The sequence below is a fragment of the Medicago truncatula genome, chromosome 4 (assembly GCF_003473485.1).
Source record: "Medicago truncatula cultivar Jemalong A17 chromosome 4, MtrunA17r5.0-ANR, whole genome shotgun sequence".
Taxonomy (NCBI): Eukaryota; Viridiplantae; Streptophyta; class Magnoliopsida; order Fabales; family Fabaceae; genus Medicago; species Medicago truncatula.
In genome coordinates this window covers 14,520,625-14,592,316 of record NC_053045.1, presented here as the reverse complement: position 1 = coordinate 14,592,316, position 71,692 = coordinate 14,520,625, and the positions used below count along the sequence as shown (strand labels likewise).

The following is a 71,692-nucleotide window of genomic DNA, read 5'->3' as shown; positions in this document are numbered from 1 at the left end:
TCAGAAGTTCTACGATGACTAGCTGTTAGAGATGCCACAAATGTCTGGGAATCTGATTGCTTCAAGAAGAGCAAAAAGTTCGCCTTCAAGTACCGACATATGACCCTTCCTCCATTGCACTTGAGCTGCCACAAATCGGCCATCTGAATCACAAACATCACATTAAAGAGGTGGCCCGGTCTGCTTGTTGGAATGCCACATCCACATTGCAATTCAATGACTCTTATGTTGTTGTTTTAGATTTCGCTCATGTTTTTTTGTGGGAGGGGTCCTTTGTTTTTGTTATCGTTTGTTTTGAGTACTTCTTGCACTTAAATTTTTATACATGTTTCGTATATGAGATTTATCCTTGTCCTTTATTTATACTAGCAAAAAGACGGTCGCTATTTTTATTGTGCTAACGTTTGAAAATTATGAAAGGTGTTTTTTTTTTTTTTTATGAAATTTTGATTTTGATTAAAACTAAAAATATAAATGTTTGTTGCTTTCAAGTTATAACAAATCAAACTAATCATGATTATCTATTTCAATGACACCAACAATATAACAAAAATATATAATCTAAATTCTTTTTTATAATGACACCAACAATAATCTTTAATATAGAAAAAGTTCTTATGGGTATAATTGAAATAACGAAAAAGTAAGGATAATTATACTTATCTAGTTTGTTACACTTTTTAAATGATAAACAAAAAAACCAAACATTGTATCAAAAATTGAAGGTATTTTTGAAAACAGAAAAAGTCAACCTAAAAGAGTTGAAAGAGTTATTTTCTTTATATATAGTATATTAGCCTTAGAACAAAAAAACCACCCATAAATTGTTCTTTCTTACGCACCCATAAGTCAACCTAAATAGCTGAAAGAGGTTATTTTTGTCTAGAGTTGTACGCCCCACATTATTTTTATTTTTTTAAAATTCGATATCCGATTCAAGAATCGATTAATTCGAGGGGACCAATCTCATCGTCCACATTAGCTTCATGTTGATGAACATCATTCCACAATACATCATTTCTAGCTTCCAAAGAAGCATATATTCGTTCCGTTGCCAATTTCCCATCTATAACCACATAAGAGAACCTGACGAGAATTCCAAATACTCCTTCAAGAAAAGATAGAATTATAAGGAAGTTTAGCATCCGAAAAGGAAGTGCGGGGAAAATACCTTGTTTTACAGATCTGTGCCACCATAGAATTCTGCTTAACAAGAAAGTTCCAACCTTTCTTTTGCTACCATTGCTGCTAAGTTGAACGCTTTAAACTTACGAAATCCTATTTCACCATATTCCTTCGGGCACTCCACTCGCTGCCACGCCACCTTGGTTGTTCGTGCCTCCTCTCTACCAAAAATCATTTAGCATTTTCTCTATATCACTAATTATGGAATCTGGGAGGATATAAATACTCATTATATATAAGGGGATAGATTGGAGCACAAACTCGAGGAAAAACACACTCAAAAATCTCAAGCTAACATCGTCAGGCCAATCCAACAGGGTTACTTTGAGACAACACTTGATAAGAGAGAATAAATAATTTCTTCCCAGCATTCATTAATAGAGAACACAACAATTTTGTATCCCTTTGTTTAGTGTCATATTTTGCTTAGGGTTAAAGGTGGTTTACGGTTAAAGGTTTTTTACCCCATGTAATATAGGTCATTTCCGATTTTCCTCCTGTAAAATAATTTTTTTTTTATTTACCCCCCCTGTAAATTCGTTTTTTTACGACCTTCTAGGGGGTATTCCAATTTTTTTTTTTTTTTTTTTTTTTTTTTTTACACGGGGGTAAAGCACCATTAATCCTTTTGTTTAAAACGAGTTATGACTGCTACAATAGTTATGATACTCCAATCTCTAAATTTAGCATATGATAATTTTCAGACATCAATTTGTTTTTGGATATGGTGGGAAATGGTCAAGGGTTGTTAAACCATTATTGGTTTCTTATATGTTTCGACTTTTAGGCTCTGTTTGGATAACATGAAACTAACGGAGTGGAACGGAATGGAGCGGAGTGGAACAAAATGGAATGGAATCGAGCGGAATAAAGGTTCCATCCTATTGTTTGGATATTTTACTACGGAATGGAACTAATTTTCCACTCCATTGTTTGGAAAGTGAATGGAACGGAATGATTTATAACTTTTTTATTCAATTTTTACCCTTTACTTAAAAACATCACTTGTTAAATTCTCAACTCAATTCAATCAATATGTAGTTATTTTGACATTATTCATAAATAGCACAAAATAAACAAGTAAAGGAATAAACACAAGTAGCACCACAAATTAAGATAAGAACAAAACATTTTTAAATTTCGGTTCTGGCATAATTTGCAACTACAGTATTTTCATTTGTCAGGTTAAATTAAAACAATAATAATATAGATTACACGTTACAATTCATCTATTTTCTAGCGTATGTAGGTTACATTAGTTGCAAATTACTATTCATCGTATTTTTAGATATAATTCAATATCAATAGTTTTTAGATATAATTCAAAATCGATCTCAAAGAGGTTTATAAATAAGAAACCTATGTGTTTTTCCATTTGTAACTGCTATAGTCAATTTTCGTGACACTTTAATAGGAAAGAAGAAGAAAGAGATTTATAAACAAGAAACAGTCAATGGAAAAAAGAAACAGGGAATGAGGAGTGGCTAATGAAATAGAAATAGTAGAGATAAAAATGTAATTGGGTTATTAATGTGTTCCATTCCATTACATTTTTGCAAAACCAAACAATGGAATCTGACTCTATTCCATCCCATTCCATTCCATTCCACCACTCTCCATCAATCCAACATAGCCTTAAGCTTCTACCACACTAAAACTTAACAATCTCTTGTTTCCCCAAAACACCAAAAATATTGTTTACAGTTCAAGGTTCTTGGTCGAATAGTTGATTTATTAAATATAATTTAGTTGCTCCCTTATCTAGATTTTCAACAGTAAATAGAAAGTTCTTTGCTTAGAGAGTTGTAAGCCAGTCACTCCCTAGTTAAGGTAATATGGTTTTATCTTGTAAAGTAAGTAAAAATATTAAATGGTTAGTTTATAACTTCTGTGACTTTTAAGATCAAAACTACTCTAGGAAAAGGTATTTTTGGCTCTTGTACACCAATAATATTATATCATGTTAAAATTTATGTTTATGCTGCTGGAAGTGCCATACTCGCCGAAGTAGCGTTTCCTCAAAATCTGCATATAACTAAAGCAGATTATGATGAAACCGGTTGTTCACCGGAAATTCTTCTGACTGGATTATGTGCATGATCTCAAAAAATGTTTACTTCTCTGTAGCCACTTCTACTGTAAATGCTTGAAACTAGACGTATACATGCAATCATCTCCGGTGTTTGATTTTGAAAGCTTATGGCAATCATCTTGCAGACAATGATCATCTCCGGTGTCAATTTGTGTATGTCACGTGGGGTTTGAAAGAACTAAAACGACCATCATCTTACTTTGCACATGCACCTAGATATCATTCAGATATATACCATAGTAAAATACTCATTCATGTATATGTCTGTTGGAGCAATAAGAGTTTGCTTATTTTCGGAACATGAGAATCCCTTTAATCCTTAAGATATTTTTTTGGAACTTTGTGACCTTTTAGATATACCACTATTTGGAACTTACACACCCCATTCTACCTATTATTATTAATGTTTTACAAAATTTAAAATGGAAAATATTTGCTACATTACAAATCATATTTCCCTTCATAATCCCGGTTCTAGAGATCATAGTGTGACGCGAGTATTCAGGTCATGACGTGATTTACGACTAGAAAATTGCCATTGCCTTTCCGTATGAATCTCGCGACGTCCAGCTCATAGTGCACGACGCGGGGTGATATGAGGCTGACCATTGCCAACTCTTTTTTTATCTTAGGACACGTAGTTGTAGTGTGCATCGCGTGTGAGGTCAATGTTTAATCAAGTTGTATTCTCCATTCCATGATCCATTTCATCTCACCAAAACGTCTGTAACGACTATCCCGCTAGAATTAATCACGATAACTAGTAAAAATTCATAGCACAGTCACATAGTTGTTTAGGTGGATTTCCATAGTTTCAATGTTATTTTGCTGTTTTTGCCCATTCATGACTTTTTATTAAATCGTTTACAAAAGCAAACTTAAATAAAATAAAACTAGCAACTTAAGTCTAAAATAACTCTAAATAGGATCTAAAAAACCTATATGCCTTCTTGTCATCAATGAAATCACGGGAAGAAAGTAGCACATAAAAGAACAAAAAGATTGCAAGGAATAATAAACACCAAATTGATGAAGGACGACGAATAAGGGAAACCAATCAGAGAAGAGGAAAACAAAAAGCAGTCGTAGAGGAGAGGAAATTAGGGCAACGAATTTTGGAAAAAAAGGGAAAACCGAGTTACGTTAGGGCGAGAGATGAGAAAAAGAAGAGAAAGGCAAAAAGATTTCATTGAGAGGGCTTGCTTGGATGTTGATTGTGGTGGCAAAGAGGTCGCAGGGAGAGAGGAAGAGTGGTTGCAGGGAAGAGAGGTCACATGGATGTCAAAAGTGATTATGAGAGGTACACCGAAGAAGAGGGTAAAATAGAGAACCATGTCCTATTGGGTTAGTTTCTAACCCAACCTATGGTTAGGATAGAAATTATAAAGACAAGTTAGAATAAGACTGTTAAATGGTTTATTTTATCTTATCTTTTTGGTGTATCAAACATCAAATTTAAACAAAATATGATATGTTTATCCTATCTTGTCTCTTTATCTTGCCCATCGAATAAGCTCTTAACCTAATTCATTACTTCGATCCTGTTAATGCAGATGAAATTTTATAATAACAAATATTCACTCCATTACAAAATGTAAGCAAAATTGAGTCATACAAAATGAATGTATTTTGTTTAAAATTTGATCCAAATACATCAACTTACTTTGACTCACTTTTGATTATATTTTGTAACGGAGGAGTATATATTTTTTTTTTTTGAAAGGTAGCGGAGGAGTATATCATTACATGATTTAATGATAATGTGTTTATGACAAAGGAGGGTTTGATTGCATCAGTTAATTGACAAAGTATAGCTTCTACTGTTTTTGGTGGTTGAAAGTTAAACTTGGATTTTGATCTTCATTTCCAATGGATTAACACTCTTCATTGTTTGGGTTTTGGTACCTAGATGGTAATTTGATTTTTACTCACAACTAGTGTATTGTTTTCTCGTTTGTTGGTGATTGAACTATATTTTTTTGGATCCTTGCGTTGTACTCTTTGAAAGGTACAACTTATACATGAGACAATGGTTTTTCATTTTTTTTGGTGGTGTTACATTGTAGCAAGCAAAAAGAAAAGGAAATAAATAAAAAAACTAACTAGCTAGATTGTCTCTTATAATGAGAGACTCTAAGCCAGCTAGAGGACGAATCCAGTGAACTGAGCAGGCGGAATAGGAAGCCTCCATTCACTCAGGGACAAAAGGAAAGGTAGAGAAAATAGAGAAACACTCTAATATTCTCAAACGAAAAGTTATATTACTTGAATGATTCAATGCTTGATTCTTTGAATGTGCCTAAACACTTAGCGGTGAGCCTTATTTATACTACTCTAGGAAGGCTCTGCATTACAAACTAGAAATATCTAGAAACATTTAATGCTACTACTTAATTACAAGAACTATCTAGAGATTCTAATATCTAGTTCATGTGCCTAGAAAGTTCTAGAGATGCTAAGATGATCCTAATCACTATGACATTATTTTGTAATATTCTTGAAAGTTCTTCGACATCTTGAAAGTTCCATAATGTTCTATATTATTCTCTATAATTCTCTATCATTCTCCCCGGGTTGGAAGAGACTCGTCCTCAAGTCAAGATTTCCTTGTTCATCCTCGAGTCAAGATTTCAGAATACTTTTGCTACGGAAGTAAAAGTATTCGAAGGACAAAATCAGTTCCAACATTTTCCCAAGGTGGCTTAGGAACTGGACGAAGTGGACATAACTTTGTCTTATCTTTGAATGGTTCCTTTGCGAGTGAAAGTCCAAGTAGCTTAAATTCCGCTTTTCCATCATTGAGTGGCAGAGGTGCCAACTTGATCACATTTTCACGAAAGTGCATGTATTGACATAATCATCGTATAATGCACAACGATCATATTGACATGGCCTCCAAGTATCCATAGAAATAACATCACACCATAAAATTTCTTTATAATTATTGCCAATGGAAAATGAGATAATAGAGTGTTGAGATACTTTTACCTCATTATCCTTGTTGAGCTATTGAAGCTTGTAACGGTGTAGGCGCTCCTTTGTTGGTAGATTTAATTTTTCTACCATATAATTGGATACAACATTTTCACAACTTCCACCGTTGACAATGATATCACAGACCTTACCTTGTGAGGTCTTGGAAGTGTGGAAGATATTATGTTTTAGACATGATTCTTCTTTATTTGTTGTTGTTTGTAAGCTTCTTCTAGCTACAAGTGATTTACCAGAATCAAAAGGAACACATTCTCCGTCATACAGTGGTTCGTTCTCCTCTTTTTCAAACACTTCATGAATATCATCAGGATCATGTTCAACATCATTCATTGGATCGTTGTTTCCTTCTTCTTTAAACACTTCACAAATGTCAGTGCCAACATATTCTTCATCATATATTGGTTCTCCCATCGTCTCTGCTTCAAATGATTCATGGATGTCTTCTCTTTCTTCTTCAAAAATATTGTTTATCTCTCTATTAACGATGATGACTGCTTTATAATTCACACAATCTATGGCTATGTGTCCGTACCCTTGACACATGACACATTTAGGTATATTGGTATTTATCTCTGTGATTTTTTTATGACGGGGTTTAAATGTGAAAATAGGTTGATGGATTAGTGGTTTGTGAGAGTCAATTTGATTTTTTGTGGGGGAAAAATGTCGGTATGAAGATTTTTTGGATAATTGTGGTTGAGTATAATTGTCTTGATAATAATGGGGAGGTAAATACTTACGGGTTAGTTTTTGACGCATTTTCTCCCACGTCTTGATCTTGCTTTTTCCTTCACGCTTGCGTCTCCTTTTAACATTTTCCCACCAAATTGAAGCGAGTTTCTTCAGCTTGGCAGCAACGATCTTTACCTTTTGCTCCTCCAGAACCTCCTTATATTTAAATAAACGTTCCATAATTTGTAGCCAATCTAGCAAATCATCTGGTTGTAGATTCCCTTCAAAATCTGGAATGTCTCATTTAATATCATTCATTTGAAACTCACGTCGTTGTGAGCGACTGCTTCTAGATGATAAAGAGTCACTACTTGAGACATGATCTTTGAATCTCTTTTGTTGTGCTTCCAAAAGGGCTTGTTGGGCATTGACAATCTCTTGTAGTTGTTGAATTTATCGCCTCATTTTTTCCATCTCTTGCAAACTTCTTTCATTTTGTCTTCGAGGTGGCATTTGGACGATGACGGTTCAACAAACTATATGATAAAGATTATTGGTGGTGAAGACTTGTTAACCAAGGGTTTTCTTCACTTCCCAAACAAAATGACGGGGTTAGTTTTACGAACAAAATGGCCGCAAAGTGAAGTTTTACAAAGGCAACTCCTTGCTCACTTGAAAACTCACTTTTCGTTGATTTTTTCGCACAAACTCAACTCCGAGGTATCGTAACCAGCTCTGATACCAAATCTGGCTCAGGGACAAAAGGAAAGGTAGAGAAAATAGAGAAACACTTTAATATTCTCAAACGAAAAGTTATATTACTTGAATGATTCAATGCTTGATTCTTTGAATGTGCCTAAACACTTAGTGGTGAGCCTTATTTATACTACTCTAGGAAGGCTCTGCATTACAAACTAGAAATATCTAGAAACATTTAATGCTACTACTTAATTGCAAGAACTATCTAGAGATTCTAATATCTAGTTCATGTGCCTAGAAAGTTCTAGAGATGCTAAGATGATCCTAATCACTATGACATTATTTTGTAATATTCTTGAAAGTTCTTCGACATCTTGAAAGTCCCATAATGTTCTATATTATTCTCCATAATTCTCTATCATCCATAGTCATAAAATCAGCACAAATGTTTCGCTCCCTCAAAATATGAACTAAATTTACAGTCCAATGATGCAAGACATCTTAGATTTTTAGTAACACAGATACATACACATGCAAACTTGCATTTTCCAAATTCTGAATAAGATTCACCGCTTCTAAATAATCACTTTCACAAATGATGCTTGTATATCCAAGATCATAAAAAGTAGCAATCCCAAGTTTAATAGCACGAAGTACCATCATGAGTACATCACCGCCATTTTTATAATTATTCTTTAATTGGTGTATTATAATGGCGTAAACACATCATTTTAGCTTTTAGTTATCATAGTTGATGGTTTAGCATGTTCTCATGTTTGAGTTTTGGTTAATAACCCTCTTTCTTTTTATTCGGCTGGTGTGTTTATACCCCATTTGTATGACTCTTGTGTTCCTTCCTCTGTAGTACATCTTCTACTACGAGCAATGCTCATTATTGTTAATATATCTCATTTTGCCTTATTAATTTTTTTTCTTTTCAATGTCAGCTTATACAAGCTAGCAAACATCAACTGATTGTGTTTGTCCCATCTCAGGCACCCACTGTAGCGCTTGACAAAGTCCTAATGCTTCAACGACATCCACCAAACATAACGGGAAGAACCATATGGTTTTTGCTAGCACATAACACATTAACACCCGTCGGCATGGGGAATACGCATGTCAATACCAACCTTATTATCAGAGGAAGAGAATGATGCATCAACATTACATTTAAATCTACTTTAAACAAGTCGCTGCCGTCTTACACTATGAATATTGCTCAGGCTTCGGGTTTTTTAGCATATTGGGTTCAGTTTTATATCTCTAACCCCTCTGTGTCAAAGCACTATGATGTGAATAACAAGGAGCCAATCTAAGGTCTAGAATTGAGTCCTGTTAATAGACAAATTAAGTATTTTCCGTTAGTTTTGAAAAAGTAACAAAATTACATAATTCCATACATATGAATTTTGTTGATTAAAATCTGTTTCTCACAAAATCTGAACTGAAGCCATAAAAAATGGATTGATTTGGTTCAATCAAGTTGAATATTTTAAATTTTTTGGAAACTAAAATAATAACAATATTTTTTCTTTCGAAAGCTATAGATTTTTATTCTAAAATAAAATGGAATTAATTTTTTTTGTCAGGTAGTTTAATGACTTGACTAACACACTTAAAGTGTGGAGAAGTGAAGAATCTGAAGTTTGAATCATGCCACTACATATAAATGTCAATGTAGCTAAGAACTGAACTACACTTATAAGACGAAAAAATGAAATTAATTTCTATACATCGACAATGTAATATTTTTTTTTACTGATAGGTCCAATAAAAAATAATTATATGACGCCACATTTTAGGCTAGTTCTTGGAATATCTCTAAAAATATCTACGTGGGATGTGGTATGATTTGATTTGATGAATGTGTAAAAAAAATATATATGATTAGTATGCATAAATTTATCTATTTGTTTTTAGAGTAAATTACACTCCCCTTCTCTTAAAGATGTTTGAATTACACTCTCATCCTCTCTTATGTTAAAATATACACCTCCTCCCTCGACAAGTAAAATTTATACTCCCTCCCCTATAAGATGCTTGAATTACAACCCCCTTCCTTAATAAATAAATATGAACTACACTTTAATCTTTTTTAACATAAATAAATATTTTTATAATATATATTAATTTTGAATCACCATTTAAAAAATATAAATTCGTTTATTTATAATCTAAATGTCAATGACAATTAAATTTAAATATTTTGTTATTAATTTTGTAATTTAGAGTATAAAATTCACTTTTAAATAACCATACTTAATCGACTTTAGTAATTTTTCACATATTTTAAATTTATTTTAGGTTGTTTCATATTTTATAATAGGATTTAAAACTATATATTAATGAAATTGTGAATAAAAAAAATAGAAGGATATGTATTCAAAATTTGATTATATTAAAATGAACCCACAATGCTATTATTCTTTGAAGTGTGTTAGATTATTTTTTTGCTAGATTATTAGAAATAAAAAAAAAATTAAGGAACTAAAGCGTAGATTTTAACTTAAGAGGGGAGGGGAATGTAATTCAATCTTCTCTCAAGGAAGGGGAGTGAAATATTTTCTAATATGTTTTGAATAAGAGAGGAGGGGAGTGTATATTTTAACATAAGAGGGGATGAAAGTGTAATTCAAGCATCTTTGAGGGGAGGGGAGTGTAATTTACTCTTGTTTTTATAATACATTAGGATTCCAACCCATTTGGGGTTGGTCTGATGGTTGGCTTGGGATCTTGAAGTTTGCTCATCTCAAGGTCTCAAATTCGATTCCCTCTGATGTCAATCTCGGTGGGCTAAGTCCATACGAAGCTATGCTCTGGCTTTAAACGGGGCTCCCGCAAGTGGATGATGAGATTGGTCCCCTATAATTAGTCGGTTCTTGGATCGGATACCGAATTTTTTTAAAAAAAAAAAAACATTAGGATTCCATATTTTTTAAGATTTAAAACTAAACTAAATAAAATTACAATAACATACTTTCATTTTTCTGGTCAAGGAATAACATAAGTTTTAAATGATGTGAAAGCGATAAAAAAATAGATGAATAGATCCCTTAAAATTATTCATATTTTCGAAAAAAAAATCTTTGGAAGTTACATCCTGATTGATTGAGCAATCTGAGAAGTTTATTGAGCAAACTCAGCCAATTGGTTTGAACAGTTGGGCTGGTCCTTACACCACCCGCTTGGCGGCGATAATTATGGTTGAGCATAGCTTATATATAATTTATTATATCCTCAATTTCTATGCATAATCGGGTAGGTACAGGTACCGACGATCCAATTTTCTTCACCCGGACCCGCCCGTTCTAACCCTTTATTGCCCGCAAATTCAAACCTGCATACCCGTATGACCCGAGTTGAAAAAAACTATGCGGTTAATACGGTTTTGGACGGGTTCGATTTTTCTGTCCACCCCTACTTATATAATAGAATAGAAAGTGAGGAGCAGACATGACAATGGGTTAGGGTGGGGACGGATTTTACATTCCCCGTCCCTATACCCGATTCTTATATACTTACCCATTATACCCTATCCATTCCTAACATGGATGAGAAATGGAACCCCATCCCCATCCCCGTCTCCGGCGGGTTCGGGTATCCCCGCCCGATCCATGTCCCTGAATTGAATAATTTTTTTAATAAAAAATAGAAGTTTTTTTTGCAACCCATAAATATATATTGTAATGTATTATCCAACAATATGTTCACTTTAACATTTGTTTGACCGATTGATTTAGTTGCTCCTTCAAATATTAATGGTCGTTTTTATAACACGGTAATTATCAAACAAAATAACATGGCTTATTAACATAAAATAGTTTTATGCATTCGGGACGGGTTTGAGTATGAGTTCGGGGTGGGACCGTATATATCCAGCGGCAAAGCTAGCAATAATTCTATGAGGTGGCCACATATAAAGAATTTTTATTTTTTTTAAACTAAACTAACCCAGTAGGCAACAAAAATTCACAATAACTATTACTTATATAAAATGTTCTTCATAAAATATATATTTGATTCAACAAGAACGGATTATACCAAAAGCTGCGGCAATAAACTATTTTGTACCAAAAAAGCCACAGTAGAATAGCGGATTGTACCAAAAAAGCTACAACAAAAGAAATAAAAACTAATAGTAGCTATTTATGAAAATTGAATTCGTCGGCCCTTCAAAGACTCAAATTCATCCATAATTGCATTTGAGCTAAATTGACTTGCAATGTTCTTTTCAATGTAGATAACCAAGCTGTTTGAAAGAAAAGCATCACTCATTTTGTTTCTTTGTTTTGTCTTGAGATTTTTCATTGATGAGAAAGCTCTCTCTGTCGTTGCTGTCGAGACTGGGAGTGTCAAAACAAGACGAATCAATCTATCAATTAAATGATAGCGCTTTGATTTCTCAGATTCTACTAATTTTTTGCACAACTCAGAGAGTGTTGTTATATTTTGAAAAGACTGAGGTATATCAACAATGTAATGACTTAATTGCAATCTAAGATGAAGTCTTTCTTGCTCGGTGAAATCATTAGAATAGTAAGTCTCTGCTAACCTACAAATATAATTAATGCAATATATTAGTAAATACAATGAACTCTTTGTAGACAATGAAGTTAAGACAATAAAAACTACATGCTAACCTGCAAATATCAATGTTGAATTCCTTGTAATTGTTGCTAGGATCCAAAGCTGTACTTAAACGTAGAAGTTCCACAGTTTGTTCATTAAATCTCAAATTTAATTCCTTCATCTGGGAATCTATCACAATTAACCAAGAAAATATCAATCCTATAGTGATGCACCATAGTTACATTTGTTTGACGGGATCGACCTCTTCCCAAGACATATTGTGCACTCATGTCAGGAATTTCATCTCTTTGATTTACAGGAAAGTCCCAGATCATCGGTTGCAATCCTGGATCTACTTCAATTTGAAAACAACTCATTTCTTCATGACGAAGTCTTTGGCGTTTTGGCTCAGAATTTTCTTGTTCTTGTTCTTGTTCTTGAGGTGAAACATTGAGGTTGGATGCTTCAATTGAAGAGGAACTACTTGCAGCATTTGTATTCACTCTTTTAAAGAATGTGTCAATAGTTTTCATTTTACTCATATCTAAAATAATAAATCAAATAAACATACGAATTTTTGTTGTTTAAGTCAAATGTTACAAAAAAAAAAAAAAAAAGAACTAGAACTATACGGTATTATTGTTAACCTAATTTGTTTTTCCTAACCCAAAACTAATTTTTTATGAAATTGCTTAACTAAAACATAAAAAGGTATAAAAACCTAACTATAAAAATATAGTAACCATAAAAACTAACCAAAATTTTAACAGCTTGTAGTGCTATCTCATATCATATATGCTAAATTCTAAAGCAAAACATTAAAAATTGATTTCAAATTAAATGAGATTACTGTGAATTGACATCAAACCTGTGTGAATTGAGATCAATCGAATCTAATTATGTTGCTTGATGTTAGTTGTTGCTGTTTAGATCACCATGTCGTTTGTGGCGCTTCTCTTCTATTCCAGTGTAATTGTATTGTGATTGTGAAAAGTAAAAAGTTAAAAAGCCATCCTTGTTTTATTAATTGTGTGGTGCTTGTGGGCTGAGAGTGTGTGGACCTACAATTGTATTACTTTATTTGTTAAATAAATCAAATATTGTTATTATTTATTATTTATCTCTTTTGGGTGTTAATCTTTCGGTTCCTATACGACATTATCAAATAATTTGAAGTTCGACCGGAAGTTAAATAAAGATAGAAAAAATTATTTCACTTAAAATTAAACTTGGGGTAGCTAAATATATATTATTAGGGGTAGCTAAATATAAAAATATACCTACTCGCTCATTTTTTTTTTTTTTGGGGTAGCAAGGCTCCCTTGTACTACCATCCGCCCCTGTATATATCCGTTATCCGTCTCATACCCGTGTCTTGAAATGGAAAACCCGTCAAATTGAGTTTGATTCGGGTGGGTAACCATGGGTATCGGTTTTGTTGCCATGCCAGCGAGGAGTGTTACAGCCGCAAATGAGTGAGAAAAAAACAAAAAAGTTTGTGCGGATTAGGGTTTAGGGTTGCAGACGCAGGTTATGCGATTCCTGCTGAACCATGGTATGTTACTATTCATTATTTTATTATTCTGTTCCATCCTTTCATAGTTCTCCTTTTCATATATTCATATATTTGTATTTCTACTGTCATCGTCTGTTAGTAAATTGGAAAAATGAGATTCATGTTGCATTTGTTGGCTTCAATTTTGTTTTCAATTGATATGTCATTACACCGTATTACATGCCTTAAAGATTTGCATCCTGTTGATAGTTTTTTGCTGATTATTTATTGCTGGTAGCTCTTCTGTTATTGTTCTTCCTTTCGTGTGATTTCACAATTCATTTTTCCTCAACTATTTATCTTTTATGCATATGAAAGCAAACACCATTTTCAAAAGGTCTTGCTCTATGAATTTTTTTATATATTTAGCCTATCAATCATCTAGTAAGAGAAAATGTAAAATAATAACAACCCTATGAGAACAAAAATAAAGCATACTAGCATGTGTATGTCTATATATATATATATATATATATATATATATATATATATATATATATATATATATATATATATATATATATATATATGGGATAGGATCAAATGACAATATAGTGTCAAAATTAGTTTGACACCAAACCTCATTCATTCATTACATTTAATTCAAAGGTTAAAAACTATCCTCCAGAATAATTCTCCTACACCAATTTCTCTTTTTAATACCTAATTAAAATAAAGCATATTAGATGATAGAGGGAGAAATTGGTGTAGGAGAATTATTTTGGTGATAGCTTTAAACCTTTGGATTAAATGTATCGAATGAATTAGTTTTGGTGTCAAATTAATTTTGACACCATGGTGTCTTTTGATCTTATACCTATATATTAGTTAATTTATATGATGATGAGATGGTAAAAGACACAACATACATTTCTGAGAGATGAAGAAAAATGTGTAATCATCATGTAGTGTAAGCTGATAATGATGTTTGTGCAAATACTTAGTGATGATAATGGGAAGATGAATTAGACAGAAAACCACAAAGATAAAAACAAGAATCATTTTGAATTTTGATGATAGTTTGTCCTATGCAGAGTTTTCAAATGAGTAATCACTTTTATGAAGCATCCAAAATTAACAAAATTGACCCTATTCTCCTAATTTGACCTGTGTCTCATCCGATTTAGGCTGATTGAGAAACACTACCTTGTCGTCCAATGCCACTTCACTCATGTCGCGCAACTCAATTGATCCTTCACGTTGATTCATATTCAATGCCCCTTCACCCATGTCCCTCAAGTAAATTCTCTTTCTCTTTCACAAATATTCAGCAACCAAAATAATTTGGTTCTATTATTCCGTATTAACTTAATTCTTCTTGAGAGAATTAATGTAGTTGAGGGACATGGGTGAAATGACATTGAACCAACGTGGATGATCAATTTAGTTAAGGGACATGAGTGAAGTGGCATTGGATTACAAAGCAGTGTTGCTCAATCAGGAGAAATCGGATGAGACACTTGGGCCAAATAATGAGAAGAGGGTCCATTGTCTGAATTTTGGATGCTTCATCAAAGTGATTCGTGGTTTGAAAACTCAGTATCTGACTTAAGAAACAACTATCATTGAAGTGATTATTATTGCTATATTTGTGGCTTTCAATGGTTTTTCCCTAAACCATTAATAATTAACATTCATATAATTTTTCCATGTTAATATACTCTATTTTTGTTATCATAGGATTGTTCTTATTTTACCTTTTCTTTATTTGATGATTTAGAGTTAATATTATTTGTTAAGTACGTATCACATTAAACTTGAGGCAATGGTGCATATTTCTATTTTAATAGTTTTCTTGTAAACATGAGGACTTCTAACCAAATAAGCAAATTAATGTGTGGGTACCTTAGATTTTCTTGTTTAACCTTCACACGTGTGTTCATTTCCGCACTTATCCTAGCTGTGGTGCTGAATCCTGAATCTGGAAAACAGGAGATCCAGGATTCTGCACCACAACTAGGATAACCGATAATTGACACATTGATAATGTCACTATTGATCAGAGATTTGTATGCCATGAAGGATTTGTTGCATCATGTTTTATATACTAGCCTTGGTTGGGAAATCAGCAATGAAGGACACATACTATTTTGTATGATGTGGACAAAATAAAAGAACAATTTTCATGCTATGTGGAAGATTAAAATAGAAAAGCTTATCAGAAGATCCAACATTCTGGTCATGTGGCGAAACTTACCCTTCATGATAGACAGGTATTTTTTATGGACTTTTCTGATAGTTTAACTTGTGATTTTTATGCTTCCTCTTTATAAGTAGGTAACTGTGCATGGGCGATGTTGATCAAAATATTAAGTAATTGATCTGCTATCATTGAAGAAACAAAGTATATCGCAAGATTTCTTTATACCAATAGCCTGTAAAAAGATAGTGATTTCTATCCTGTGAGTAACTCTAACTCAGCTAGGACAACCCCAAGACTACAGACATCGCTATTCTCTATTAAGAGACTTGTTTGCCCTTCAATAATGATGTAGTCATTCATTCTAAAATCAACCGTAAAATGTGGTAAATTTTTTGAGTTGTTGTTTAGAGACAGAAGTTCCCTTACTTCTTTACGAATTTATTCCTAACGATATTGTTTATGCGCATATTAATGATCAAAGCCAATCTTTAATGCTTACATGGAAAACAAGATTGAGAATAGAAATAGAAGTTGATGGAGTCCTGACGAACTTGTGTTATACTGCTTCTACACCAATCATACATATAGATGTGAACTCTACAAATATACTCCTAGATCACAGTCTCACTACAAAAGGTTTTTGACTTCGAAGATTCAATAATTATTCCTCTTGATCATAGTTAGATAACCACTCTAGTGCAGATGACATTGGGGTATCTTGACCCTGAATACTTGCAAACAAGCGTAGTGATGTTTATAGTTTTGGGGTTTTCCTAGCATGATGATTTGTCAAATTTGATGATTCCTCAAGTTGATAATGTCACTATTGATCAAGTTGCGCGTGAATTTTTCAGAGTTAGGGATGCCATGGAGAATTTGTTGGTCCATATTTTATATATTTGAGGAAGTTCATCAGCAGTTCAACCTCTTGCTAAGGTAGTTTGCATATCTTGAAATAACTTCAAATTATAAAAAATTTAAAATGGATAGTTTTCAACTTCTGTTAATTTAAGATCAAAACTACGCTAGCAAAAGGATTGTTTACTTCTATATAACGAAGACAATGAAATCAACCCTCGATTGTTCACCGAAAATGCTTCTTACTGGATTCATCATACTTTTATTTCTCTGCAACCTTGATGTGCACATACTTGTTTGATTTCGAAAGCTGCTGTTATCGTCGTTAATTTACTGCAATCATCATAAGCTGTACAAGAACCTAAATACAGGTACACTATTTAAGTAAAATATTTGTTTTAAGATGTTTATTCTTGCCCTCTATAACCTTGTAGCTATGCCACCACTTGGCGCAAACCCCTTTCTACCCATTTTCACTGAGTACTTTGTAAATAAATAAGGCTAAAATATGGTTTTGGTCCCTGTAAATATGTTTCGTTTTGGTTTTAGTCCATGTAAATTATTTTTGTTGTTTTTAATCCCTGCAAAATATTTTGTTTTTGAAAATAGTCCCTCCAAAAGTAAACAAAAAAAAATTACAGGGACTTAAACCAAAACGAGACATATTTGCAGGGACCAAAACCATATTTTAGCCGATAAATAATAATGCATTACGTATGAATAATTTGAGTCTTATTAATAATGTTTGTTTTGGCTTAAATACATTGTTAACCTCTTAACTTTTAAAAAGTTGTGATTTTGACCCTCTAATAAAAAAAATAACAATTTTATCCTCCAACTTTACAAAACGTTGCAAAACTGCTTAGAAGACGCCTTATGTCCCAAAACGGGGGCTAATATCGCAACATTTTGTAAATATAAGGGGGCAAACAAACATATTTTTCTAAAGATAGAGGTTTAAAAGAACATATTTTCATATAGATATAGGGTCAATAGAGCACATTTCCCTAAAGATAAAGTGCAAAATTGTTATTTTTTTGTTAGGAGCTAAAATCGCAACTTTTTAAAAGTTAAGGGTAAAAAATGCATTAAAGCCTGATGTTTTACAAATAAGTTTGAAGGGAAGATATTTTCCGGACTACAAATCACATTTCCCTTCATCATCCCAATGGTACACGTTCATTACAATTGAGGTTATTGGTGTAAAATGAGAGTTAACCTGTCATGTCTCCTTTTCTTAGCAGCGTTCTACTCGTCTCACAAACACATACTCTCAAATTCAATCTTCACATGGTATATTGTTCCTCATATCAATTCCTAAGTTTTTATTTTACCATACTAATTGTAACAATAATCACAACATGACTTGTTACAATAGCAAGCAAAAGGTCGACGAGTTTACATCCCATCGTGGATATGCAACCGTCATAGGTGGTTGCGTTGCCGATGCTGATGAATGATGATGATACTATTTATCGGTACATCACTGTTTCAATATTTTCCAATCAGATTCAAATCACTAACACCACCAAAACCAGACTCACTTGTTTCACCAGTGATACCACCTCCATCAAAATGAGACTAACTTGCTTCGCAAGTGACAAGACTGAAACAAGACTCACTTGCTTCACCTGACAACACCATATAGTCCAGAACCCTCTCCCACAGCCCATAACATGGAAACTGTTCAAAAGATACACATAATCATATTAGGAAAACCCTATGAAGATATCAAAAAGTTGTACAGTTTTCGTGCTAAATGGGCAGCGGAAAATTTGGGATTGCTTATTTATGCATCGAGAATTCCACTGGCTGAAATTGTGTTTGTAAATCTATATTAAAGAGGAACCTTAAGTCTGAAATGATAGAGAAAATACTAGGTGAAAGCATAGTTGTCAAAGCGGAAACGCGGCGCGGCGCGGCCACCACAAAAATTGACGCGGCGCGGTATGCGGGCGCGACGCGGGTGCTATTACATGACGCGGACACTAATATATTTAATACTAAAATACTATAATGGTGAAAAAGAAATACTAAAACAACTTAAATATTACTCAAAATTCATAATGTATTCATAATTTGAAATAAAATATCATAATGTTAAAAAAGAAGTATTAAAATACCTTAAATAATATACTTAAGCAATATACCATAATGCTAAAAAAATTAATAAAATACCTTAAACAATGTATTTAAGAAACAGATTAAATGTATATACTTATTAATTTCAAAACTATATATCACACTATATTTTTTTGATAAAGACAAATAATATATCATGCAATAATTTAAAAACAATATACTATACTATGTATTAATTATTATTCCTTTAAAAAACTATTATTACTTTTTTTTTATGAAGAAGAAAGTATTATTACTATTAATAATTTTGTAAAAAAAATTATTATTATTATTATATGAGTTTGACTTTTTTAAATTACATTAGCAATTAATTATTAATAATTATTGAAAATAAAAAAGAATGTAAAGTATATACAGAAATAATGTAGTGTTAAATGAACAGAGAGGATTAAATTAAAAAAAAAACATTATAGCAATAAATATTAAATAACTGATAAGAATGCAAAAGGACAAATAATAGATGGTAGTGGGTTACAACTGTACTGAAACAACAAAGAATGCAAAACGACAAAGAACTTATAGTTGTCCTACTTTGTTTCAGATCCCATTTTAACCGTTGGATCAATCTTAATCCCACCATATTCTCTTTCCTCTTCCTCCTTCTCCCCTTGTCCCTCTCTCTTGCCGAAAACAACCTCGAAAACACCAAAAAACGGCCGTTTGGTGTCACTAGTGAAGCAAGTGTGTCTGGTTTCGGCGTTGTCACTTGTGAAGCATGTGAGTCAGGTTTTGATAGAGGTTATGTGACTTGTGTCACTGATGAAACAAGTGAGTCCAGTCTTGGTTGTGCTTTAGTGATCTAAATCTGATTGGAAGATGGTCAAACAATGATGTACTGATAACGTATCATCATCAGCATCTGCAGCAACACTACTTATGATGGCGGCATCTCCACGATGGGCAGTAAAAGTAAATCGTTGCGCTGATTATGTGGCGCAAGCGTGTAAAAAAAATGTGAGAATAACAGAATCAAAATTTATTCAAAAATTAAAAATAATAACAACACCATCGACATTGATATATAAAATGAACACATTTTTAGAAATTTTTTCACAAAGGATCCTCTAATATTTGATCGTATATTTAATTTCTATAAACTTGTATATGTGGTATTCCTTTCCTTTAAATATAGTAATTCTAGGGGTGCTTGAGTAAATCATGCTTTGAATTAGAAATTAAGTAAAACAAATTATCTTCTATTTGTAATCTATATTATTATTCGTAGGGCTGACAATGGACTGAGACAATTCGAACAAAGTTCGGAACTCGATTCGACAATTAACTCGTTGGACTTGGTTCATGAACCAAATGAGCTGAATTTGAGCTGAAAATTAAGTTTATTTTTTAAACGAGCCAAACTTAAACTATAGATATTCCAGCACATTTGATTCATGATTTAACTCGATATATATATATATATATATATATATATATATATATATATATATCAAATTCAAATATCAGGGGGAATAACTTTATCATCATAAAATGACATTGTCGATAACATTGAGAAATTAAAAAAACTTAAACAAAAGACTTTGTTGTTATTATGAAAGTAAAAAAAAAAAAAACTACTTCTTGACGATTCCATCTCTATTAAGATGATCAATTTTTCCATTTGGATCCTCAAAGAAATCACCAATATCTAAATAAGTAGGATCCATGTCACCATAATCATTGTAATCATCATAATCACCATCTTTATAAGCAAAATGAGTTTCAACTCCTTTCTCTTTGTTTTTGAGTGACTGTTGATAAAGGTCAACCAAATGCTTTGGTGTACGACAGATGCGAGACCAATGACCTTTTCTTCCACATAGATAACATATATGCTCACTTGTTTTGCTACTTTGTCCACCTTTTCCATTTTCATTCTTCTCATTATTTTTTAACTTATGTTGAAAAGATAAGTTTTTGAAATTACCAATAAGGTTATGAGCATGACCACGACCATGAACATTGCCACGACCACGACCACGAGCTTTTCAAAAATGGTTGTATTGTGATGCATTCACTTCATGGAATTGAGCAACGCTAGCAGGGCGAGCTTCATGATTTTTTATTAAAAGCTCGTTGTTTTGTTAAGCAACAAGAAGACAAGATATTAATTCAGAGTATTTTTAAACCCTTTTCACGATACTGCTGCTGCATGAGCATATTGGATGCATGAAAAGTTGAGAATGTTCTTCATTTGCTACTTTTTTTCCACATAACTCTAATTGAGAAGTGATTTTGTAGACTTCAGAATTATAAGCACTTACTGATTTAAAATCTTGTAAACGCAAGTGCATCCAGTCATATCGAGCTTTTGGGAGAATGATGGCTTTTAGGTGCTCATGTAATTGTTTCCTGAAATTTGGAGGGCTTCAAAGTGATATTTTGAAAGATTTGACATTTGAGTAGTAAGAATGTCAAATCTTTCAAAACTTCACTTTGAAGCCCTCCAAATTTCTAGAAACGATTACTTGACTTGGGTTGTAGATGTTGAAACGTATCTAGCTGTGGAAGGAAATTGAGATGCCATTAAAGAAGGAAATACGACATCTGATCAACAAAAGGCAAAAACGTTGATATTTCTTTGTCATCATATTAATGATGCACTTAAGAATGAATACCTTAGTGTGAAAAATCCACTTGTGCTATGGAATAAGTTCAAAGCAAGATATAAGAATCTAAAAGTCATCATCCTCCCAAAAGCTCGATATGACTGGATGCACTTGCGCTTACAAGATTTTAAATCAATAAGTGCTTATAATTCAGAAGTCTACAAAATCACTTCTCAATTAGAGTTATGTGAAGAAAAAGTAACAGATGAAGACTTTTTAGAAAAAATATTCTCAACTTTTCATGTATCCAATATGTTCTTGCAGCAGCAGTATCGTGAAAAAGGGTTTAAAAAATACTCTGAATTAATATCTTGTCTTCTTGTTGCTGAACAAAACAACGAGCTTTTAATGAAAAATCATGAAGCTCGCCCTGTTGGTGTTGCTCCATTCCCTGAAGTGAATGCATCACAACACAACCATTTTGGAAAAGCTCGTGGTCATGGTCGTGGAAATGTCCATGGTCATGGTCATGCTCATAACCTTAATGGAAATTTCAAAAACTCATCTTTTCACCAGAAGTTGAAAAATTATAATGACAAGGGAAAAGGTGGACAAAGTAGCAAATCAAATGAGAATATATGTTACAGATATGGAGGAAAATGTCATTGGTCTCGTTCCTGTCGTACACCAAACCATTTGGTTGACCTTTATCAACAATCACTAAAAAAACAAAGAGAAAGGAGTTGAAACTCATTTTGCTTATAAAGATGGTGATTACAATGATTATGGTGACATGTATCCTACTCATTTAGATATTGGTGATTTCTTTGAAGATCAAAATGGAATAATTGATCACCTTATTGGAGATGGAATCGTCAAGTAGTTTTTTTTTTACTTTCATAATAATAATAATCAATTATTATGTTTAAGCTTCTTTAATTTCTTAATGTTATCGACAATTTCATATTATCTATACCTATTAATAAAGGCAATACATCTATTTGGTGTAGCCTATTTTACTTTCCACTAATACCCTTGATGGCCTATTTTACTTTCCACTAATACCCTTGGTGGTTTTTGTTTTTTAGATTTACATAACTTCTTGCAACTTCTGAAAATGACAGTTTCATCTGCATTTGAAATGAATATATCACATATTTTCTTCCAATATTTGTCTTCTCTCCTTCCTTCTCTCACTATTCATTGATTATTTTTAGAGTAAAAAACTGTCAACAAAAACGATAGTAGAAACAACAACTCTCCTCCTTTCCATTCTCTTATAATTTGTTAATTTATTCTTGGTTTTAATATATTTTTCCTTCAATTCCCTTTTGTAGAGCAATCGAACATTAATACACATGCACATAGGATATTAACTACAAGAAGAAATAAGGTTTGTTTTTCATTCCAATATAATTATGTTTTCTTCTTTTCAGATTATATCCTTTTTTTATTAGATTCTAATTGGTATTTGCTTTGATACCAATATCAACGGGACATTTTAAACTGGCACATACATATAATTGCATACTCAACAAGATAGACAAAGGAAGATTTGAGAAGTATCACTTATGCATTGATGATTGATTGTTTGGACATTTTAAGGAAAAATTATGCATTGATGAAATATGCAATAAGATCGGACAAAATTATTTTACGATGCCCGTCTTCACTGTAAAATAAAAAATATTAATCAGTGCACTTTTAACAAAATATGCAATATATATGTACGACGGACACTTCAACTCTATACATTTGATAGAAAACCCCTCTTCTTTTTATTTGTTTCCTTTCCTTTCATTTATTTAATTTATTATGTTATTGTTTCCCACGTTAATGGATGGTGAAATATGCTCTGTTTGTTGAGGAATTTTCTAGGAGTATGTATACTTATAGTTTCTTGCACTTTTTTATTTATAAATTCTTCTAAACGAGTATGCATATGGTGGTTTAACCCTCATTATATAAAAATATTCCAAAAAGAAAAAACAAACATGTGAAATTCAAGTTGGTTACCATATTTCAAAATCATCATGTAATTTCTCTTCGACATGTAACTTCTCTTCGAGCGTTGCACCATTTTTGTGACAATGAATATTCATATTCACTCATGACTTCTCTCTATATCTTCTCTATGTTTGATGATTGTTTTTTTTTTTCCGACATTTTTATTTGGTTTTATGTGTTTTCAACAATTCCATGGTAATGGATATATCTTTCTTTCCTTTTAAGTTGAAATCAAGGCGTTTGTGTTGCATGGATCAATGAATAATATTTGGGTCATATATAGCCATGTTGATTCTCATTTTGATAAATTGCAAAGGTGATACACTCTTTTCATTTTTTTTGAAAGGATGATACACCCTTTTGATATATGTAAGAGTTTATTGTAAATCAAATTTAATCAATAGAAAAGGAAGTAACAACGTAATTTGGTGTGACAAATAATTCATGATTTTTTATTTTATTTTTACAAATTGCATATGTTATGTTTTCCTTATTATCGTCCTAAATCATTCTTTGGTGATTTTTATGTATCTATAGTTATAACTTTGGCACTTGATTTAAAAATATATATTCTGTTTCTTTTCCCTCTTCTACTTTTTAGTTGCCTTTAAGGAAAACTTACATAGAGTGAATTTAGATTTGAGAGACTTTATTTTTGTGGGCAAGTATCTTTAAAAAAAAAAAAATTATTTATTGGTGAGAAATTATGATTGTGATTCAACATATTATTTTTTTTAGAAAGAAGGGCGTGTTTAGATGGAAGATTTATGAGAGGAAGGCTTATTTTTACTTTTTAATTACAAACACTATAAAATATTTTTCACAAAATTGCTAAACTGATTTCTCGGCATAAAAAAAACCACCGAAATGACTTTTTTCCAACCTTTTTGGTGGCTTTGATTAAAGTGTACTAAAGCGGAAACACAAGAAAAGGGATAAAAAAAAGATCAGACAAATGCAATAAGAGATAGGGAAATTGGGTAAAGAGGGTGCTTTCTTTTAACCGACTTTGATTGGGTAAAGATTAGACAAATACAAAAAGGATTAAATAGTAATCAATAAAGGTTTACGTAAATTGTGTTAGCAGTAGGAAAGATTTAATGTGTTCGTGAAACCCACCCCCGTATATTTTACTCATGTTTCATGCATATTCATCTTCCATAGAATGTATGATCTTCCATAGAATGGTGTTTCATGCACTAAAGCAACATTGATGTTGAAAAATACGTTTATGAGTTATATGCATTAGTGCAGTAGAAAGAGCGAACAGACGGGCACGGGAGTGCCCGTCTGGACGCTAGTGATAATAAAGTTATTTCCTCGTTGGTTAATTACTTATCATAACAATCTCTTTAAATACATTCTTATTCTTCTTGTTTATGAATTTTATTTTTTATAGAATTAGTAGCTATGGAGAAATGTATCTCGCTGATAGTGCAACTATCCACACAATTTTCAAAGATAAAAAAATATTTTTCTTATTTATTAAAAAGAGAATCAAATGTTAATACCATATCTGATACTACAAAGATAATTGATGGCCCTGGAAGAGCTAATATATCATTATGTGGAGGGACAAGTTTATATATTGAGAATGCTTTGCACTGACCTAAGTCCCATAGAAATTTGTTAAGTTTCAAAGATATTTTCATCAAAAAACATGATTTGGATAAAGCATGTGTATTGGAAAAGCTACATGCTTTTTCTTCTAGTTTGTACTACGCTTACATTAGTACACTTGAAACATATGTAATTGTAAACCAGAAGTTTACAAATCATGATAAATTTGTAGTTTGACATGATCGATTAGGCCATCCCAGATCAATAATGACGCGAAAAAATTGAAAATTCACGTGGTCATCAATTGAAGAGTCAGGAGATTCTTCAATCTAATAAATTCTCATGTACCTCTTGTTCACAAGGGAAGTTGGTAACTCAGCGATCACCAACAAAAATTGGAAATGAATCTCTAAATTTTTAGAACGTATACACCCACCATGTGGACCATTTAGTTATTTTATGGTTTTAATTGATGCATCAACTAGATGGTCACATGTGTTTGTTTATTGTGCACTCGCAACCAGGCGTTTACGACATTGCTAGCTCAACTAATTCGAATAAGAGCTCACTTCCCTGATTATCTGGTCAAGAAAATACGTCTTGCTAATGCTTCTGAGTTTTCATCTCAAGCTTTCAATGAGTATTGCATGTCCATTGGAATTGACATCTAACATTGATTCGCATTGATTCGCATGCATCTACATTGATTCGCATCAGGCCGACTAGTTATCACAACTTCTCTCCCTTAAAGTTGGTTTTTGGTCAAGATCCTAATATTTTCCATCTAAGAATTTTTGGATGTGCGGTGTATGTCCCAATTTCTCCACCACAACGCACTAAGATGGGTCCTCAGAGAAGGTTGGGAATGTAAGTTGGATATGAATCTCCATCTATAATAAAGTATCTTGAACCAACAACAAGAGACTTGTTTACTGCTCGATTTGCAGATTATCGTTTTGATGAGTCAAATTTTCCAATATTAAAGGGAGAGAAAATGCAGCTGAAAAAGGAGATCACCAATGTGAACTAAACAATGTGAACTTGAATTTTCATTGTCTCATCTTGATCCTCGAACTAAACAATGTGAACTTGAAGTTCAAAATATAATTCATTTGCAAAGTTTAGAAAACCAATTACCAAATTCATTCACTGATCCAAAAGTGTGACTAAATCATATATACCAGATGATAATGCTCCAATAAAGATGGATGTCCCTGTTGGACAATTTAATATTTCAAATGAGTCTCAACCACACTCCAAAGATAAAAATCCTCGAACAAGAAAAGGAGCTAAAATGAAAGATGGTCCAAATGAGGATATTAAAAATAAAAAAAAAGCCTTTGGGCATTATTGATATTTCTGTTCCAGAAGAAACTGACCAGATACTTGAAATTTCACAAAAAATGAAGAAATCTCAATAAATTATGTCACTGGAATACAATGGAACCAACATGAAGTCAACTTTGATGATATTTTTGCATATAACATAGCGCTAAATGTGACAAATGATAACGAGGATCGTGATTAGAGGTCTATAAAAGATTGTAGACAAAGCGAGAATTGGGCAAAATGGAAAGATGCAATTGAAGCAGAATCAAACTCTCTTAACAATATAAAAGTTTTTGGACTTGTCGTTCGAACACCTAAAGGAGTGAAGCCAGTTGGATATAAATGGGTGTTTGTGCGAAAACGCAATGAGAGCGGTGACATTGCAATATACAAAGCAATGCTCGTTGCTCAAGGATTTTCACATAGACCTAGGATTAACTTTAATGAGACCTATTCACCTGTAGTTTATGCAAATAATTTTAGATACTTAATTAGTCTTATAGCTAATGAACGGCTAAATTTGCACATGATGGATGTTGTTACAATGTACTTGTATGGCTCACTTGATAGTGACATTTACATGAAGCTCCCTGAAGGATTTAACTTTCTTGATGCAAATAGTTCGGGATCTAGGGAAGACTACTCCATAAAATTGAATATGTCTCTCTATGGGTTAAAACAATCAGGACGCATGTGGTATAATCACCTCAGTGAATATTTGTTGAAGGAGGGATATAAAAATGACTCAATTTGTCCTTGTATTTTTATGAAAAGACGCAGAAATGAATTTGCTATAATTGTTGTCTATGTTGATGACATAAACATTATTGGAACTCTTGAAGAGCTTCCAAAAGTCATAGATTGCTTAAAGAAAGAGTTCGGGATGAAAGACTTGGGAAAGACAAAAATTTCTCGGATTACAAATTGAACATTTAAATAATGGAATTTTTGTGCATCAAGAAACTTACATAGCAAAAGTGTTAAAACGTTACTACATGGACAAATCTCATCTGTTGCCTACTCCAATGATTGTTAGATCATTAGATGTGAAGAAAGATTCTTTCAGGCCTCGAGAAGAAGGTCAAGAACTACTTGGTCCTGAAGTACCTTATCTCAATGCAATAGGAGCATTTATGTACCTCGAAAATTATACACGTCCTGATATATCATTTTCTGTCAATCTATTATTAAGATATATAGTTCTTCACCTACACGAAGACATTGGAACGGAGTCAAGCATGTACAATTCGTTACCTTCGAGGTACAATGGATATGGGTTTGTTTTATCTCAAAGTACCCAAACTAGAACTAATTGGTTATGCAGATGCAGGTTATTTTTCAAATCCACATCATGGTAGATAACAAACAAATTACTTGTTTACAAGTGGAGAAACAACCATTTCATGGAGATCTGTGAAACAAACCATAAAAGCAACATCATCAAATCATGCAGAACTTTTAGCACTACATGAGGCAGATAGAGAATGTGTTTGGTTAAGGTCCTTGATTCAACTCATACAAAAGAATATTGGTTTATTCTCCAGAAGAATGGATGCAACAATCATTTATGAAGATAATATAGCATGCATTTCTCAGTTGAAAGAGGGATACATTAAAGGAGACCGAACAAAACATATTTTTCGAAAAATCTTTTTTACCCATGATCTTTAGAAGAGTGGTGATATAAGCATTCAACAAATTCGTTCGTGTGATAATCTTGCAGACATTTTTACAAAGTCACTCCTAAGTAAAGTTTTTGAGAAACTTGTACGAAGGATTGGTCTTCATCGCCTGAGAGATATTCGTCTTCATGAGGGGAAGAAATAAATGTTTTCTGCACTTTTTTTCCCTTCATCATGGTTTTATCTCATTGAGTTTTCCTGGTAAAGGGTTTTTAACGAGGCAATTACACTCAAAAGAATATTGCACTCTTTTTCCTTCACTAGAATTTTTTTCCATTAGGTTATTTTTAGTAATGTTTTATTGAGGCATATCCTTGATGGACATCCAAAGGGGAGTGTTATAAAAATATTATTGTGGATGTCCATTAGTCATTGGGCCAAACATTTGGCTATAAAAGAAACGGGCTGAGTGAACTTACAGGTAGTTACAGATTGCATTTGACATCCAATTGTCATAAGAATATGACTATTACTTTTCCCACCCTATGCCTTTCCTCGCGCGCCCTATTTTTTTTTCCAATTTTACCCCTGGTCCGGATTTCGTTTTCTGGATTGCATTGTTAGAATTTTACAGATGTTTCCGGATTTGAAAATCCGGGATAATGGTTTACCAGAACTTTTGCAATTTTAATCTTCAAAATTCGTAAAATAAAATGCAAATAAAATAAAAAACAGAAATAAAAAGACACAAACATAAAAACAACTCATTTTATTAATATATGAACAATACATTACAATAATTTTCAAGCTTTTTAAGCTTATTACATAAGATGCTAAATCTATTTCTACACTTAACTTATTACATAAGCAATATCGGTGGCTCCAGCCACCGGTGGAGAGGAAAGAGGGGGGAGGAAAGAAGATGGCGGGGAAGAAGAAACCAATGCTGCCTGATAGGACATATCAGTAGTTTTAGTGTTGGTGGGGAGACAGGGGGCACAAGGGCCTCTAGGGAACAAGAGACCGTGATGGTCAACATGACACCTAGGCAAACCAACCTTACACCCAGACTGACCCCTTCCATATTGACCGATCATATGACCCCCGATGGATTTCCAAAGAGGTCTCTTTCTATGAAAGGCCAACGATGGAAACACATCGTTGTAGAGGAGAAAGAAGAAGGTGTGCAAATGTTTGAGGAAATGAACCATATTTATAGCGGAGGGGGATTAAAAAAAACGTGGGGAAGCCATCAATTCCGGTCAAAAAACGTGTAGAAACACGTTTTCCAACTTGACCACCGTCCAAAACGTTTGAAAAACGTTTTCTTTGTGGTGCAGACTGTAACACTCCTATTTCTATTAAAGCAATTAAACATGCGAATAATACATTTATTCAAGAAATAGAGGCTACGTCATCATACAAAAATTCAAAACAAAAAACATGTATATAAACTTCAACAGTCACAGCGGAATATAAACCTGAGTACTCAAAATATACATGTCATGAACCAATTATAACATCAACATAAATGAATCTCAAAATTCCCAACATACGGGCAAAACTCCAATCATGAACAATAATCCAAATAAACCATCTAGACTATGATAACGCCTAGATCATAACCACCTAGACTCTATACACCGATATCGGAGAAAGCTCCCGATATCCACCAAGCACAAAACTCACCGAGCAACTAACCCTGCACAACGTCTACCCATCCATACAGACAGGTAGGCGGTTAAAACCACTGGGGGTAAGTATTACATCAGCATAATTCACATAACATTAACATGAATAATTCAACCGAACTTCATGCATTTGATCAATAATAAGATTCACACACACACACACACACACATATATATATATATATATATATATATATATATATATATATATATATATATAAACATATACCATGATCCCAATACTCACATCAATTAATCACCAATCACATATGTCATGAACAAGTATCAAATCACATTTATTCATGCACAATCACCAATCACAATTCACCAATAAGACTCATGCATGAGTGTTCCTAGACCGACACATATATGCATGAGCCCAATGATCTCTGCTAGGCCGGAGCCCAATGATCCAACAAAAACATCATATAACATATCAACACGACTATGATGCATGGACATGTACAAAGACTCGATAATGCGACAACAATCCACAATTTTCACCACAATATATAACACAACTCCCAATTATATTGATCATCTCCATTTGCTTGTCTGGTTTCTTCTTTAAAAAGGCATCTGACAATCTCTAGTGGAATGGGTCAATTTGCCAAATTGTCCGACAAATATTGCGATTTTGTAGTATTATAGACAAAACCGTTAATCAAATTATATTGCTGATTAATTTTGCATGGAAAATAAAAATTATGAGTGGTATATTTTATAAAATTAGTCTCTGTTAGTGGTATATTTTCACAAATTAAGATGCTTGAAAATAAACGAATTCTTTATTCAAGATAATGAAACATGCATCTTAACATGTTTTATATACAGCTTCATAAAAAAACATGTTTATATACAGAAGATTACAAGTTAAGTAGCTACTGCAATACAATAACATAAATGACACATACTATTTGTAACTAACAGCAAACTAAATCATTTTACCTAGTACTTAAATTTGATTAATGATTATATGATGATATATAGATACACAAGTTGGGTTATGTATATCACATAGACCAACCTTGGAGATGAGGGATTGAAATGAAGAAGTTTATTTAGTAGATCAACTTGCTGAGAAGATGATGATAGTGACATTAGTCAGGTGTATAAGACCATTCTGAATAATTTTCAGATGATATGCTTGTCTGTTTCTCAGTATTTGGTGAACTTATTGAAGGTGGATTATGTGCAAAATAAGAAAATGGACAAAATGCAAAAGGTAAGAAATGATAACTCAGCAAGTGCTCTATAATACAAAAAGACACAAGACTTTGCTCCATAATACAAGCTAAATCAAAAACAAATCAGAAAACAAACATGATGTTGTCTGCAATAACACATAAGTATGCAAAGAAAACTAATTTTAAAGTGGAAGCATGTTATTTTTTATAAACAAAAAGGATAGATTAGATCAATTAGTGCATAAATAAATAAAAAGGAACAGATCAAAATCAGTTTTCAACATTTTTCTCTGATACAATGCTTCAAGAATTTTCTTTCGTGATAAGTGATATCGCATTAGATTTCTATAGGTTCCATATATGATGTGGGGTGACAAAATTTGTTTATGTAACATATCAATAAAATTTCATGAATTTGACCAATGAAGCAGTTTGCCTAAAGAAAATAACTTAAATCTATCTATCTGTTCTGCCCAAATTATCTTCACTTATGTCCTTTGGTTTATTCTGGCATTGAAGACAATGAAAAACATCAAATGAAAAACTGAGGAGGATTCTTAGCTTTACTAAATTGTTACTTTGTTGATTTTGTAACCATCTTCTGAACTGCTTCAGATGCCGCAGACGCAGCCTTGTCAAAACCTAACTTTTGCAACTCATTTAAGAAACCATTAGCATCAGTTTCACTGATTTTGTATGGACTGTGTTGAGCATCAGGAAATGAACCATTCATCACATCTTCCTTATATTCCAGTAAGGCTTTATTGATGACGTCTCCGACACGAGCATACTGTTTACAAAATTTTGGAGTCACCTGCAAAAAATATGGTCACCTCAACTTCAGCACTGTACTGTATATCCTATAAAAATTGAAAGAAAAATGAGGTTAACATTTGATCTGAATACCTTTGCATGGTGAGGGTGTTGTAACATACCAAGAAGATCATGGTAAACAAGCACCTGCGTGATTAATCAAAAATAAATTAGAAATTATTTTCTTACTTTGAACTGAGAAAAAGATTCCATGTTCATGGTCATGATACTACTTTGCCTATTACTTTAGATGAAATGCTTGTTCATTGTCGTGCGGTTGCTCGTGGTGCTAAAACTCCTCTTCTTGTTGGTGATTTGCCTTTTGGAACCTATGAATGTAGTTCTAATCAGGTACTTTGCTTTTCTTTTCTTTGTTTGTTTATTAGGCTATGATTTCATAAATAACTTATTTGCATGTTTGATTATGATAAGCACTTATGTATAAGTTTATGTAAGCTGTTTCTATAGGAAATGAGGTGATTGCGTTAAATATCTTAGTGCATGACTCATCATGTTTTAGAATCAAATGAATGAAGAATTTAGTTATGCTAGAGTAGTCTAAGTATAGCTTATTCTCTCAATGAAAGCACCAATTGTTATGAACAATTATAAAAACGTATTGTATAACTTAAAACCTTACCTTAAGCCATAATTGTTGTTTGATGAGTTTACATGCAACACAGTGATATCTGATTACTTATTAAACTTGGAATGTTCTGTAGGTTAAGAACTTGGATTTGGGAAAAGAGATTATGGTGTGGAACTTACTGTTTATAACTTGGTCTTAGTTAATAGAAGTACCTAGATATTTAGGAGCATGATTCATCGAAATTTGAGGTTCAACAACCTGCAGTAATCAAATAGCCAATCTCCTAGTCAAATCTTCAACTTATATTTTCACCGCAAAGCCAAACCACTTGCCACTATATTTATACAACTAACAGTTGCTTGCTTCTTCATTTAAACTGACTGAACCAAGTAATAATAGTAAGTTACAACCGTTATCTAATTACTCCAGACCTTTCAATACTAGCCCTCCATGTTCTTAATAATTAAGCTTTACTAAATAGTTTTAATAGGTTTTATTTCGATTTAACATCTTATTTGTGTAATTGTTTTAACTTCTTAGAATATGCAATGGTTTTAAGTGCTGCTGTTTTGATCATAACCAGGCAGTGGACACGACAGTTCGAAATTTGAAAGAAGGACAAATGGATGCCATAAAGTTGGAAGGAGGTTCACCTTCAAGAATTGTTGCAGCAAAAGCTATTGTTGAAGCTGGAATAGCTGTGATTGGGCATGTTGGTCTTACTCCACAAGCCATTAGTGTTTTAGGAGGATTTAGGCCTCAGGGTAGGAATGTTGCAAGTGCTGTCAAAGTCTATATCTCTATTCTTTCATGCATGATGCAAGTATTTTTGCATTTAAACAATGTTTTGGTCATTCTAAAAGGAATGAGTTTGTGTAGGTTGTCGAGACAACATTGGCTTTGCAAGAAGCAGGGTGTTTTGCTGTTGTTCTTGAATGTGTGCCTGCAGCAGCAACAACGGCGCTTCAAATTCCTACAATTGGAATTGGGGCTGGTCCCTATTGTAGTGGACAGGTCAGTTGGCCTAATATTCATGTATGTTTGGATTGACAGCAAATTAGTCATAATCATGATGTGTTACCGTGATTTTGGCAAAAACCACACTTTGTAGCTTCAACAAAATTATAATGTTGTCGTGATTTCGTGAAACTCACGGTGATTCCAAATACTGAGTAGCCTACATTAGTTGCAATTATTTTGTTTAGCTAATAATAATTGACCTTTGCTTTATTTCAATGCATTTATTCTTCTTCAAGTTGTTGTGTGCTTTTGTTTCCTGATAATTGTCTCTCTTAAATAATGTTTTCACTTTAATAAAATATTATGGAGATGTTTTTATCAAGTTCGAGAATATATTAAGATTGGTCTCGTGTCTCTTATGGATGAATTTTAATTTTATTATCCCTCATTTATTTGGAAATAATTAAACAGAGGATCATTTACGAGCATATAATTTTACATTAACAAATTGAAAAGGGAATCTTTTTCTCAGTTCAAAGTAAGACAATTATTTCAAATTTAAGCTCCTACCATAGACTTCTATAATTAGTAGATACCAATATCACAGACTTACATGTGTATAATGAAATATTGACATTGTCACAATCTTTATAATTTACCTATTCACCTTGACAACTTCAACCACCTAGTCACATAATCTTTTAAGCTAAATCCCTTGCTAGGCCTTAGAATTTGCTTGAACAAAGCCTTTTTTGGCACATACCAATGCTCCACATGCCTGAAAGTTTTCAGGAATTTAGATGATTTTCAAAATGATAACACTAGTCAACTGTGCATGAGTCAATGCAAATTGCAATGAACATTTTTCTCACCTGCATACTTTTTGTGATTGTGTATCAAAGTAACATATATTAACATGGTCAAACTGTGTACAATAAATATAATTTAAGCTGCTTTTAGTTGCTACTAAATAAGCATTTTGTGATTGCCACATATTCTATTAAAAACCCGATTCATGTTAATTTGAACATGCAAATAACAGTATAAAAACGAAAAATAAATCCAAGAGAGGTTCCAGTGAAATGCAGATAAATACAATACACAAAAATATATATAGTGCACAAATTTAATTTTGTTCATCAATGGCTTAATCTGTTAGATATACATGGATATGCTTGAGATTTACCAGAAAGAATAGGTTTCCAAGGAAAAGACAAGATACAGCTGAACCGCCAGTGACCAATTCCTTTATCCTGTCATGGAGCAAATGTATGAAAATACACTATAAGCTTTTCAAAGAAACAACCAACGCTCAATAAAAAAGATTGATATTTTTTTTATATAAAAAACACGAGTTTCTAGAATATGTTTAGCAGGAGATTAACTCTATTCCTTTAGGTTACACGGCTAAGCAGTTAAAGCTTCTTAGGCTTTTGTAACTATATCATAGCTGCAATTGCAGCCGCATCAGAAACCTTTATCATCAGTTGCATGTAATATCAAGAGTTACAAGATAATCGCAACTTTAACGGCAACTACAATTTAAAACCTATGTTGCAAAACTCTATATATGAGAAAGCAGTAGAAAAGTGTTCAATGTTATCTTCACCTCAAAATCTTCCCACTTCATAAGATTCATAGTTGACTTCTCCATAAGTGATCCAAAATTAGTGCAGTTCCTTTTGAAACGCTGAAGTCCTTTAAAAGATCCCGCTGGATCCGCAAATTCACAATCCTCTTCATATGCATTCAATGCGAGATCTCCTGAGAGTTGGGAGGAATAGATCAGCCATGTGAACCATCTGATTATAATCAAAATACTAACTAGAAAATGCCAATTGTATTAGGTTCATTTTGTGTCAGTCATTATATAGGAAGCAATGATTTGCTGATTATCATGTATAAAATAACATACTACTGAGAGTACACTTCAGCAATGCCTCTTTTTGTTCTCAGCATTACCAATCCCTAAAAATTATTGAGTAGTACTCGAGTTTACTCTTGTTAGAATAGAACAGCAACCAGGTTTAAAAGTAAAAGATACGAAAACAATGCAAATAGAAAATATAATATTTGATCACGAAGTACAGATAATTGTGCCTACGTCTCCGACTGCAAAGCGGGATGCAGTTCCTTTGTATTGCTATTTTAAGCACTTAATTACGGTTTACAGTGCATAACTTCAACTTATTTAAATATTATTGTCCATATTACAACATTGCTCCTGAACCACACCGTTGGAGCAAAGTGTTATAGATTTATTAGATATTGTTAAGAGTTTGTTAAATGTAGTTAGAAGTTGGCTAGTATTAGTTAGAAATTAGTTCAAATGTGTTGGTATAATTAGGATCACTGTATAAGTGTATTTACATCTATTTTTTTTTTTAGAAACGGCTAATTTATTCACGACAAGTGTGTGCAAGGAGCACAACAAAAAACTCGCGGGCAACAACAACAGAAGACAAAGGCACTGCTATACCAGCAACCCCACAACCTGAAAAACTCCCCAAAAAAGCTCTAAACAGCAGGAACCTCCTAGTCTAAAAACGTTAACAGCAAGCCCAAAAAGCATACCAGCACCAGAAAAACAAAAAATTGAGGCTGCCATATGGCAAATAGCAGAAGAAAAAAAAATAGCACTGCTAACAGCAAAAAAACGCAGCATACTCTAGAGCGTCAACTGTAACGCCCCATTTTTATCTAATTATTTTTAGTTGATTTAAAGTCTTTTATATGATTTTTAAATGATTTACGTTGATTTTGTGGTGTGGTATATTTTATTAAATGACTATTTTATTATTTAATAGAATAAGTGAGAAATAGGATTTAATTGGAATTTGGGGGTTATACGAGAATTAAGTAAACTTAGGGGGAGGAAAGTGAATATTGGGAGATTATATTTATTAAAGAATTAGAAAATAGAAGTGGTGGGAAGCAGTTTTTACGTACAACAGAGAAAAGGGAGAAAAGTCAAGAAAAGGGAAGAGAACCAAGAAGGGCTGCGATTTCGATTATCTAAGGTAAGGGTGAGGCTAACTTACATTAATTTTAGTGTATATGATTCTGATTATGTTTTAACAAAAGTTATGAATAAATTTGGAGAATTGGGAATTAGGGTTATGATGAGAATTGATGATTAAATGATGGAATTAGGGTGAATTGATGTAGAAATGATGAACAGACCTTAGATGTTTCATATATTGATGTTTAGAATCAGTTTTAAGGTTAGAACAATGGGTTTGGGTGAATTTTTGAGAAAACTGTAATCTGGCCGTACTGTTATTCATCGCTCGCCTCCCGAGTGATGATCCTCGCCATAGCGAGTGATGAAGATCATCGCTCGCCTCGCGAGCAGGAGTTGTTCGCCTCGCGAGTTGCATTTCGCAGCTCGCCATAGCGAGCAAGTTTACTCGCCGTAGCGAGTGTGGGCAGAGAGCTTGCACAATTTCGCATTTTTGAGCTGTGAGTTTAACCTTGGATGTTTATGAGGGCCTGAACATGTACCTTAATGATTAGGCAAAGTTTTAGAATGAGATTGAACTCGGGAATGAGGCAGAATGGATCCTTGAGCGTTATACCCTAACTCGCCGTGGCGAGTAGAGGCTCTCGCCTCGCGAGCTAGTGCTTGACAGACTGCCTTGTGTAGGTTTCTCGTGGTTTTGTCGCACGAGTAGTTGTGGGTTGAACTTTGGGATAACAATGAAAGATGTATAGGATATAAATGATGATATGAGAAGCTGGCTATGACGAATTGAGGTTATTAATATGATAAACTTGTATAAGTATTACTTGGATTGTGAGAAAATGTTAGACATCGTTGAATTGCATAAGATACTGTTATATCACACTGTTGTATACTATTGTGTTGCTGTTAATTGATTATGATTGTTGATGAATGCTGGCTTATACTTAACTGCATTCAATTAGAATATACAAGGTGTGGGTTCGGGTTGTAAGCTGTGAGTGGTCGTTATAAGAAACGGAGTCATAGGTTGCTGATGCCGACCAAGTTGGGGAGGGTGTCATAGTTATTGTGCACGGTCGTTGTCGTAGTTGAGTTGTATGCTGATATACACAAGTTGAGTCCTTCATGATTAGGAAACTGTTGAGGGCTCATGCCCTGGAATGCTATGTCATTCAACTGTTGAGGGCTCATGCCCTAGAATGCTTGTCATTCAAATTGTTGGGGGCTTATGCCCCGGAATGCTTAGTCATTCAGCCCGTTGAGAAATAGTACCCCGTTGTTGTTGTCGTAGATGCTGTGAGAGAGTTGTCGTCGTAGATATCGTTGAGTGTTGTTTAAGGAGTTGTTGTCGAGTGAAGTGTTGTTGGATGAGCTGTGGTAGTTGTTGTTAAATACTGATGTGTCGTTGTTGTTGATTGGATTAGTAAGTGCTATTAAAATTGAAGAAGTATGAATATTAATATTGGATAAATGTTGTTAATTATATTATTTAAATTAAGTTGATGATTTATATACCTATTATTATTGTTTGTGAATCTCACCCCTTCTGCTTGGAATGGTTACCCTTCGTATGGGTAACTTGCAGGTATTGAAGAATGTTAGAAGTGGTGGCTCAAGTGTCTTAGGGCTCTGATACGTAACGGGATGAGATATTGTTGTCATGTTTTCATTCCTTATGTGTCACTATGAACCTGTTGATATTGATTTTAATCTTTAAAGATATTTTGTTGAGGCCATGTGCCAAAGATTTATTGGAAGTTATTTAACGTTGAAAGATATTTTCCGCTGCAAATTATTACTGTTTATGAAGGATGTTTTATTAAATAGTTTATATCCTATTTAAGAAATTTTGAAAAGCGGTGTAACACTCCGTTGTTGATTTAACTCTGATTTTATTTATTAATATAACTGTTGGGAAGTCGGGGTGTTACAATTGGTATCAGAGCAGGTTGGTCCGTCCGGCCACGTAGTAGAGTCGTGTTGAGCCACGTAGTGTAGTGTGTCGACTTTAATCTTTCTTTTGTCGACTTTAAAAAAATTCTTGAAAAGATTAAAATAAAAATTCTTACTTTTGAAAAAAAAAACATATGAATTTTTTCCATTTTTCCAGATTTTTAAAATTTTTCCGTTATTGAAAACATTCTGGAAATATGATTTTTTTTTCTAAATATATTAATTTTTAGAAAACTTTGATATATATATATATATATATATTAATCTTTTCCATAATTTTTTCATTTTACCAGATTTTTTTATTTACTATAATCATTTTTAATTTGTATAGAAATTTTTTTAATTTTTAAAAATGATTCTTCGTTTTTAAAAAAAATTAAGAATTTTTTTATTTTTATTTAAAAAAATCACAAATGCCATATGTACACAATAAAAAAAGTTAAAAATAAAATTAATTATACAATCAACGTGCCACGTCATCAGAAAAAGGTGACGCAACATGCCATGTCAGAGAAAATGCACAGTTAGCTGGTCTGGGGTGGTATTCTAAAACAAAAAAAAAATTACAAGGACGAAATCTGACAAAATTTTTTTACAGGAGAAAACCAAAAGTGTCATATATTACGTGGGGTAAAGGCCTATTAATCCAAACAATAATTAGCATTGATGAGTAATTTATGCATAAAAGTTTAAGTTTTTTTATTACTATGAAACTCTCGTTTAGGGATTCATGTGACATGGTATCATTTAGACGAACTATCATTTTTATGAATATTGGACAGATTGCGGTCGTGACACATTAGCATCATAATAAAGTTAATTGATAAAGGGACCATTTTAATGACTCTGACTTAGACTATATAAAAGAACAATTTGATATTTCATAAATTTAAAGTCCCAAATTATCAACATGAACTTTCAATTTCATATCTAAAAAGTAATAGTTTACTCGAATTTTATTATAAAATAAAAAAAATAGTGACTATGCAAGTTAAAATAAAAATTTGGTTGAAAAGGACGATCACATCTAGTGTGCCAATAATATGATAATCTATAATAAAAATAACAAATTAAAATTCCTTATAATGGTGTGCAATGTAAGACCGACCCCCTTAAACCTAGGGGTGTGCACTAAAAGTCTAAAACCGGTTCATATGAACCATAACTTAAAATCTAGTGAACCGGTTTAAAAAATCCAGACCATTATCTACTAAAACTTACCCAATCCATTCTAAAATGTCAAAACCGGTGCTTATTATAGCCGTTTCACAACCCATGTTCTGATATCCTCTGCAATTTCACAAAATCCACTATTATTCACCGTTTCTCAAAATTTGTAATTTCTTTACAAATCTCATCTTCCTCAACGAATCACCGTCGCCGCCACATCCCCTGCCGTTATCGTCGTCAGTTCTACTGTGATAACACGAAAACGGTTTCAACCACCGTGAGTTATATTCACTTTTTCTCATCAGAATCAAGATCACACCCAAGAACTAGAGCCACCGTGAGTCATAGATCTAGAGTCTCAATCTAGCCACCGTTTCTCATTTCCTCTTCCCGTTTCTCTTTCATCTGAGAACAAGTGAGAAACGCGATCCTTTTCTTCTCCCAACCAAAGCAAGTGAGCCGCGACCACTCTCCTCCTTCTCCATCCATCACCGCCGCCGCGATTACTCTCCTCCTTCTTCAGTTTAGAGAGCTATCTCCATCTCTCTCCACAAACCCTAATTGTTGTAACTTGTAAGGTAATGTGAAATTGAATGTAATTTCCTTCAATTATGATTATGATTTGATGATTACATGTTCTTTAGTTGATTTCCATGAGTTCTTTAGTTGATTTTCAACTCTAATTGTTAATTGATAAATTCATAATTGCATAACCTTTACTCTCTTTACAAAGATTTTTTTGTTAATCATAGCCTAGTGATGGTTTCACTTTCTAATGAAATTACTTGGTTAAGTCTTTGTGGTAAATTCTTGGAGGAATCTACTGATTAATTTTATGTGTAATATAGTATTATTGAAAGCCAATGGAGTGGAATGGATGATGACTCAAGTTTGTGAATATTTTTTTAGTATTTATAAGAGTGTCTCTGTATCTTTGCTCTGCTTTTTATAAATGCTTTAAAGATACAAATGATATGCAGTATATTTGATGGTTGTTTGAAATTGTGAATATTTTTATGTAATGTTAGATAAATTGGAGCAAGAAGATAGCTATGCGGTTGTAGCTTAATGTTGGAGAAGAGAAGAAGAGTTATTCATGATAAAATGAAACCTTAGAAAAGAACTTTGAGTTTGACAACTAGCTAGAGCAAGAGCCATAGGAGAGATCATGTTTTAGTATTTGGAGCTGTCTGTGCCTTACTGCCAGTTTATTTTTTGCTGTTTTCAGTTTTTTACTGGTTTTTTGGTGCTGCTGGTGTAGCAGATCAGCGCTGCTTGCAGCTCTTTTTCTGTCTTTGGTGGTTGCTTTTCAATCATGCTTGGCTAGTTCGGGAGTGAGGCAGCGGTATGCTTGCTCTATGCTAGTATATACTTCGGCCTCATTGTTTGATGCCATTGTTGGTTTTGGGTTTTCTTGGTCAATTGGTGTTAAGTATTTAGGCAGCACCTCTTTGTATTTTTTCCCGTTTTTTTCGCAAGTTTTTTTAATAGCAGCCACCCCAAACTTTTTTGTCAGGCTCCACCACTGTGACCATAACAATGCACACGTAGTGAATCTGTCCAATTCCAAACATCCTAATATCATGACTGAACCAATCCGAAAGAAACAAAATTTTAAGGAAGCAAAAGCCAAATTCTCATGAATCAACGAATCATCACAACAAGCACATAGAAACTACCCAAAAAGGAAGTACTTGACTCTCTCTCTCTGAAAGCAACCATGGCAATTCTAAGATCAATGCTGAAAGCAACAAAAACCCTTCATCGTTCATCATCTCTTCTCCGTAACATGAGTAATCTCCCAGAAAACACAGTATACACAGGTCCAACATCACAAAACAAAAGAGTAACACTTTCACAACTACAACAAAAACATAAAAACTCACAACCAATCACAATGGTCACTGCTTATGATTACCCTTCTGCTGTTCACCTCGATATGGCCGCCATTGATATCTGTCTTGTTGGTGATTCTGCTTCCATGGTTGTTCATGGTCATGATACTACTTTGCCTATTACTTTAGATGAAATGCTTGTTCATTGTCGTGCGGTTGCTCGTGGTGCTAAAACTCCTCTTCTTGTTGGTGATTTGCCTTTTGGAACCTATGAATGTAGTTCTAATCAGGTGCTTTACTTTTCTTTTCTTTGTTTGTTTCTTAGGCTATGTTTTCATAAATAACTTATTTGCATGTTTGATTATGATAAGCACTTATGTATAAGTTTATGTAAGCTGTTTCTATAGGAAATGAGTTGATTGCGTTAAATATCTTAGTGCATGACTCATCATGTTTTAGAATCAAATGAATGAAGAATTTAGTTATGCTAGAGTAGTCTAAGTATAGCTTATTCTCTCAATGAAAGCACCAATTGTTATGAACAATTATAAAAACTTATTGTATAACTTAAAACCTTACCTTAAGCCATAATTGCTGTTTGATGAGTTTACATGCAACACAGTGATATCTGATTACTTATTAAACTTGGAATGTTCTGTAGGTTAAGAACTTGGATTTGGGAAAAGAGATTATGGTGTGGAACTTACTGTGTATAACTTGGTCTTAGTTAATAGAAGTTCCTAGATATTTTGAGAAGGTTTTGGCAAATAGCCTCTTAAAACAAAATAATCAAAAAGAACATTTTGATTAAATTGAGGAAAACATATTTAAACATGCAGTGTTTGATCATTAACTAACAATCTGAGTAGATTTAGGAGCATGATTCATTGAAATTTGAGGTTCAACAACCTGCAGTAATCCAATAGCCAACCTCCTAGTCAAATCTTCAACTTATATTTTCACCGCAAAGCCAAACCACTTGCTACTATATTTATACAACTAACAGTTGGTTGCTTCTTCATTTAAACTGACTGAACCAAGTAATAATAGTAAGTTACAACCGTTATCTAATTACTCTGGACCTTTCAATACTAGCCCTCCATTTTCTTAATAATTAAGCTTTACTAAATAGTTTTAATAGGTTTTGTTTCGATTTAACATCTTATTTGTGTAATTGTTTTAACTTTCTTAGAATGTACAATGGTTTTAAGTGCTTCTGTTTTGATCATAACCAGGCAGTGGACACGGCAGTTCGAATTTTGAAAGAAGGACAAATGGATGCCATAAAGTTGGAAGGAGGTTCACCTTCAAGAATTGTTGCAGCAAAAGCTATTGTTGAAGCTGGAATAGCTGTGATTGGGCATGTTGGTCTTACTCCACAAGCCATTAGTGTTTTAGGAGGATTTAGGCCTCAGGGTAGGAATGTTGCAAGTGCTGTCAAGGTCTATATCTCTATTCTTTCATGCATGATGCAAGTATTTTTGCATTTAAACAATGTTTTGGTCATTCTAAAAGGAATGAGTTTGTGTAGGTTGTCGATACAGCATTGGCTTTGCAAGAAGCAGGGTGTTTTGCTGTTGTTCTTGAATGTGTGCCTGCACCGGTGGCTGCAGCAGCAACAGCGGCGCTTCAAATTCCAACAATTGGAATTGGGGCTGGTCCCTATTGCAGTGGACAGGTCAGTTGGCCTAATATTCATGTATGTTTGGATTGACAGCAAATTAGTCATAATCATGATGTGTTACCGTGATTTTGGCAAAAACCACACTTTGTAGCTTCAACAAAATCATAATGTTGCCGTGATTTCGTGAAACTCACGGTGATTCCAAATACTGAGTAGCCTACATTAGTTGCAATTATTTTGTTTAGCTAATAATAATTGACCTTTGCTTTATTTCAATGCATTTATTCTTCTTCAAGTTGTTGTGTGCTTTTGCTTCCTGATAATTGTCTCTCTTAAATAATATTTTCACTTTAATACAATATATGGAGATGTTTTTATCAAGTTTGAGAATATATTAAGATTGGTCTCGTGTCTCTTATGGATGAGTTTTAATTTTATTATCCCTCATTTATTTGGAAATAATTAAACAGAGGATCATTTACGAGCATATAATTTTACATTAACAAATAGAAAAGGGAATCTTTTTCTCAGTTCAAAGTATGAAAATAATTTCTAATTTATTTTTGATTAATCACGCAGGTGCTTGTTTACCATGATCTTCTTGGTATGTTACAACACCCTCACCATGCAAAGGTATTTAGATCAAATGTTAACCTCATTTTTCTTTCAATTTTTATAGGATATACAGTACAGTGCTAAAGTTGAGGTGACCATATTTTTTGCAGGTGACTCCAAAATTTTGTAAACAGTATGCTCGTGTCGGAGACGTCATCAATAAAGCCTTACTGGAATATAAGGAAGATGTGATGAATGGTTCATTTCCTGATGCTCAACACAGTCCGTACAAAATCAGTGAAACTGATGCTAATGGTTTCTTAAATGAGTTGCAAAAGTTAGGTTTTGACAAGGCTGTGTCTGCGGCATCTGAAGCAGTTCAGAAGATGGTTACAAAATCAACAAAGTAACAATTTAGTAAAGCTAAGAATCCTCCTCAGTTTTTCATTTGATGTTTTTCATTGTCTTCAATGCAGAATAAACCAAAGGACATAAGTGAAGAGAATTTGGGCAGAACAGATAGATAGATTTAAGTTATTTTCTTTAGGCAAACTGTTTCATTGGTCAAATTCATGAAATTTTATTGATATGTTACAGAAACAAATTTTGTCACCCCACATCATATATGGAACCTATAGAAATCTAATGCGATATCACTTATCACGAAAGAAAATTCTTGAAGCGTTGTATCAGAGAAAAATGTTGAAAACTGATTTTGATCTGTTCCTTTTTAATTATTTATGCACTAATTGATCTAATCTATCCTTTTTGTTTATCGAAAATAACACGCTTCCACTGTAAAATTAGTTTTCTTTGCATACTTATGTGTTATTGCAGACAACATCATGTTTGTTTTCTGATTTGTTTTTGATTTAGCTTGTATTATGGAGCAAAGTCTTGTGTCTTTTTGTATTATAGAGCACTTGCTGAGTTATCATTTCTCACCTTTTGCATTTTCTTTTGCATTTTGTACATTTTTTTATTTTGCACATAATCCACCTTCAATAAGTTCACCAAATACTGAGAAACAGACAAGCATACCATCTGAAAATTATTCAGAATGGTCTTATACACCTGACTAATGTCACTATCATCATCTTCTCAGCAAGTTGATCTGCTAAATAAACCTCTTCATTTCAATCCCTCATCTCCAAGGTTGGTCTATGTGATATACATAACCCAACTTGTGTGTATATATATCATCATATAATCATTAATCAAATTTAAGTACTAGGTAAAATGATTTAGTGTGCTGTTAGTTACAAATAGTATGTGTCATTTATGTTATTGTATTGCAGTAGCTACTTAACTTGTAATCTTCTGTATATAAACATGTTTTTTTTATGAAGCTGTATATAAAACATGCTAAGATGCATGTTTCATTATCTTGAATAAAGAATTCCTTTATTTTCAGGTGGGGTTTTGCATGCTCAAGGGAAAGATTTGTGCACCATGCATAAGTTGTGCATTTAAGAGTTGAAATCAATTTTGGGCCATTGATTTATTAATATAAAACTCCAACGGTCCAGATCTGCTCCAATTGTGTGATGGGTGACCTGCTGCTTTTGTACACGCTGGTCCCACGGATTGAATAAATGATACTCCCTCCGTCTCAAAATATAAGCAAATTTTACTTTTTAGGTTCATTCAATTAATGATGTATGTGGTTTATAATATGGACCACATACATCATTAATTAAATGAATCTAAAAAGTAAAATTTGCTTATATTTTGAATTGATGTATTGAGTTGAATTTTTTACATTAGCAAGTTTGAGTTGATGTATTGTTAAGAATTTTTTTTTGCATTTTTTATTCCTGAGTTTATTTAATTAATGTATGATTATGTTATTTTCATTTTAACGTGTTTAAAAAATAGTTTTAATTTGTTATCTATATTGAATTTATAAATTAGTTTTATAATAATAACGATAAAAATTAAATACAATCTACGTAGTGAATATCTTGAGTAATCAATTAATATTTATCCAAGTACTTTACGTATAAGAGTCTTGTTGTTAGCGTAAGATATGTGGGTTTGACTTGTCGTTGTTACAGGCTTGATTTGTCGATAACAAGAGTTTGATTAGTTATTGAACGTTCATCCAGGTACTTTGATTCAAAGATTCTTTCAGTTAGGTTAAGAGTTGTGAGTTTGATCAGTCGTTGTGGAATCTTATAAGTAGTTTAGGTCAAAGAATCTTGTCATTAGGGTGAGAGTTGTCATTAGTGTGAGAGGTGTAAGCTTGGTTAGTCGATAACAAGAGTTTGATTAGTCAGTGAACGTTCATCCAAGTACTTTGACTCCAAGATTCTTTCAGTTAGGGCAAGAATTTTGAGTTTGATCAGTCGTTTTGAAATCTTGGATGTAGTTTAGGTTAAAGAATCTTGTCATTAGGGTTATAGTTGTCCTTAGGGTTAGAGTTGTAAGCTTGGTTAGTCAATAAATAGTTTCATTAGTCATTGAACGTTCATCCGAGTACTTTGACTCCAAGATTCTTTTAGCTAGGGCAAGAATTTAGAGTTTAATCAATCGTTTTGAAATCTTGTAAGTAGTTTAGGTGGAAGAATCTTGTCATTAGGGTTAGAGTTGTCATTAGGGTGATAGGATGGTTAGTTGATAACAAGAGTTTGATTAGTCAGTGAACATTCATCCAGGTACTTTGACTCCAAGGTTCTTTTAGTTAGGTTAAGAGTTGTGAGTTTGATCAGTCGCTTTGAAATCTTAGAAGTAGTTTAGGTCAAAGAATCTTGTCATTAGGGTGAGATTTATGTATATTTGAAGAAGAAAAACTTGAAGGGATAGATATGAAGTTAGAGTTAGACTTTATTTGTCTTTTTTAAATCCATCATTTTTTTTTAATTTTCATAATTTTGTTCTTTCTATTAGGGTTGAACTTTATTTGATCTTCCTTTTCAAATTCATCATTTTCATAATTTTCACAATTTTGTTCCTTCTAGTAGGTTGGACTTTATTTGATATTCCTTTTTAAATTAATCATTTTTCTAATTTACACAATTTTGTTCCTTCTACTAGGGTTGGATTTTATCTACTCTTCCTTTTCAAATTTATCATTTTTCTAATTTCAACAGATTTGTTCATTCTACTAGGGTTGGACATTATTTAATATTCCTTTTCAAATTCATCATAGTATTGAGTCCAAAAGATCTGAAAGAAGTTATTTTCTTTATATATAATATAATTTATGTGAAACGTATATTAACATAAAAAGGGTGTTATTTTTTAAAAAATAAATACATAAGGGAATGTTTTTTTTTTTTTTTTTTTTTTTTTTTTTTTTTTAATAAATGTAATGAATTGAATACTAACTAAAAAAACTTAATGTCATTTTAATTATTGTTTTTGGTAGAATCATATACTTAGTCTCATAAGTCCTAATTCAACTGACAAAAATACTAAAATTGTTTGGCCGAACGTCATGACCGGGATTCGAACCCTGGTACCTCCCCTCCTTTGTGCGTGTGAGTTTATGATGGCAAAAAAAAACAAAAGAATCATATTACTCACTTTTCCCTCTAAATTTTTGTGATGTTATCTGATTTTTGCAGTTTGCAGCAGCTGCGGCTGTGTTTCTCTCTTCCCTGTTGTGGCTGCTTTTTTGTCTGGAGGCGTGTCCCCTTTCGGTTTGGTGTTTAGGCAGCTTCGGCAGGGCTATGGAACAGAAATTTGATGAAGTGAATTTAATTTTTGTCTCTTGGTTGGTGTTTGTTTTTGGGGATTTCACAGCCATTGCTTTCTGTAGTTTTGTGGTGTTTTTTTTTTTTGGATTTTACGCCTATTTGCTGCATTGTTGTATCTTTTTTTTTTTCTCTCTGACTATGCTTATTCAATTACTTGCAAATTGTGGAGCAATATCTAACCTGTAATACATTCCATACATTTATGTATTGAATATCCGGCGCATTGAATTTTGACTTTGCTTTAGTGTTTTTTGAAATTAGTTATTGAAATAAGGTTTATGAAAAGTATTTTCCTAAGCACACCCAATGCTGAAATTCTGGTGATGATTTTATGTTTGCAGCTCTGGCGGAGAGAAGTACCGGATACCAGCCATGAAGAGGATGTTCAAGAGAGAAGTAACAAGGCTGCTTTTGCTCAAAAGCTGTTTATGTCTGCTTTATACTCAGAATAATTAATAGAACAATTAGTCAATACATTGTGAGGAATTGCTTAATTACATCTTGAGATAGCGTTGATGCTTGTAAACATTACAACATTGGATTTTATTCTGGTGCATGAGTTATCATTATAGGATCATACTAAATATTGTTCATATCGGATAGCTAGAAAATTGGATGGTTAGCTCTATTTTGGGGCCATGTGTTACTGATCAATTTAGTGACATTTATATATAAGTTTATGCTTTACATTTCTTTATTATGAGTATGATTTGCATACATTCATGGCAATGTTTTGAAATTTAAATTGGAAATCAAATCGGCAAGACTTCTTGGTCGTGATTCGATAACTAAACCTGATATCCCTACAAGGATTGAAGACAGAACTTGTGTTTTTTTTCGGATAAACGAGGCTACCAAGTTTGGTGGAAATGGAAATAGTGAGCAACAATACTCACTAGTCACTATGACCTCCTGCATTTTATAATTTATGTTCAGCAAAACTTAGTGATCAAGTATTTTCCGTTTTTGTTAGATATGGTTTGATAGATTTGATAACTGGACTGATGACTTTGTTTCTTTTATAAAGGTTTAATTGCACTTTTGGACCCTATCTTTCCAAAAGTTGCGGTTATGGCCCCCTAACTAATTTAAATACAAAACAGCCCCCTATGTTTTGATTTTTTGGCAGTTTTGGACCCCCAGTCCATTAGTGAGGTGCCACGTGTATTATTTAGGGGGCCACGTGGCACCTCACTAATGGACTAGGGGTCCAAAAATGTCAAAAAATCAAAACATAGGGGGCTGTTTTGTATTTAAATTAGTTAGGGGGCCATGACCGCAACTTTTGAAAAGATAGGGATCCAAAAGTGCAATTAAGCCTTTTATAAACGGATGTCTTTGCTTAGCTTCTAATGAAAATGAACAAAAGTTTTATCTATCTCCTTGAATTGGTCAACTTATCCTAGGTGTAGTGATGCAATGTTTTGCTGCTTTAGAAGGGATGTATTTGTGGCTTTGAGAGGATATAGTTTAATTATAAGTAGCTGAGTTAGGAATATTTAAGCTGTCATATTGTTTGTTAGAGTTGGATCAATGCTTGCTTGTAAAAGAGATTTATGTATACTATAATGTAAAACTTTCTTATTGAATAAATTAAGTGACTTTTGTTCTGGAAATTGAGGATATATTTATGGTTATGTTCTGAAGTTGAACAAACTGCCGCGATGAATGAAATGTCTACTATAATGCTTAATATGATAATGTTATGACGTTGAACAAACAGCCGCGCTATACACCAAAAAGTAGGCCTACTGAAGTTGTTTTAACAGTAGAACTGCTACATGTTTCTGCCAAAAAACCAGAAAAAGAGAAGCAGCCATAACAGAAATCCAAAACACCACTCCAGACCCCATAATAGATAACCATCGATTCATAATTTCATAACAGCACATGGTCCTGGGCCAAGCAAAACAGCAGCAGAAAATGAAATGGAAGCATAACAAAACTACCCAACAGAAGTACACCCAAAACAAAGCAGCCATCCTGCTCACAGACCTGCCATTAGAAGGCATTCACAGTAGCGTACCAGTGCCCAAAAAACAAAACCAAATCAGTTCCACATGCAGCACCTTTCAAAGGCAAGAAGAAGCACATACTTAATTTCGCAAACCCACAAGCCAATCACATATAATTTATTTTATGGTTCTTGCACAAAAAACACGATTAAAATCTTGATTTTTATGGTTCTTGCACAATCGCAGATTTTTATGGTTCTTGCCCCTCGTCCTAGCCTTCACCTAATAATAATAATAATCAACCGTCGTTTCATCATCAAAGTTGCACCCATACAACGAAGTGTAGACGACATCTTCATCCGAGGAACATAGAACACCCTCCGAACAATAGTTATTGCCCAAGTCCTGTACAATATAAAATGCAAAATAACTTAGTAATTGCCAAACCTCGGACCAGAATCACCCTACGGTTTTCGATAATATCTTCAACTTCAAAAATAATTTACACAATAATGTAATGACTTCAAGATACCTCTGAACTTCCCCCAGTAATGTTGCTTTCCCCAACTATGTTGCTTAAATTTGGAATTATGAAAATTTCTAGGATTTCATGAATATCCATTTTCCAGTTCATAATACATACATATATTGAATTAATCACAAGCACTCGCAAAACAAACTCAGAAAACAAAACAAGGCAGTAACACAGACAACACAAACTTGGATATTTTTTCTTTCTTTCTTTCAATATGCTATAATCGTTCTATACATGTCAATCAAATTATAACATCTAACTTCATTTCTTTCCTCTTTTCAAAATTTCACTAAGGGATGCAGGAAATCGGACAAGACATATTCACCGAAACCCACATTTCCTTTTTATCAACAAAATTGCAGGAACCAAAGACATGCATAATTACATAACAAAACTAGTAGAAACCAAACACAATCACTTCCAGGATGTCACGCACGACCGTGGCATTTAAGAGCACGACCGTGTGCATGAAAATAAACAAAAATAAATTCTCTTCCGATGAATTTATGCACGGTCGTTCCAACATTATGCACGAACGTGCGCGACTGCAGACCAACATTTCTGACTGTCGTGCAACCAGTGTTGGTCTCTTAGCCTCTTTTATTGACCAAAATTTATCTATAAAAAAAATAAAGTTTCTTTCAGTTATGGTTTCTCAGCCTCTTTTATTGGCCAACAACACTAGTATTCAACAACCATATAGCATAATAAAACCTTTAAGTTGAAAGATTTCAGAAATCAACCAAGAGATTTAATGAATCCAGATCTATGAACCACACTAAGCTGCAATCTCCAAACTTCAAAAGAAAATGAAATAATATTGAACAATTTTGTTGATGAAGAAGAACTTTAAGTTAAGCATGAAGGAGAAAGCATATCTGAAAATGTCAAGAACATGGGTGGCCGAAGAAAAATGAACAAAGCTCAAAATGATTTAAAGTGGTGTTTCACGTGTGAAGAAGGAAAATCTTAATTACTACTCTCCATGTTTCAATTTTAGGGGGTATACAAGTTATTGCTGATAAGTGGTGGTTTTTTAGGGGGGTGTGAGCAGCAGAAACAATAAATGGAATATTTTACAATATAATATGTTTCATTAAAATATTCCAGAAGGGAAAAAAGGTGTTTTTACCGCTAGCTGTCCAAAAATCTTTCACTTGTGCATGGTGCACAAATCTTCCCTTTGTGCACCCTAAATGCCACCTTATTTTCAAGCATCTTTGTGAAAATATACCACTAATAAAGACTAATTTTATAAAATATACCACTCATAACTTTTATTTTTCATGCAAAATTAATCAGCAATATAATTTGATTAACAGTTTTGTCTATAATACTGTAAAATCGCAATATTTTTCGGACAATTTGGCAAATTGACCCATTCCACTAGAGATTGTCGGATGCCTTTTTAAAGAAGAAACCAGACAAGCAAATGACACATAGTGACAACTTATTGGTCTGCTCAATATGTTGATTTCACGCTAATGTGGGGCTCTTCTAGGTGAAAACATGTGACTCTTGAAAATGTTTTGTCCATTTGTTAATAAAAGTGATCATATCCTTGCTTTATTGTACAAGTTATTTTCAATTTTTGAGTTTTATTTAAAGGGAAAAAAATGCAAATCATAATGCAAAAACATGGTACGGAGATATAACATCACAACTATGTTGGTACTCAACAACCTCTTTTACCATTTAAGCCGAAAATTCGTCCAATATTTGCTAGAAGCAAATTATATAGCGCGCATATCACATTTAATTTCAACTTGGAAAATATTGGCAATTCGCAAAGACTCAAAGAAACTATCAAAAAAATTCGCATTGCGATCTTTGAAAATTCCTCCACAAATTGAGATCTTAGGGGAAAAATATTGTTATCACACTCATAATGCTTGCAACACAAGCAACAACTTGAAATCATACTCAAACCTCTCTTTCTCAGCTTATCATTAGTAGCAACTACATTATGAAATATTCTACACAAAAGCAATGCAATGACTTGGCAAAAGGGATGCAATGAGACCAAATGGATTTGCCTCAAGAAACCCTATTAAAGGAGGTTGACATATGCTAGTGTATGCATCTTTAAAATCAAGTTTTCCATATTAGAAATGATCCTAAACTCTAGTGTCAAGAATTGAACTAATTGGTATGGTCATGTTCTTGATGTCATCACACATGTCAGAAACTTTTGGCTGCATAATAATAGCAAAATATCATTTTCCATCTCTGATACAACCTGCCACATTGGAATTGAGCCTTGAAACAGTAGAACTATCAAGATCTAGAACATCAAATATAAATGCATGCCGTGAATCACAAGTTGAACTTTTCTCATCAAAGAAAGAAGATCATCTTTCCAAGAGGCTAGTATATGCTTGATCTTGTCCATGATAAGTTGAAAATTGACAAGTTTAGGTTTACCAATGAAAATTATCACACACCTAAATAGTTAAAAGGAGAACTAACTAGAGAAAAACCAAGAATGCGCAAATAGTTTACTATTTTAAACTATGGACTTGCAATTGCATTAATAAATAAGGATAGGTTTAAAAAATAATAAATATTGTATAGATATTATAAAATGATAAATAATTTCAGATGGTAAAATAGTCCAAATAGCACACATAATATGAGAAAAAAGGAGCACTGCTTAATATAAGGATTAAAATGAAAATAAATTGTCGCAGTGAGTTTAGCTCAACCGATAGGGACATTGCATAATTTATGCAGGGGTTGGGGTTCGAATCCCGAACATTGCACTCCACGTTTAAATGTGTGAGATCCATTCTCTATGCTACTAGACCAAAAAAAATGAAAATAAATTCTTAAGTTTAAGTTTAGTTCCATCATAAAGGACAAATGAAAATATGTTTAGTAATATCATATAATAATTCTGATGAGTCACTTTTTCTAAAAAAAATGTCATGAGTCACTTGCAATGTGGATGCCACATAATCTATATGTCCATGCGGATAGCTAACAGTGAACTATGTTTGTGTAAATGACATGAAATAGACGACAAAAATTAAATGTGTATGTCATTTTATATTTATCAGATTGTTCAACCATTAATTTTATTAAACAATATAAATTTAAGTAACTATCTTATCTACTTTCACTTAATTTCAAGTTCATCTGCTATCAACTATATTAACTATATTAAGTACTGTCTACTTCTTTTTACCAAACAAAACCTTATGAATTATGATACAGAACTTTTATCAAATCAAATAGTTTTGGGTTCAAAGTCGAGTTTGAACAAGTAGTAGTGTTAGAAATTTCTGCTTATCTAAGTGCCATAATGTTTGAGAAATTAATACGTGCTGAATAGTTTGTTCTTTTGGAAGATGAACCCAATATGTGGTGATGGATGATAGAAGGGATGGAGGCAGCAGATTTGGGGGAAGATGGGTATATGAGTTTTGAATGAATTTTTTATTTCTCTAGGTTCTTTGATTTTTTTTTTTTTTTTAGGGTTTGTGGTTAAAGATTTATTTTTTTGTGTTAATTGGCTAATTAAAATTGTTTAAGGAACCTACAATAAAAAAAATTGTCTTAAAATTAATTATAATGATTAGTTTTCTTAGAATAGGTTAGTCAAATCAGAATTAATTTGTGCTCATTAATCATAATGATCAATTAGTTCCTTTAAAAAAACAAATCATAATGATTAGTTGTAATTACTTATTAACGTTGTAATCCTTATATGGCTCATCCTGAACGTCTGTCTTATGCATCTAACTAAATTGTGCCTTACAAGCCTAATTTCATACTGCTTTGACTTAAAATTTGGTGTCTAATTGCACTTGTTGTACCAAAGAAATGGTTAATTTATTTTTTAGGATTAATTTTTTTCGTACGTAAAAGTCATTGGTCAAATTCTTAACCACTAAGTACAAATTCATTACTGATAAAACTAATATTTTATTTCTTTAATTTGTAACTATTCTTTAAGGAAAAAAAAGTGTCAATTTCTTTTGGTACAAAATGTGTGAAATATTTTAGTACAATAATTGGAGGGAGGGCATCATAGTGTGAGTATGATACTTGTTGTGTACTATTCTGATTCTGTTGTTATTTTGACTTTATTGAAACAAGTTTTTTTGGTTATTAGGTTAGGTTGACATTGTGAAAATGTCAAAGGGTAATAGTGAGAAGTGGATTTTTGGTAAGGGCCACACAAACAATATGGAAAGTGGCAAAGTATCTAATTGCATAGATTAACTTTAAATAATCAAAATATGCATTGGAAGATATATGATTGGTGAATTTGTTTATATGAGAATTTTCTTTAATTGATTTTAAAGTAATATGTAAAAGAGGCTATTTTTTTTATTGTAAACTATATTTATTGGTGTTTTGAAAGTAAAAACTACAGTTTGCTATAAGAAATAGCCTCTCTTTAAAAAGTTTTAACAAATAGCCTCTTTTAATATGTTAATTTAATCAATTTAGTATTTGAAGGAGGTCTATTTTATGTTAATTCTACCCAATATATATTCAAAGTTTCACAAAAGTCTAATTTTCAATCATACAAAATATTAAATCGTACATCAATCAAGAAATTTTGTTGTAAAAACATAAAAACTCGCAACCAATCACAATGGTCACTGTTTATGATTACCCTTCTGCTGTTCACCTCGATATGGCCGCCATTGATATATCTCTTGTTGGTGATTCTGCTTCCATGGTTGTTCATGATCATGATACTACTTTGCCTATTACTTTAGATGAAATGCTTGTTCATTGTCGTGCGGTTGCTCGTGGTGCTAAAACTCCTCTTCTTGTTGGTGATTTGCCTTTTGGAACCTATGAATGTAGTTCTAATCAGGTACTTTACTTTTCTTTTCTTTGTTTGCTTCCTAGGCTATGTTTTCATAAATAACTTATTTGCATGTTTGATTATGATAAGTGTCGCGCCATTTTTCGGATGTCAAGGCCATTTGATTGACTTTGACTCACTTTTTATCTCACGACTGAACAAATTTTTTTTTTAAGGGGGAAAAGTTCCAAACCACCCATTTTGAAAAGATTTAGGGTTCGGGGGTTGGTTATATTTAGGGAAGGTATTAGCACCCTAAATATTCGTAGTACTCTACGAGAACCTCTTGATTTTATTTAACTTTTTGTGCTTAAACTTGCTTGCTTTTAAAGAGATGAAAATGAAATTGAATGATGAGTTGATAAAGAAAAGAAAATTGATTTTAATTGAAGAGAAAAAAGAAAAATGTTTTTTTAGTTGATGATTGAAAAGAGAAAAAAAGAAAATTGTTTTTTAATTGATTTGGAAGGACAAGGTCCTCTGCCTACGTACCCGTGAGGGATCAAAACCTCGTAGTTCGGGGCAGAAATTGACGTTTGATTTGTTTGGTGTTTTTTATATGTTTTGAAAAAGGTTTTGAAATAAAAAGCCAAATGGCAAATGAGAATTGATTTGTGTTTTTTAGATTGAAGAAAATTGACTTGAAGTTGAATTAGAATTGATTTGAAATTTGATTAAGAAAAAAAAATAAAAAAGAACGATCACTTGATTTGAGAATCAAGGTTTGTAATGAAAAAATATTTTTGTGATTTGTTATTTGAATGTTTTTGTTGTTTTGGAATAAAGATATGAAAATTATATAAGCAGAATGAGAAAAATGAAGTTAAGCTGAATTGTGAAGTTGTTTTCACATGGACCAGAATATTCTGGAGAATAATTAAATTAAACAAGAATATAATATTAACATTTAAGTTTGGACCAGAGCACTCTGGATTAATTTAATTAACAAGGACCAGAGCACTCTGGATTAATTTAATTAACAAGGATCAGATTGTTCTGGAGAATAATTAAATTAAACAAAAATAAAATATTAACAGTTAATTTAGGACCAGAGCACTCTGGATTAATTTAATTAACAATGACCAGAGCACTCTGGAGAATAATTAAATTAAACAAAAATATAATATTAATAGTTAATATAAGACCAGAGCACTCTGGATTAATTTAATTAACAATGACCAGAACACTCTGGAGAATAATTAAATTAAACAAAAACATAATATTAATAGTTAATATAGGACCAGAGCACTCTGGATTAAGAGATAGAGCGAGAATTAAAATGCATGAAAAAGAAATTAGAAAAATGAGATGCTGGGGGTGTGTGAGCAGTAAAAGGGGGTGCAGAAAATAAAACGAAAAAGATGGGCCAAGAACAAGGTTGGACCTCAGAGATCGAATCTCGGCCGTTGATTTGATCAACGGCCTTGATTTAATCTGCCAAATAAAAGGGGTATAAATACCCATTCTTTCCTTTTTTTCTCATTTTTTCCTTTCTCTTCTCTCTCTTCACTCTCTTTTAGAGAGAGAAACTCTCTTCTCTCTCTTTCCGTCCTTCTTCTTCTCCGGCCAGATTGGGTTTTCCGGCGCGGCGGCCGGCGAGTCATCGCGGCGGCGCCACCGCGCCGGAGTTAAAAACGTGTCCTTTTTTTTTTTTATTTTTTCGTCCTCTCTCCTTCTTTTCACTCACTCTTTCTGATTTTAAACTCAAAAATTATTTTTACTAAGCGGTTTGACCTAGATCTAAAGAGAAAAAAAATATACTACCTTTTGGGTAGATCCGGTTTGGATTCGGTTTGAGTTGTGATGGTTCGTTGTTGTTGTTGTGAGAATAGTTTGTGTTCTTGTGATGTGTGTGTTGTGCGGTTTGGTTACCGAATCTGTGAGTTTGGTTGTTGATCTTGTGTTAGAGATGTTCTGGTTTGAAATTTATGTTTGCAGGTTTGGATTGTAAGAAAATGGAGTGAGAATTATTGTGTCTGTGTGCTTGGCCGTGGAATGTTTTTCTTGTTGGGCCCCTCTTTTTCTTGGCTGCTTGCGTGTTTGTATATATAGAGCTTGAAATGAGCAAAATTTTTGTTGCTTGGAGAGGAATATGACAGCCTGTTTTGAGCTGTGTGTTTGGATATTATCGGACAAAAATTTTGATTTATTTTGGACATTAAAAATAAAATAAAAGGACTAAGAATAAATAAAACAAAAACAAGATAAAATAAAGGTTAAAAAAAAAATGAAATTAAAATTAAATGAAAATTGAGGGAAGAGGGCCCGACTCGGAATCAAATATGAGGTATTTTAAAATACCTCTCTGCCGAATTTTTTTGCTCGAAAGGCTGAGACCGGTCGGAGCTAAATGACACGTGCCAGTGCTGTCTTAGGTCAAAAATTGGGGTATGAAAGATGCCCCTATTTAAGTTTCTTCGTCCGGAGATTCGAAGATGGAATCTTTGAATTGACAGGTCGAAGAGACTTAAATACAGAGTACACCATTTTTGACCTAAGATGCTATGAATGCATTTGATGCAAGAATGAGTGCATGATGACATAGGTGACTCGACTGGAATGAGAAACAACAATGGGATACCCAAAACTCGCTAGAGAAAGGGATCCTGACTCCGCTAGGGGAATGTAGTTTCACTGGGGAAAATGATTGTCTACTACCTATATGATAGGTGATTGAAATTAACTAGTGACATCACTGGCACAGCTTCACGCCAGGGATGACACTTTGAAATTGATTAGTGACATCACTAGCACGGCTTTACGCCGGGGACGACACTTTTGAAATTGAAATTGAAATGGAAATTGACTAGTGTCATGACTAGAACGGCTTCACGCCGGGGATGACACTTTTGTATTTGAAATTGAAATTGACTGGAAATAGGTTCAAGCTGTCCTTTTGTCGGAAACTTGCCGCTTGAAATTGACTGAAAATAGATTCAAGTTGTCCCTTTGTCAGAAACTTGCCGCTTGAAATTGACTGAAAATAGATTCAAGCTGTCCTTTTGTCGAAGACTTGCCACTTGAAATTGACTGAAAATAGATTCAAGCTGTCCTTTTGTCGGAAACTTGCCGCTTGAAATTGACTGAAATTAGATTCAAGCTGTCCTTTTGTCGAAGACTTGCTGCTTGAAATTGACTGAAAATAGATTCAAGTTGTCCCTTTGTCAGAAACTTGCCGCTTGAAATTGACTGAAAAATAGATTCAAGCTGTTCTTTTGTCAGGAACTTGCCGCTTGACATTGATTGATTCGTGACATCTCTTGACCAGACACACTGGGGATGACACCTTTGATGTAAATGATGATTACAAGCTGTTCATTTGTTTGAACTTTCCACTTGACATAATGATGAAACGAGGACCGAACTGAGGGGATATTATTGAACAAAACTTTGTGCGATTGATGCAACCACGTACGAATGATGCGATGCACATGTTGTATAAGAATGTATGAAAGTGTTGATGCATGGATGTATGGGTGTATGAATGTATTAACGTCCGAAAGCATGAATGTATTTATTGTATATGATAGATGGACTCGATGAGACAAGACAAGACTTGGTAAGGTGGAAAGTGGACTGGCATCACAGTACTTATACACTCGGCAAACTTCCTTGGAGATGACCACATTGGGGACAAAGTATCAAACACATGCCTTATGGGGACGAAACCCATTAAAAGTCTGGAAAAAGTCGCCCTTTGTAAGCTGATACATAATGTTCTTCCATTGACACACTTCCGTCGTTGTGCCCTTTTTTTTGAATTTTCAACAGCGTCCAATCATGCTTGTCTGGTGGGGTCTAATCATTCTTTGAGGAACGTGCTGACGCATGCTTCTTTTACTCTCAAATCCTAATATGTACTTGTGCATTTATGCCTTTTTAAAAGACATGGAAAAAAGTTTTTTTTTTTTTTTAGAGTTCTACTTCAAAATATTATCATCAAACAATGGAAAGAACTTTAAAAATAGAATAAAAGGGGAATTTCAAACAGAAGGGCCATATGCTCGAATATTATTGATTTGAATGACAGACTGCAGATGGCATGACTTCATGGATTATTTTTTTTACAAAATTTGAAAAAAATGGTAATTTTAAAATGGGAAGGTACATTGAACTTCATAACCCCATTCCCCCTTACAACTCTTGAATTTTGCTGCTTTTGATGCCTCAGATTTGGAGATTCTTTGATAGTAGACATGCCCCAAGTGGATTGTGCCTGACTGGATGCAGTTACTTTGTCTTTTTCTTTTTATCCTTAACTTTTGCATAGACCGCCCTTTCGGGTTTTTAGCCTACCAGGATAATGATTTCTGTTTAATGTCTCTAATTTTTGCTTGAGCCGCCCTTTCGGGTTTTCAGCCCACCGAGACGCTCATTTTTGCCTAAGCCGCCCTTTTCGGGTTTTCGACTTACCGAGCTGTTCTTATAACTTTTAGACAAAGTATTTCTTGACTGCATCTGTGTTCACAGGACGTGGAAGTTCTTCACCATCCATGGTTTGAAGAGTCATGGCACCGCCTGAGTAAGCTTTCTTGACAACATACGGGCCTTCATAGTTAGGCGTCCACTTGCCCCTAGAGTCGGGTTGGAAAGTCAAGATTTTTTTGAGCACAAGATCACCTTCTTTGAATTCACGGGGATGAACTTTCTTGTCAAAAGCCTGCTTCATCCTCTTTTGATACAGCTGACCATGACAAAGAGCAGACATGCGCTTTTCTTCGATCAGATTCAATTGGTCATACCTACTTTGAACCCACTCAGCCTCTGATAATTCAGCCTCCATTAAAACTCGTATTGAAGGAATCTCAACTTCTATGGGAAGTACTGCCTCCATGCCATATACCAAAGAGAAAGGGGTTGCCCCTGTTGATGTGCGTACAGAAGTACGATATCCATGTAATGCAAAGGGAAGCATCTCATGCCAATCTTTATAAGTCACCACCATCTTCTGGATGATCTTCTTTATATTTTTGTTTGCAGCTTCGACAGCACCATTCATCTGAGGTCTGTAAGGCGAAGAATTATGGTGTTCGATCTTGAAATCATCACACAATTCTTTCATCATCTTGTTGTTCAGATTCGTCCCATTATCTGTAACGATCCGGCTAGGGACACCATAGCGGCAAATAATATGATTTTTGATAAACTTGACTACCACCTGCTTGGTCACATTAGCATAAGATGCAGCTTCAACCCATTTGGTGAAATAGTCAATAGCCACTAGAATGAAGCGGTGTCCATTTGAAGCTTTGGGTTCAATTCTTCCAATCATGTCAATGCCCCACAAAGAGAATGGCCACGGGGAGGAAAGAATATTGAGTGCAGTCGGCGGCACATGAATCTTATCGGCATAGATTTGACACTTATAACACTTCCTGGCATGCTTGTAACAGTCGGCTTCCATTGTCATCCAGTAATAACCTGCTCTCAATATCTTCTTGGCCATTGTATGTCCGTTAGAATGAGTTCCGAAGGATCCTTCGTGTATTTCATGCATCAATAAGTCTGCCTCATGTTTGTCAACACATCTGAGCAACACCATATCGAAGTTTCTTTTATATAAAATGTCCCCGTTCAGGAAGAAATTGACAGACAATCTTCTTAGAGTCTTCTTGTCTTTACTGGATGCTCTAAGTGGATACTCTTGCCTTTGAAGGAAACATTTGATATCGTGGAACCATGGCTTGTCATCAACAACTTCTTCAGTGGCGAATACATGAGCGGGTCTCTCAAGACGTCTGATATGGATCAGTGGTACTTCATTCCGACGATTTACTTGGTACATTGAAGACAAAGTAGCCAGAGCATCCGCCATCTGGTTCTCATCACGAGGAATATGGTGTAGCTCGACTTTGTTGAAGAAGGTCAGTAATCGTCTTGCATAGTCTTTGTAGGGAACCAAGCCGGGGTGACGAGTCTCCCATTCTCCTGTGATTTGATTGATTACAAGGGCTGAGTCACCATAAATGTCGAGGTTCTTGATTCTCAGATCGATGGCTTCTTCGATACCCATGATACACGCTTCGTACTCTGCCATGTTGTTTGTACAGTCGAATGTTAGCCTGGCAGTGAAGGGGATGTGTGCACCCTTAGGAGTAATAATGATTGCCCCAATTCCACTACCATAAACATTAACAGCTCCGTCGAATATTAGACCCCATTTTGATTCAGGATCTGGACCTTCCCCGAGTAGTGGTTCGTCACAATCTTTCATCTTCAAATACATAATCTCTTCGTCAGGAAAGTCGAACTTGATGGGCTGATAGTCTTCAATTGGTTGGTGAGCCAAGTGATCAGCAAGGATACTGCCTTTGATTGCTTTCTGGGTACGATACTCAATATCATATTCGGATAATAACATCTGCCACCGGGCAATTCTTCCTGTCAAAGCAGGTTTCTCAAAGATGTACTTGATCGGATCCATCTTAGATATCAACCAAGTAGTATGACTAATCATATAGTGACGGAGACGTTTAGCAGCCCAGGCTAGTGCGCAACAAGTCTTCTCGAGCATGGAATAGCGAGATTCACAATCAGTAAACTTCTTGCTTAAATAATAAATGGCATGCTCCTTTCTTCTAGTTTCGTCTTGTTGTCCGAGCACACAACCCATGGAATCTTCTAGTACAGTCAAGTATATGATTAGTGGTCTTCCTTCAACTGGAGGGATGAGAATCGGAGGTTCTAGTAAGTACGCTTTGATGCTATCAAAAGCTTTCTGGCAATCTTCTGTCCAATCAATCCCTTGATCCTTGCGGAGGAGTTTGAATATCGGCCCACATGTTGCAGTCATATGAGAAATGAAACGGGAGATGTAGTTCAGTCGTCCGAGAAACCCCCTTACTTGTTTTTCTGTTTGCGGAGCTGGCATCTCTCTGATGGCTTTGACCTTGTCTGGATCTACTTCAATACCTTTCTGACTAACAATGAAGCCCAGAAGCTTTCCGGATCTAACACCAAAAGTACACTTGTTGGGATTCAGACGAAGTCTGTACTTTCTTAGCCGTTGGAACATCTTTAGCAAATACTCAACATGTTGTTCTTCAGTGATTGACTTGACGATCATGTCATCCACATAAACCTCAATCTCTTTGTGTATCATGTCGTGAAAGATAGTAGTCATACCCCTTTGATAAGTAGCCCCTGCATTGATCAAACCGAACGGCATTACTCTGTAATAGAAAGTGCCCCAAGGTGTGATGAAAGACGTCTTCTCTTTGTCTTCGGGCGCCATCTTGATCTGATTGTAACCGGAGAAACCATCCATGAAGGAGAACACTTTGGATTTTGCAGTGCTGTCAACCAGTACATCAATATGAGGTAATGGAAAATCATCTTTGGGACTAGCTTTGTTAAGGTCACGGTAATCAACACATATTCTGACTTTGCCATCCTTCTTCGGAACAGGCACTATGTTGGCTAGCCATTGAGGGTATTTTGATGTAAAGAGGAAACCTGCATCGATCTGTTTTTGCACTTCCTCTTTGATCTTGAGGGCCATATCAGAACGGGTTCTTCTCAATTTCTGCTTGACCGGCGGACATTCGGGCTTCAAAGGCAAATGGTGTACCACAATATCAGTATCCAGACCTGGCATATCTCGGTACGACCAAGCGAACACATCAACATATTCTTTGAGAAGCTCTATCACTCGCTTCTTGACACTTACCTCAAGTGATGCCCCAATCTTGATCTCCTTCTTGTCTTCTTCGGTACCCAAGTTGATTGCTTCTAATTCTTCCCCATAAGGCTGAATGATCTTTCTTTCTTGTTCAAGTAGCCGAGATATTTCGTCGGGAATCTCTTCGTTCTCTTCTTCTTCCGCCTCATACACAGGGAACTCAAAGTTGGGAGAGATCATAGGGTTATGTTGTTCAACGGGTTCATTGGTTTTTAATCTGCATATATGATTGATGATTTTAGAAAATAAGTAAGTGCAGATTTTTAGAAGGTGATTATATTTTTGGTTTCTTGTATTACCATTTTTTCTAAAAACATAAAAGAAAACAAGGCAAAAAGTCGGGAACAAAACGACATTTTTATTTGATTGATGATAAATTCTTGAAGCAAAAAGCCCTAGATAGATTCACTTTCGCTTGGGGCGGGGCGAAAGGATTTTCTTTTAAAAAAGCATAAAAGACGAAACAAAGTGCATTACTTGGATAAATGAGCAATAAAAGGAACATCTACAGCAACCCAATTGTGGCTAGACCCTCCTTGTGTCACAAAGCTTCGTGGCACTCTTTCGGGATTATCTTCAATGATTGCATGAATGAACCCAGAGCTGTGGAAAGTACCTCTGATCGGTTCGCCAACGATCTTAGGCTTGGACAAATCAGCTGATGGGCAGAAACCCAGTCCTTCTCGGCGCTTGTTCTCTGGCAGTTCTATCAACTTTCCCCAGCTGGGAGAGCCTCCAGCTTGTATCACTTTCTGAGCATCCTTCAGAGAAGAAATAGATGCCTTACTCTTCTTGGTACTCTCTTCTTCTATGATAAATCCCTGAAAAGGCGTCCCTTCAACACTATCGGCCCCAATGAAAGAGAAAGACGACAAATGGCTTATTAACAAAGCCTCTTCACCATTCACAGTTACTAGCTTCCCATTCCTCACGAACTTCAACTTTTGATGCAGTGTAGACGTTACTGCTCCAGCCTCTCTTTAAAAAGTTTTAACAAATAGCCTCTTTTAATATGTTATTTTAATCAATTTAGTATTTGAAGGAGGTCTATTTTATGTTAATTCTACCCAATATATATTCAAAGTTTCACAAAAGTCTAATTTTCAATCATACAAAATATTAAATCGTACATCAATCAAGAAATTTTGTTGTAAAAACATAAAAACTCACAACCAATCGCAATGGTCACTGCTTATGATTACCCTTCTGCTGTTCACCTCGATATGGTCGCCATTGATATCTGTCTTGTTGGTGATTCTGCTTCCATGGTTGTTCATGGTCATGATACTACTTTGCCTATCACTTTAGATGAAATGCTTGTTCATTGTCGTGCGGTTGCTCGTGGTGCTAAAACTCCTCTTCTTGTTGGTGATTTGCCTTTTGGAACCTATGAATGTAGTTCTAATCAGGTACTTTACTTTTCTTTTCTTTGTTTGTTTCTTAGGCTATGTTTTCATAAATAACTTATTTGCATGTTTGATTATGATAAGCACTTATGTATAAGTTTATGTAAGTTGTTTCTATAGGAAATGAGTTGATTGCGTTAAATATCTTAGTGCATGACTCATCATGTTTTAGAATCAAATGAATGAAGAATTTAGTTATGCTAGAGTAGTCTAAGTATAGCTTATTCTCTCAATGAAAGCACCAATTGTTATGAACAATTATAAAAACGTATTGTATAACTTAAAACCTTACCTTAAGCCATAATTGCTGTTTGATGAGTTTACATGCAACACTGTGATATCTGATTACTTATCAAACTTAGAATGTTCTGTAGGTTAAGAACTTGGATTTGGGAAAAGAGATTATGGTGTGGAACTTACTGTGTATAACTTGGTCTTAGTTAATAGAAGTACCTATATATTTTGAGAAGGTTTTGGCAAATAGGCTCTTAAAACAAAATAATCAAAAAGAACATTTTGATTAAATTGAGGAAAACATATTTAAACATGCAGTGTTTGATCATTAACTAACAATCTGAGTAGATTTAGGAGCATGATTCATCAAAATTTGACGTTCAACAACCTGCAGTAATCCAATAGCCAACCTCCTAGTCAAATCTTCAACTTATATTTTCACCGCAAAGCCAAACCACCTGCTAGTAAGTTACAGCCGTTATCTAATTACTCTAGACCTTTCAATACTAGCCCTCCATTTTCTTAATAATTAAGCTTTACTAAATAGTTTTAATAGGTTTTGTTTCGATTTAACATCTTATTTGTGTAATTGTTTTAACTTTCTTATAATGTGCAATGGTTTTAAGTGCTGCTGTTTTGATCATAACCAGGCAGTGGACACGGCAGTTCGAATTTTGAAAGAAGGACAAATGGATGCCATAAAGTTGGAAGGAGGTTCACCTTCAAGAATTGTTGCACAAAAGCTATTGTTGAAGCTGGAATAGCTGTGATTGGGCATGTTGGTCTTACTCCACAAGCCATTAGTGTTTTAGGAGGATTTAGGCCTCAGGGTAGGAATGTTGCAAGTGCTCTCAAGGTCTATATCTCTATTCTTTCATGCATGATGCAAGTATTTTTGCATTTAAACAATGTTTTGGTCATTCTAAAAGGAATGAGTTTGTGTAGGTTGTCGAGACAGCATTGGCTTTGCAAGAAGCAGGGTGTTTTGATGTTGGTCTTGAATGTGTGCTTGCACCGGTGGCTGCAGCAGCAACAACGACGCTTCAAATTCCTACAATTGGAATTGGGGCTGGTCCCTATTGCAGTGGACAGGTCAGTTGGCCTAATATTCATGTATGTTTGGATTAGCAGCAAATTAGTCATAATCATGATTTGTTACCGTGATTTTGGCAAAAACCACACTTTGTAGCTTCAACAAAATCATAATGTTGCCGTGATTCCGTGAAACTCACGGTGATTCCAAATACTGAGTAGCCTACATTAGTTGCAATTATTTTGTTTGGCTAATAATAATTGACCTTTGCTTTATTTCAATGCATTTATTCTTCTTCAAGTTGTTGTGTGCTTTCGCCTCCTGATAATTGTCTCTCAAATAATATTTTCACTTTAATACAATATATGGAGATGTTTTTATCAAGTTCGAGAATATATTAAGATTGGTCTCGTGTCTCTTATGGATGAGTTTTAATTTTATTATCCCTCATTTATTTGGAAACAATTAAACAGAGGATCATTTACGAGCATATAATTTTACATTAACAAATAGAAAAGGGAATCTTTTTCTCAGTTCAAAGTAAGACAATTATTTTCAATTTAAGCTCCTACCATAGACTTCTATAATTAGTAAATACCAATATCACAGACTTACATGTGTATAATGAAATATTGACATTGTCATAATCTTTATAATTTACCTATTCACCTTGACAACTTCAACCACCTAGTCACATAATCTTTTAAGCTAAATCCAATGCTCCACATGCCTGAAAGTTTTCAGGAATTTAGATGATTTTCAAAATGATAACACTAGTCAACTGTGCATGAGTCATTGCAAATTGCAATAAACATTTTTCTCACCTGCATACTTTTCCTGATTGTGTATCAAAGTAATATTCTGTGTATCCAGTTGCTGCAACATATATTAACATGGTCAAACTGTGTACAATAAATATAATTTAAGCTGCTTTTTGTTGCTACTAAATAAGCATTTTGTGATTGCCACATATTCTATTAAAAACCCGATTCATGTTAATTTGAACATGCAAATAACAGTATAAAAACGAAAAATAAATCCAAGAGAGGTTCCAGTCAAATGCAGATAAATACAATACACAAAAATATATATAATGCAGAAATTTAATTTTGTTCATCAATGGCTCAATCTGTTAGATATACATGGATATGCTTGGGATTTACCAGAAAGAATAGGTTTCCAAGGAAAGGACAAGATACAGCTGAACCGCCAGTGACCAATTCCTTTATCCTGTCATGGAGCAAATGTATGAAAATACACCATAAGCTTTTCAAAGAAACAACCAACGCTCAATAAAAAAGATTGATATATTATTTTTTATATAAAAACACGAGTTTCTAGAATATGTTTAGCAGGAGATTAACTCTATTCCTTTAGGTTACACGGCTAAGCAGTTAAGGCTGCTTAGGCTTTTGTAACTATATCACACCTGCAATTGCAGCCGCATCAGAAACCGTTATCATCAGTTGCATGTAATATCAAGAGTTACAAGATAATCGCAACTTTAACGGCAACTACAATTTAAAACCTATGTTGCAAAACTCTATATATGAGAAAGCAGTAGAAAAGTGTTCAATGTCATCTTCACCTCAAAATCTTCCCACTTCATAAGATTCATAGTTGACTTCTCCAGAAGTGATCCAAAATTAGTGCAGTTCCTTTTGAAACGCTGAAGTCCTTTAAAAGATCCCGCTGGATCCGCAAATTCACAATCCTCTTCATATGAATTCAATGTGGGATCTCCTGAGAGTTGGGAGGAATAGATCAGCCATGTGAACCATCTGATTATAATCAAAATACTAACTAGAAAATGCCAATTGTATTAGGTTCATTTTGTGTTAGTCATTATATAGGAAGCAGTGATTTGCTTATTATCATGTATAAAATAACATACTACTGAGAGTACACTTCAGCAAAGCCTCTTTTTGTTCTCAGCATTACCAATTCCTAAAAATTATTGAGTAGTACTCGAGTTTACTCTTGTTAGAATAGAACAGCAACCAGGTTTAAAAGTAAAAGATACGAAAACAATGCAAATAGAAAACATAATATTTGATCACGAAGTACAGCTAATTGCGCCTACGTCTCCGACTGCAAAGCGGGATGCAGTTCCTTTGTATTGCTATTTTAAGCACTTACAATTTACAGTGCATAACTTCAACTTATTTAAATACTATTGTCCATATTACAACATTGCTCCTGAACCACACCGTTGGAGCAAAGTGTTAGAGATTTATTAGATATTGTTAAGAGTTTGTTAAATGTAGTTAGAAGTTGGCTAGTATTAGTTAGAAATTAGTTCAAATGTGTTTGTATAATTAGGATCACTGTATAAGTGTATTTACATCTATTTTTTTTAGAAACGGCTAATTTATTCAGGACAAGTTTGTGCAAGGAGCACAACAAAAAACTCGCGGGCAACAACAACAGAAGACAAAGGCACTGTTATACCAGCAACCCCACAACCTGAAAAAACTCCCCAAAAAAGCACTAAACAGCAAAACAGCAGGAACCTCCTAGTCTAAAAACGTTAACAACAAGCCCAAAAAGCAGACCAGCACCAGAAAAACAAAAAATAGAGGCTGCCATATGCCAAATAGCAGAAGAAAAAAAAACAGCACGGCTAACAGCAAAAAAACGCAGCATACTCCAGAGCCTCAACCCTTACAATGCCACAAAAAACTGCACCGTCAACGCAAAAGACACTCTTTTAGATTCCAACTCCATTCATAAAACAAGCAAGCCGACACTTGTAAACGACTCAAAGTCCACCTCCACGGAAAAACCTTAATTGCCTCCACTATCTCAGCAACATCACAATTAGAATTATTGAAAATTCGATCATTTCTCGCCCTCCATAAACTCCAAACCGCGGCGTGCCAAATCAACCGAAAACCTCTACGAATCTTATTATTCCTCGCAGCACCATTCCAACCCTCCCATAACAAGAACATATTATGAGGTAACACCAAGGAAAAACCAAGCCATCTCCACAAACCATTCCACACCCCCGCGGGTGTATTTACACCGATTGTAATCAACTTTTTCTCATTCTTTCATTTCAGCTCTAAAGTTCATCTTTCTCTTAGTTTATTTTAATCAATCTAACTTAACTAACTAGTGTAACTAATTATTGTAACTAACTTACATCTAATATGAAGCCTCCAGCAATCCCCCAATCATAACCCAACAAATGTTTGAGCCTGGCCGACCTGCCCACTTATCAGTAACTACGAGTCATACCTAACAACTCTGAATAGTCATGCCTCTCTACACAAATCAATCATCCAAATGATGTGTAAAAAAGACAAAGTAGTTTACAAATTACAACCATACTTAAAATTGAATGAAAGAAATTAGTATTAATCCACATAAGATAAGAAAAATCATGTGATCAAACCTGTGACAAAATAAGATCTTTGGAAGTCTTGTTTGATTGTGTCCGCAACAGAAGCACGATCAATGGTTTGAAGAAGTCTCTGAGGAGGAGAAGCTTATTCTTCATCAGATGGAGAACGGAAAGCAGAAGCAGCAATGCCTAGAAGCTCAGAACTATACCATGCAACCTTAAGAAATGCATTGGTCTGTAGTTGTGACTCTTGATTTTGGTTTATTCCATTGCATTGAATTTGAAACCTATGGATTTTTGTGTTATTGCGATGATGTTGCTGTTTTGGTGCAAAGAATAAAGAACTGTGGTGATGGTTGTGAGTAGTGTTGATTGAGGTAATGGAAGATATAGCAGAAAATGCCATAAAACTAAACAGGAGAACAAAGGTTAGAATGATTTTGTTAGAATCTGAGAACAAACGGTTGCCACCTGCCTTGTATTTAAATATCTAAGTTTCTAATTAATGATAGCCACATAAAAATGGTGATTGTTTTTGGGACATAAAAATGGGGACTTTGGATTAAAAAAATGGGTCCATTTTATGGTAGTAAAAATTATTACCTGATAGTATTACCAAATTCTCATGCATCAACAAATCATCACAAGTACATAAGAACTACCAAAAAAGGAAGTAGTTGAGTCTCTCTATGAATGCAACCATGGCAATTCTAAGATCAATAACGAAAGCAACAAAAACAACCCTTCATCGTTCATCATCTTTTCTCTGTAACATGAGCAATCTCTCCCAGAAAACACAGTATACACAGGTCCAACATCACAAAACAAAAGAGTAACACTTTCACAACTACGACAAAAACATAAAAACTCACAACCAATCACAATGGTCACTGCTTATGATTACCCTTCTGCTGTTCACCACGATATGAGTGCCATTGATATCTGTCTTGTTGGTGATTCTGCTTCCATGGTTGTTCATGATCATGATACTACTTTGCCTATTACTTTAGATGAAATGCTTGTTCATTGTCGTGCGGTTGCTCGTGGTGCTAAAACTCCTCTTCTTGTTGGTGATTTTCCTTTTGGAACCTATGAATGTAGTTCTAATCAGGTACTTTACTTTTCTTTTCTTTGTTTGTTTATTAGGCTATGTTTTCATAAATAACTTATTTGCATGTTTGATTATGATAAGCACTTATGTATAAGTTTATGTAAGGTGTTTCTATAGGAAATGAGTTGATTGCGTTAAATATCTTAGTGCATGACTCATCATGTTTTAGAATCAAATGAATGAAGAATTTAGTTATGCTAGAGTAGTCTAAGTATATCTTATTCTCTCAATGAAAGCACCAATTGTTATGAACAATTATAAAAACGTATTTTATAACTTAAAACCTTACCTTAAGCCATAATTGTTGTTTGATAAGTTTACATGCAACACTATGATATCTGATTACTTATTAAACTCAAAATATTCTGTAGGTTAAGAACTTGGATTTGGGAAAAGAGATTATGGTGTGGAACTTACTGTGTATAACTTGGTCTTAGTTAATAGAAGTACCTAGATATTTTGAGAAGGTTTTGGGAAATTGTCTCTTAAAACAAAATAATCAAAAAAAACATTTTGATTAAATTGAGGAAAACATATTTAAACAAGCAGTGTTTGATCATTAACTAACAATCTGAGTAGATTTAGGAGCATGATTCATCGAAATTTGAGGTTCAACAACCTGCGGTAATCAAATAGCCAACCTCCTAGTCAAATCTTCAACTTTTATTTTCACCGCAAAGCCAAACCACTTACTACTATATTTATACAACTAACAGTTGGTTGCTTCTTCATTTAAACTGACTGAACCAAGTAATAATAGTAAGTTACAACCGTTATCTAATTACTCTAGACCTTTCAATACTAGCCCTCCATTTTCTTAATAATTAAACTTTACTAAATAGTTTTAATAGGTTTTGTTTCGATTTAACATCTTATTTGTGTAATTGTTTTAACTTTCTTAGAATGTGCAATGGTTTTAAGTGCTGTTGTTTTGATCATAACCAGGCAGTGGACACGGCAGTTCGAATTTTGAAAGAAGGACAAATGGATGCCATAAAGTTGGAAGGAGGTTCACCTTCAAGAATTGTTGCAGCAAAAGCTATTGTTGAAGCTGGAATAGCTGTGATTGGGCATGTTGGTCTTACTCCACAAGAATTAGTGTTTTAGGAGGATTTAGGCCTCAGGGTAGGAATGTTGCAAGTGCTGTCAAGGTCTATATCTCTATTCTTTCATGCATGATGCAAGTATTTTTGCATTTAAACAATGTTTTGGTCATTCTAAAAGGAATGAGTTTGTGTAGGTTGACGAGACAGCATTGGTTTTGCAAGAAGCAGGGTGTTTTGCTGTTGTTCTTGAATGTGTGCCTGCACCGGTGGCTGCAACAGCAACAACGGCGCTTCAAATTCCTACAATTGGAATTGGGGCTGGTCCCGATTGCAGTGGACAGGTCAGTTGGCCTAATAATCATGTATGTTTGGATTGACAGCAAATTAGTCATAATCATGATGTGTTACCGTGATTTTGGCAAAAACCACACTTTGTAGCTTCAACAAAATCATAATGTTGCCGTGATTTCGTGAAACTCACGGTGATTCCAAATACTGAGTAGCCTACATTAGTTGCAATTATTTTGTTTAGCTAATAATAATTGACCTTTGCTTTATTTCAATGCATTTATTCTTTTTCAAGTTGTTGTGTGCTTTCGCTTCCTGATAATTGTCTCTCTTACTAATCACTAAAAGTAATTCTCACCAAAACTTATAATTTACCCGTTCTCACAAAATGACCAAAATACCCCTAAGTCCAAAATGACTAAAATACCCTTCTAACACAGAAACCCATGAAAATGCACCCAATGATGAATAATCACACACAAGCACATATAAACACATAATAAAAGTAAGTAAAATAAATCTAACGAAAAATTGGGCTGTTACACAGACCACCCGCCAAAAGCTTCTGGTGTAATCCGGAATGTATAATCCGGAATACACATATATTGCGGAATATATATTCCAGAAACATACGATGTTGGGGTGAACAAAGGGAAACTTGAGACTTTGAGTATGGTGAGGGTTGGTTCGGATTTTAGAATCCAGATTTATTCAGCATTGGATTCTTTTGTGTGTCCCACATTGCACCAACAATTTTTTGTGGTCCACAACGCCCACATACCTCTATAAATAGGGGTCCCTGTTTTCATTACAAGTAAACTACATCAGACAAAAAAACATGGAATTCCCTGACTTTGATCCGAACACCAAACTAGCAGCAATCTACTACAACGGTGGAACACCACCCCATCTGTTTAGGATTCGAGATGATGTCACCCTCTCCGAGCTGAAGGATAAGCTGGATCAAATCAACCGTCAACTCAACCACAAAGACACGAGGAGGGTGGTCGGAGTTGAATATCGATGTCCGTTGTCCGACTCAACCGGATATCTTCGCTTCAGTCGGATGAAATTCAAGAACGACGACGACGTGCGAACCATGTTCTCTGTCTTAGATCTTGCGGTTTGCCAGATGAATATGTCATTTGGCAAGGCAGCAGAATCTAACTCAAAGAAATCCTCTTGAAAACGCCTTCCCAAAAGATTCATC

The 71,692-nt window shown here is 33.9% G+C and overlaps 6 protein-coding genes, 3 long non-coding RNA genes and 1 pseudogene across 11 annotated transcripts; 6 read left to right on the top strand and 4 right to left on the bottom strand.

Annotated features, from left to right (window-relative positions):
• The first annotated feature begins 21,770 nt into the window (after positions 1 to 21,770).
• Positions 21,771 to 22,341, top strand: LOC120579899 (uncharacterized). Its single transcript, XM_039832645.1, has 2 exons — positions 21,771 to 22,140; positions 22,271 to 22,341. Exons 1-2 carry the CDS (start codon positions 21,771 to 21,773, stop codon positions 22,339 to 22,341), a joined length of 441 nt encoding a protein of 146 aa, XP_039688579.1.
• An 8,763-nt stretch (positions 22,342 to 31,104) lies between these two features.
• LOC25491947 (3-methyl-2-oxobutanoate hydroxymethyltransferase 2, mitochondrial) lies at positions 31,105 to 31,878 on the bottom strand. The gene is made up of 2 exons (XM_024781993.2): positions 31,761 to 31,878; positions 31,105 to 31,668 (listed from the first exon to the last, which is right to left on the bottom strand). Exons 1-2 carry the CDS (start codon positions 31,785 to 31,787, stop codon positions 31,429 to 31,431), a joined length of 267 nt encoding a protein of 88 aa, XP_024637761.1. The 5' UTR covers positions 31,788 to 31,878; the 3' UTR covers positions 31,105 to 31,428.
• On the top strand, positions 31,800 to 33,346 carry LOC120579898 (3-methyl-2-oxobutanoate hydroxymethyltransferase 1, mitochondrial). The gene is made up of 4 exons (XM_039832644.1): positions 31,800 to 31,810; positions 31,874 to 32,018; positions 32,840 to 33,046; positions 33,136 to 33,346. Exons 1-4 carry the CDS (start codon positions 31,800 to 31,802, stop codon positions 33,304 to 33,306), a joined length of 534 nt encoding a protein of 177 aa, XP_039688578.1. The 3' UTR covers positions 33,307 to 33,346.
• A 6,032-nt stretch (positions 33,347 to 39,378) lies between these two features.
• On the top strand, positions 39,379 to 44,978 carry LOC120580006 (3-methyl-2-oxobutanoate hydroxymethyltransferase 1, mitochondrial). Of its 3 annotated transcripts, XM_039832856.1 has the most exons (8): positions 39,379 to 39,882; positions 40,333 to 40,866; positions 40,919 to 41,429; positions 42,375 to 42,581; positions 42,671 to 42,817; positions 43,343 to 43,396; positions 43,489 to 43,724; positions 44,733 to 44,978. In XM_039832856.1, the coding sequence occupies exons 3-8, from the start codon at positions 41,025 to 41,027 to the stop codon at positions 44,776 to 44,778; spliced, it is 1,095 nt and encodes a 364-aa protein (XP_039688790.1). In that variant the 5' UTR covers positions 39,379 to 39,882; positions 40,333 to 40,866; positions 40,919 to 41,024; the 3' UTR covers positions 44,779 to 44,978. The 3 variants fall into 3 exon arrangements, with proteins under 3 accessions (XP_039688790.1, XP_039688791.1, XP_039688789.1); XM_039832857.1 differs by having other exon boundaries at positions 40,569 to 41,429; XM_039832855.1 differs by having other exon boundaries at positions 40,333 to 41,429.
• Positions 44,979 to 46,671: 1,693 nt separating this feature from the next.
• Positions 46,672 to 47,505, top strand: LOC112417868 (uncharacterized). The gene is made up of 2 exons (XR_003008295.2): positions 46,672 to 47,036; positions 47,361 to 47,505. It is a non-coding gene; the product is annotated as an uncharacterized lncRNA (long non-coding RNA).
• Positions 47,506 to 48,874: 1,369 nt separating this feature from the next.
• On the bottom strand, positions 48,875 to 50,478 carry LOC112421249 (uncharacterized). The gene is made up of 2 exons (XR_003011440.2): positions 49,507 to 50,478; positions 48,875 to 49,379 (listed from the first exon to the last, which is right to left on the bottom strand). It is a non-coding gene; the product is annotated as an uncharacterized lncRNA (long non-coding RNA).
• A 7,839-nt stretch (positions 50,479 to 58,317) lies between these two features.
• Positions 58,318 to 62,940, bottom strand: LOC120579897 (uncharacterized). Its single transcript, XM_039832643.1, has 5 exons — positions 62,930 to 62,940; positions 62,525 to 62,858; positions 59,327 to 62,159; positions 58,803 to 59,197; positions 58,318 to 58,365 (listed from the first exon to the last, which is right to left on the bottom strand). The coding sequence occupies exons 1-5, from the start codon at positions 62,938 to 62,940 to the stop codon at positions 58,318 to 58,320; spliced, it is 3,621 nt and encodes a 1,206-aa protein (XP_039688577.1).
• Positions 62,941 to 63,170: 230 nt separating this feature from the next.
• On the top strand, positions 63,171 to 64,798 carry LOC120580007 (3-methyl-2-oxobutanoate hydroxymethyltransferase 1, mitochondrial-like). The gene is given in 4 exon segments (XM_039832858.1): positions 63,171 to 63,424; positions 64,306 to 64,390; positions 64,393 to 64,511; positions 64,601 to 64,798. Coding segments are annotated over 4 exon segments (615 nt in total). The 5' UTR covers positions 63,171 to 63,196; the 3' UTR covers positions 64,784 to 64,798.
• Positions 64,799 to 65,044: 246 nt separating this feature from the next.
• Positions 65,045 to 68,556, bottom strand: LOC25491942 (uncharacterized). The gene is made up of 5 exons (XR_005645619.1): positions 68,089 to 68,556; positions 66,277 to 66,431; positions 65,852 to 65,918; positions 65,513 to 65,564; positions 65,045 to 65,418 (listed from the first exon to the last, which is right to left on the bottom strand). It is a non-coding gene; the product is annotated as an uncharacterized lncRNA (long non-coding RNA).
• A 51-nt stretch (positions 68,557 to 68,607) lies between these two features.
• On the top strand, positions 68,608 to 70,668 carry LOC120579896 (3-methyl-2-oxobutanoate hydroxymethyltransferase 1, mitochondrial-like; annotated as a pseudogene).
• Positions 70,669 to 71,692: the final 1,024 nt, after the last annotated feature.

What these genes read in the sequence shown, in the direction of transcription:
- LOC120580006 (XM_039832857.1), top strand. Translation starts at nt 41,025, where the DNA reads ATGGCAATTCTAAGATCAATGCTGAAAGCAACAAAAACCCTTCATCGT. An exon ending in ATGAATGTAGTTCTAATCAG is followed by an intron (nt 41,430 to 42,374) that starts GTGCTTTACTTT and finishes GATCATAACCAG; the next exon opens with GCAGTGGACACGGCAGTTCG. An exon ending in ATGGTTACAAAATCAACAAA is followed by an intron (nt 43,725 to 44,732) that starts GTAACAATTTAG and finishes CTTTATTTTCAG; the next exon opens with GTGGGGTTTTGCATGCTCAA.
- LOC120579897 (XM_039832643.1), bottom strand. An exon ending in CTAGCCACAATTGGGTTGCT is followed by an intron (nt 62,160 to 62,524) that starts GTAGATGTTCCT and finishes CCTGTGTATGAG; the next exon opens with GCGGAAGAAGAAGAGAACGA. An exon ending in GTGAAGAACTTCCACGTCCT is followed by an intron (nt 58,366 to 58,802) that starts GTGAACACAGAT and finishes TGCCATCTGCAG; the next exon opens with TCTGTCATTCAAATCAATAA.
- LOC25491947 (XM_024781993.2), bottom strand. Translation starts at nt 31,787, where the DNA reads ATGTTACAACACCCTCACCATGCAAAG. An exon ending in AACACCCTCACCATGCAAAG is followed by an intron (nt 31,669 to 31,760) that starts GTATTCAGATCA and finishes TATTTTTTGCAG; the next exon opens with GTGACTCCAAAATTTTGTAA.
- LOC120579898 (XM_039832644.1), top strand. An exon ending in ATGAATGTAGTTCTAATCAG is followed by an intron (nt 32,019 to 32,839) that starts GTACTTTGCTTT and finishes GATCATAACCAG; the next exon opens with GCAGTGGACACGACAGTTCG. An exon ending in ATGTTGCAAGTGCTGTCAAA is followed by an intron (nt 33,047 to 33,135) that starts GTCTATATCTCT and finishes GAGTTTGTGTAG; the next exon opens with GTTGTCGAGACAACATTGGC.
- LOC120579899 (XM_039832645.1), top strand. Translation starts at nt 21,771, where the DNA reads ATGTTCTTGCAGCAGCAGTATCGTGAAAAAGGGTTTAAAAAATACTCT. An exon ending in TCATTGGTCTCGTTCCTGTC is followed by an intron (nt 22,141 to 22,270) that starts GTACACCAAACC and finishes CTACTCATTTAG; the next exon opens with ATATTGGTGATTTCTTTGAA.